Genomic DNA, 72,089 nt, shown 5'->3' on the forward strand with positions numbered 1-72,089 from the left:
TGCGGGAATGGCAGCAGCTATTCTGATGGGAAGCGTAATACATCCCTTATTACAGATGGTACCCCATTGTGAGATCTCCCCCGACTGCCAATCAATGATGGGATTATGAAAGGCCAGCCAAGGGTGACCCAGAACCACTGGAACTGCTGGGCAATGGGTGAGGAAAAACTCAATTTTTTCAGAATGCAGAGCTCCTACCGAGAGTAGAACAGGAGGTGTACAGAGAGAAATAACCCCATTGGACAAGGGACTCCCATCTAAACCATGCATGGTGATACACCTACCCAAGGCTAACTGAGGAATACCTAAGGTCTTGGCCCATGTCAAATCCATAAAGTTCCCTGCAGCTCCACTGTCCACAAAAACAGAGACCGAGGAACAGAGGCTGCCAAAGGAAACTTTAGCTGGGACTAACAGTGAATTATTTGAGGAGATAAGCTGCAGACCAAAGTGAACCCCCTCACAATTCACTTGGTCGAGACGTTTCCCGACTTGTTCGGACAACTACGGGCAAAATGTCCCTTACCTCCACAGTATAAACAAAGACCAGAATTTTGCCTTCTGGTTCTTTCTTCAGAAGACAGTTTGGAGAGACCTATCTGCATAGGCTCCTCTATGTCCACAGGGATGGAAAAAACACAAGGAGTTGACCCGACAGATGCTCCTTTTTCAGCCCTCCGCTCTCTGAGCCGACGATCAATCTTAATAGAGAGCTCCATGAGTTTATCGAGAGTCTCAGGAGCGGGATACTGAAGGAGACTGTCTTTTATAGACTCAGATAAGCCGAGGCGAAACTGACTGCGCAGGGCTGGGTCATTCCATCCACAGTCGTTCGACCAACGGCGAAACTCCGTACAATAAATCTCTGCGGGATTCCTACCCTGTCTGAGAGCACGCAACTGACTCTCGGCGGATGCCTCTCTATCAGGGTCGTCATACAATAGCCCTAAAGACTTTAGAAAGGCGTCTACAGAAAATAAAGCCGGATCGTCTGTCTTTAAACCAAAAGCCCAGGTCTGAGGATCCCCCTGAAGCAGAGAAATAATAATTCCAACCCGCTGAGCCTCCGTACCTGAGGAGACTGGTCTCAAACGAAAATAAAGTTTACAAGACTCTTTAAAATTAAAAAACTGTTTTCTATCCCCAGAAAAACGGTCAGGCAGATGCATTTTTGGTTCAGGAATGACCCTCGGGGAAGTCCGTAACAGATCTTCCTGTGACCTCACCCGAAGAGACAGATCCTGAACCATCTGAGTAAGCTCTTGAATCTGGCTAACTAGAAGCTGGCCAGGATTTGGCCCGACACCGGTGGGATTCATGAGGCCGACAAATCTCCCAACTGAACAAGGGAAAAAATTAACTCCTGTTTAATTTTAAATTTAGTCTGGCCGGTGATAATGTTATGATTCCCGTACTCCAGACCAGAGGAGATCTTATGGCAGAGGTCTGAGTACTGGAAAGATATACTGGTTGTGGGAGCAGGAGAGCCTAGTAACCCCTGGCGCCCTAACTCCGTTGTCTCGCCCGTGTTATCAGAAATCCCCTGCGAGACTATGGTTGCTTGAGCCCATGGCAGCCGCGTTCGAAGGGCGGATTATGTCTGCCCAACCCCGATGCCCCCTCAGGTCTTAATGGGAGACAAAGGGAAATCCGAGACAGGGTGATAACAAGGGGCCCTCTGACTAAGCAACCAGGCCAGGGGTTACAAGCTAACTAACTAAACCAAAAAGTATGTGCGGACTAGCCGCCAGGGAAAAGGACAACCAAAGATCCACTGATCCGTAACTCCTATCCAGCACCGCTGGATACCAGAGTGGATCAGGGGGAGCGGAATCCTCCGCAAAAGCTCCAGAACACAAAGATACAAAATAATAAACAGTAAGCGGTCAAGCCGCAACACACGGCTACGCCGCGACTCACGAACACCACAGGATGTTAAAGGTGCTCGGTCAGACTCCAGGAACAGATGACAATTTCCGAGTACAGGATCACTGAGGACAGGAACAACCGGATTGAGCAGGACTGGAAACTCTCTGTAACCAACACAGGCAAACAGGAAGCTATCACCGGCGTCTGTGAGAAGTCCAAAGGGTGCTTATAACTGTGAGCTCCCCAATCAGGAGCCAGACTGGGTAATCACAAGTAATGCCGTGCAGCTTGCATGCTGCACGGCCAGCACACCATTATACAATTAGAAAAGACCCAGCAACGGGGAACGCGGCCCGAACGTGGCGTCCCCGTTGCTAGGGTCTGAGCGGCTCCGTGCGCCCGGCGTCTAGCGTTGCCAGGGAGCCGGCGGCTGTACGCGCACGGCGTCCCTGGTTGCTAGGCGCCGGGCCGCACCGACGAGCGGACCCCGGCGCCTAACACTCCTCTCCCTCGGCAAGGGTGGCGGTCAATGGTTTCGTATCTCACTCCTTTCCCCTGTCTAGAGGCACGCGACAGGGTTGTCCCTTGTCCCCTACTCTGTTTGCTATGGCCGTTGAACCCCTGGCATGTCTTCTGAGAACAGATGCGGGTATTTATGGACTTAAAGTGGGTGCTCGGGAGGACAGAATGGCCCTATACGCTGATGACATCCTGATGTTTGTGGATCGCTATGCTGAGTCTATGCCTAGGATCTTGGAAATTATTGATGGGTTTGGGCGATACTCTGGCTTACTGATAAACTGGGAGAAATCCTTTATTATCCCACTTAAGGGCGAGGCCCCTGCCTCCCCATTGATGGTTCTTCCATTGAAGTGGGTGGAATCATTCAAATATTTGGGTGTTTGGGTGTCTAATGACCCTCAAAAATTCTCTTCTCTCAATATTACTCCTCAAATAGTATATCTCCGTGGCCGGGTGCAGACGTGGGGTAAGTTGCCCTTAACAGTCACGGGGAGGGTTAATATGGTTAAAATGGTCTTCCTGCCCAAGCTTCTCTATGTCCTGCAGCAATCACCCGTCTATATTCCACAGAAGATTTTTAAACAAATAGATGGGTTGATTTCCTCCCTGGTGTGGACCAGTAAACGTGCACGCTTAAAACTAGATACCATGACCAGAACACGTGAAATGGGTGGTCTGGCCCTCCCCAATTTCCATTTTTATTACTACGCGGCGCAATTGATACATATCTGGGAGTGGGTTAATGATCTCGATCCCCTGGCTTTGCATTCACTGATGTTGCATCACGACTACCTGGGGGGCTCCCCATTACAGCTACTTCTCTGTGGCAGTGTTAAAATGTCCACAATACCGCTTATTAAGCAAGCCATCCTGGTGTGGAAAATGGTGCACTCGGTGATGCGGGGCCATGGCGTCGACCCTGACACCCCTCTGGATAATATATATGGGTTACCTGAACTGTGTCAGCTTCAGGTCCGAGAGGTTTGGGGAAGATGGGGAGTATCATCTATGGGCCATATATATATAGTGATGGGGTTCTCAATTCTTTCCAACAACTTCAACACGCACACAACATTCCCTCAAGGTTCTTTTTTCAATTCCTACGGTTGAGACATGCACTGGCAGCCCAGTTCCCAAATGGCCCTCCAGTCTTAGTTGACTCCCCGGTTAAAACAATGTTGCAGACGCTAGACTCGGGACACTTAGTCTCTAGGATATATGGTCGTATCCTGCTAATGCACCATAGTGACCCTCTCACGGCTCTTCGGGGTAGGTGGGAATCGGATGTGGGCATGCTATCGGATGATGCATGGAATACTGCCATAGGGGCCCATCGGATCTCCACCTCCTCTGTTAGATATCAGCAAATACAACTATACATTCTACACAGGGTGTATATGACCCCGGTGAGATTAGCACATATCGGGGGAGCCCACAACTCGCAATGCCCTAGATGTGGAGCCATGGATGCAGACTTCTGGCACTTACTGTGGATGTGTCCTGGCGTGTCTGTGTTTTGGACGGCGGTTATACGGATCCTGTGTGACACAGGTATTCCCTCCTTCGTGTGTACTCCTGCGCTCTGTACACTGTTGATTGTGGACGAGGAAGCCTTAGACCCACCTAGTAGGCGATACGTTATTAACATATGCGCTTTAGCTAGGCTCTGTATTGCCCGGCTATGGCTGGCCAGTGAGGCCCCGACATCTGGGGTGTGGATATCCCTGGTCAATGAAACAATTGCGCATGAAAAATTTGTGTTTCTGGCTAGGAAGGTGGAGAAGAAATGGTCAACAATATGGGGTAGATGGATGGACTCTAAATATTACAAAGAGAGATATAGTTAAAACCAGGTTCTTTCCAGTGTGTTAGTATGGGATGTTGTGTGAGAGGGGAGTCCCCGCGCCCGGTCTTGCCTTGCTATGATATTTGTAACATACTGTGACATTTCGGCTGTGTCTAAGAGTTTCAGGGAACTGTTGTGCTCTAGATGTGTTGAGCTAAGACACCGTTGCTTTGTGACTATATGCTCTATAGGTAATAATGTTTACTTAATATACTATAGACTGCATACATGTACTGTTGTCTCCACACATGTTGGGTGTGGTCTCTGTTTGTGTGTTGTATGTGTGAAGTGTTAACGCAAAATTGAAAATCTCAATAAAAAATATTGAATTTAAAAAAAAAGTGCCTTTGTACATTTACTTCCCATAGAAATTTCAACCCATAATGTCTCCACAATAACTCCAGATCCCTTGTAAATAACCTTAAAGTATGGTTTTAGAAATGGTTTGACATAAAGACATACACCAACCCTCTTTTAATAGCCCTGTCTCTCCTGAAAAGAGTATAACCCTCTAAGTTAGCTGCCTAGTCGTGAGAATCATCCCACCATATCTCCGTGATACCTATACTATCATATTGTTCCTTCATTACAAGCAATTTTAATTCCCCCATTTTGCCTGAAAGGCTTTTTGCATTTGCATGCATACACTTTAGGTTAGTAATACCCTTATATATTTAAAAATGGAGATGTACAACCGCGCCTGAGTCAGTTATCTTAATAGATGCATACACAAATAATTAGCCCTGATCAGCCGCGGTGTCGCTCTGACAAGCGCACCAGGGTTCTCTGGGCAGCTGGGATGTGGTCACCGTCTTGGAGAGAGAGAAGGGAAAATGCTTCTAGCCCTGTTCGGCTGTCCGCTTTGCCTTCTCCTCTCCTACGGGGTCCCTTACCTTATTCCCTCTGCAACGTCTGTCCTCTTCTTGCCCGTAGCCGGTATCTCTTCTCCTTGGTGACTCTCTTCCTTCCGGGTCGGTCCGGTCACGTGACCGCAGCGGTTGTTCTCTCCGTATTCTGTCCCTTCGTTCGTTCGTCCTCTGTTACCTCTCCTTCTCCACGGCTCTGTCTTAGTCTTCTGTTCTGTGGGCCAGGATTTCCTGCAGTATCCTAGAGTTCACTCAGCCTTGCTCCTGAATTCCTTGTTTCATGCTCTGACTCCAATGTTTGCCCTACATGTAATACAGACTAATCACTGCAGTGTATATCACTTTCAAACCTACCAAACAGTGACATTTCTGCTACTGTTTTCCTCCCCCTGAACACTGCAGAAACTGTTTTTCTTTTTCATAAAACCCGTCTTCCATCCTCCCCCCAGCCCCCCCCCCTTTTTTCCCCTCCCCTTCCCTTTTACACCTTGCATCATATTCCTACATGTATGCATCAGGTGAATTTCAAATACACTATTCTTCTGATTAAATATACGTTTCAATCTCATAAGAACACGTTGTGTAGGTTATCTTTTCAGTTATTATTTATACTAGTAATCCATCATTTCATGCTAATTATTTGTGTACGCATCTATTAAGATAACTGACTCAGGCGCGGTTGTACATCTCCATTTCTGTATACCTTTAGAGGTTTGGGTTTTACCTCTTTCACAACCTTGCTGCCGTAACAGATATCCATATGAGCAGGGCGCTAGGTACGAACCTTATTATTGTTACCCTTATATATTTGTCTATTCATTGGTATCCTTTACATTCTTAATTTAGCATTCCCTGATTTTCCAATTCTAGCTGTTCTTCCCCTCCCCCCTTCTCCACCCCCATTATATATAATGCCTCCCCCCTTGCTGCACTCACTAATGATTCCGTAGCTTCTTTCTAATCCATCCCCACAGACATCTAGTTTAAAATCTCCTCCAACTTTCTAACCATTCTTCCCCCAGCACTGCTACCCCCTCCTCCTTCAGGTGCAATGCGACAAGAAAGATGGCATCCTATTGAGAAGTCCACCCAGTGTTGGAGGAACACAAACCCCTCTTTCCTACACCAATCTCTAAGCCACACATTTACCTCCCTAATATCCCTCTGTCTCCCTGGGCCAGTGTGTGGCGCTGGTAATATTTCAGAGAATATTACCTTAGATGTCCTTGCCTTAAGTTTCTGGCCTAAGTCCCTATAGTCTTTCTTAAGGGCATCCCACCTACCACTAACTTTGTCATTGGTGCCAACGTGCACCACGACCGCTCGGTCATTCCCATCCCCTCCCAAAAATCTGTCTACCCAGTCCGACCACCCGAGAGACAACAGACTGTACGGCGATCACGGTCCCAGTAGCAGATTGCCCTGTCTGTCTTCCTGATAATAGAATCCCCTACCACCACAATCTGACTAGGTACCTTGCTTTATTTTATCCCCTCTATGCCGGAGGGACTGTTCATCTGGTTGCTAGATGGAAGAGTCTCCTCCAGCTCCATCATTTCTTTACTGCCATCCACAAAATCTTTGTCCAATTGGGTGAAATTGTTGGGGTTTGGCAGATCAGAGATGTCCTTTCTCCCCCTCTTATTCTTCTTCCTTCTAACTGTGACCCAGCTGGCTACCTGAGTGTGGTTACTGTGAATGATATGTGACACTCTCTAGTAGATGCAGTAATCCGGAAATGCTGGAGTGACAGAACTGGACAGGGGATTTAATAGGCTTGATACTGGGGTGTACCGTAATCCAGGAACTGGGAGCACTCAGATGTATAAGCACCGTAAAATCATACACCAGAATGGATGGTAGCAGGAATGAGTGATACAAGCAGATAGTCCATAGCAAATGACTGTGCAGCCTGAGGAATGACCTGCGCTGTTGGTAAGCAGGTCAGGAGGTCAGTATAGCTGATAATGGCAAATCTGCACTGGCAGGATACACATGGAATACACAGCAGTAGCTAGGAGTCAGCTTCACCTAGTAATGACTAGGCTTGACATTGTACAGGCGATTCTGTGAGTCAGCATCAGATCAAGTGCTTGGGACAGCAGAACTCTGAATCTGGCTGGCAGGAACTGCGGCCTAGTAGGCCGAGAAATACTGAGACCTTTATAGTTTCTTATGATTACACTCAGTTCCATAGGTTTATAGGTGGTGCCTTGTGATGCTCACACAATTATATACAATAAGGAAATGCAGGTACAGCAGTGTCTGTGTGAAGACTCCACACAAAAACCTGAGTTCACGGCAAGCTGGATCAGATCAGAAATCAATCAGGCAAGGTCACAGAATCCCAGGTTTGATACAGGCTGACAGGTTCTCACACGAGTTGACTAGTTCTCACACGAGCTGACAGGTTCTCACAAAGCAGGAACAAAGAACTATCACCAGCGTTTTGGTAGTGCACTGAGGGAGAATATAAATGGACCACACCTAATCACAGACCTGATTAATAACTAAGTGCAGCTGCCCTGCTGCACGTACTATAGAGTTTAAGCAACGGGGAACACCTACTGCTTCCGGCATCCTCGTTGCCAAGGAGTGTGGCGGCCCCCAGTGGCTGGCATCAGCCTGTTCCTAGGCGCTGGGCAGGGACCAGGAGACCTTGCTCCTGGAGACTGTTGCTAGGCAGACAGGGGTCAGCAGGAGGTGCGGTGTCCCGGCTCCTAGGTAACGGCCGGGACGTGCGCCTCCCGGCGCTAACATAGTTATTATGGGCACAGGACTTTGACAGCTTGCCACCGGATCAGGCAATAGCGCGGCAGGAGTTGTAAGTGACCCAGCGACATGTGAGAACAGACTGACTAGTGACACATATCTCACTAATATTACAAGCTGCTCACACCCATCTCTGGGGAGGTCATCTCAGAGAGGAAAAGACCCTAGATTGTATCCTGCTCTGGTTCTTCTGTCCAAGAGTCATGGCCAAAGTCAAGAAGTACTGCCAACAGTGTCCTGTATGCCAGAGGACCAGTCCAAGACCCCATTTAAGGGCTTCTCTGGTCCCAATGCCTTTTATTTGCGTACCATTTAACAACATTGCAATGGATATACTTGCTCCACTGGAGAAATCGAAACAGGATAACCAATATGTCCTGGTAATCTTGGACTATGCCACTCATTATCCAGAAGCGATACCCCTGCAGAACACCAAGACAACTACCATTGCCAAGGAATTGTTCCTCCTCTTTTCTCGACTTGGGTTTCCTAAGGAAATCCTTACAGATCAAGGGACTCTGTTCATGTCCCAGATAATGTCAGAGGTTAGAAATAGCTCATCTTCATGCCTTTGTTTACCACCCACAGATAGATGGGTTGGTAGAAAGATTTAATAGGACCTTAAAGTCTATGATTCATGGGCTGTCCTGCATAATGGGGGTCATTCCGAGTTGATCGTTTGCTGGCTATTTTCACAGCGCAGCGATTAGGTGAAAAAACAGCATTTATGCAATGTGCACGCGCGATATACGGGTACAATGCACTTTGTGGTTGTGCTCAGTTTCTAGCAAAGTTTTCCTTCGCACTGGGGGCCGCAAGAAGATTGACAGGAAGGGGGCGTTTCTGGGTGTTAAATGACCATTTTCAGGGAGTGTTTGCACTCACGCAGGCGTGTCTGAAAAAACGCAGGCGTGGCTGGGCTTTCGCTGGGTGGGTGTATGACGTCAAATCCGGACACGAATAGGCTGAAGTGATCGCAAGCGCTGAGTAGGTTCAGAGCTACTCTGAAACTGCATAAACTCTTTTTGCAGAGCTCGGCTGCACATGCATTCGCACTTCTGTTAAGCTAAAATACACCCTCTAGTGGGCGGCAGCATAGCGTTTGCGCGGTTGCTAAAAATTGCTAGCGAGCGATCAACTCGGAATGACCCCCAATAAACAGAGTGGGATGAAGTACTTCCTTACCTCATGTTTGCCATACGTGAGATACCTCATGTCATGGCTGTGGGTATTTGTGAATCCGGACAATGCTCAGCTACTGGGCTCTGGCTTGAGAATTTAAGGCAGAATTGGGCAGGCTTGATGTAGGATTACATACAGACGTGGCAGTCTGGCAGTAGAGACTGAAGAGGAATGTGGAAGGTCACCAGCTACTGTATGCGGGTACTGGAAGACTGCTGTGTGGAGTCACCAGTGCAAAGGATAACTGTCCTGTATTGGAACGTCATTGGTATGTAAGTACCAGCGACTGGTTGAAGAGTTAATGCTCAGGAGCAGGTTTCCGGGAACGCTGGGATTGGATGACCAGCGAGGATGACAAAGTGTATTTAAATACTGTATGTGCAACCTTACCCTGGGAGCGACTCGAAGAGGGTCAGGTTGCACATACAGTATTTTTATGCACTTTGAGTTGATTTTTTGTCTGAGGAAGGGGATTGTTACCCCGAAATGTCACGAAATAAACAGCATGCCCTGCGTGGTTTTACACACTAAACTAACGTTTGTGAGTCGCTGAGTGCCGCCTAGTCTTTGCAGAAACTATATATACACACACACACACACACACACACACACACACACACACACACACACACACACACGGACCAAAGTATTTTTTCCACAACTTTTACTTATTGAATTCAGGTGTTTCAATCAGACCCACTGTCACAGGTATATAAAACCAAGCACCGACTCTAGATATGCAGTCTCCAGTTGCAAACATTTGTGATACAAAAGTGGTACTGTGATAGGATGCCACCTTTGCAATAAGACGGTTTGTGAAATTTCATACCTGCTGGATATTCCACAATATAAACTGTAACTGTAAATGATATTGTGAGAGAGGGAAGTGTTTAGGAACAGCAACTCAGCCACGAACGGGAAGATCACGTAAAATCACAGAGTGGGGTCAACAACTGCTAAGGCACATGGGGGGTAATTCCAAGTTAATCGCAGCAGGAAATCTTTTAGCAGTTGGGCAAAACCATGAGGGTAATTCCAAGTTGATCGCAGTAGGAATTTTTTTAGCAGTTGAGCAAAAACATGTGCACTGCAGGGGAGGTAGATATAACATGTGCAGAGAGAGTTAGATTTGGGTGGGTTATTTTGTTTCTGTGCAGGGTAAATACTGGCTGCTTTATTTTTACACTGCAAATTAGATTGCAGATTGAACACACCACACCCAAATCTAACTCTCTCCGCACATGTTATATCTGCCTCCCCTGCAGTGCACATGGTTTTGCCCAACTGCTAAAAAAAATCCTACTGCGATCAACTTGGAATTACCCCCCATGTGCACTGCAGGGAGGCAGATATAACATGTGCAGAGAGAGATAGATTTGGGTGTGGTGAGTTCAATCTGCAATCTAAATTGCAGTGTAAAAATAAAGCAGCCAGTATTTACCCTGCACAGAAACAAAATAACCCACCCAAATCTAACTATCTCTGCAAATGTTATATCTGCCCCCCCTGCAGTGCACATGGTTTTGCCCAACTGCTAAAAAATTTCCTGCTGCGATGAACTTGGAATTACCCCCATGGTGTGTAAAAGTCGCCAACGCTCTGCTGATTCCATAGCTGAAGAGTTTCCGAAGTTCTGCTGGCATTAATGTAAGCACAAAAACTGTGCGGCGGGAGCTTAATGGAATGGGTTTCCATGGCTAAGCAGCTGCATGCAATCCTCACATCACCAAGCCCAAATGCCAAGCGTTGGATGGAATGGTGCACAGCACACCGACACAGAACTGTGGAGCAGTGGAAACGTGTTCTGTGGAGTGAAGAATCACTCTTCTCTGTTGGGCGAGTCTGGGTTTGGCTGATGCGGTAGAACGTTACCTACTTGACTGCATTATGCCAACTGTGAAGTTTGGTGGAGGAGGGATAATGGTATGGGGCTGTTTTTCAGGGTTTGGGCGAGGCCTAGGCCTCTTATCTCCATTTTGGACAATGCTATGCTTCCAACTTTGTGGCAAAAGTTTGGGGAAGGCAATTTTTTATTCCAACATGACTGTTCCCCAGTGCACAAAGCAACGATTATAAAGATATGGGGGCAGATGTATTAACCTGGAGAAGGCATAAGGAAGTGATAAACCAGTGATAAGTGCAAGGTGATAAACACACCAGCCAATCAGCTCCAATAAGCAAATGGACAGTTAGGAGCTGACTGGCTGGTGTGTTTATCACCTTGCACCTATCACTGGTTTATCACTTCCTTATGCCTTCTCCAGGTTAATACATCTGCACGATGGTTTGATAAATTCAGTGTGGAAGATTTTAACTGGCCTGCAAAGAGCCTGGGATCCTGATTAAGGGGGTCATTCCGACCCGATCGCACGTAGCACTTTTATGCAGCTGTGCGATTGGGTCGGAATTGCACATGCGGTGTGCCTGCAATGCGCAGGCGCGTCATTGCCATCGCTGGGCAACGACGAGTCCTATGACGAAAGAGTTTGCAGCGGCTAACACATGAAGATTGACAGGCAGGAGGCGGATCCGGGTGTCAACTGACCATTTTCGGGGAGTGGTGATCCGAACGCAGGCGTGTCCAGGTGTTTGGAGGGCGGATGTCTGACATCAATTCCGGGACCTGGCAGGCTGAAGTGATCGCAGTGGGTAAGTAAGTCAGGACCTACTCCTAAACTGCACAAAATGTTTTTGCATAGCTCAGCTGCACAAGTGATCGCAGCCTTGCTATGCAAAAAAACACTCCCCCATAGGCGGCGACTATCTGATCGCACGGCAGCTAAAAACAGCTACCGTGCGATCAACTAAGAATGAGGGCCTAAGTACCTAGACGCTGCACCAATATACCTCTCTACCAAGCTAATTATCCAAGATCATCACATGTGGTGGAGAATTGGCTTGCAAAAGATTTATTTATAGAAGGTGGACTATAGCAGCTTAATGGACATATGGGGCCTAATTCAGACCTGATCGCAGCAACAAATTTGTTCTCTAATGGGCAAAACCATGTGCACTGCAGGTGGGGCAGATATAACATGTTCAGAGAGAGATTTGGGTGGGGTGTGTTCAAACTGAAATATAAATCGCAGTGTAAAAATAGAGCAGCCAGTATTTACTAGTGATGAGCGGGTTCGGTTCCTCGGGATCCGAACCCCCCCGAACTTCACCTATTTTACATGGTTCCAAGGTAGCCTCGGATCTTCCCGCCTTGTTCAGTTAACCCGAGCGCGCCCGAACGTCATCATCCCGCTGTCGTATTCTCGCGAGATTCGTATTCTATATAAAGAGCCGCGCGTCGCCGCCATTTTCACTCGTGCTTTGGAGATGATAGCGAGAGGACGTGGCTGCGTTCTCTCAGTTTCTGTGTTCAGTGTGCTGCAAATATCTGTGCTCAGTGTGCTGCAAATATCTGTGCTCAGTGTGCTTGCAAATATCTGTGCTCAGTGTGCTGAAAATATCTACGTTCTCTGCCTGAAAAATGCTCCATATCTGTGCTGCATTGTAGTATATAGTAGGAGGACAGTGCAGAATTTTGCTGTGACCACCAGTATATATATAGCAGTACGGTACAGTAGTCCATTGCTCTACCTCTGTGTCGTCAAGTATACTATCCATCCATACCTGTGCTGCATTTTAGTTGTGCGCAGTATATAGTAGGAGGACAGTGCAGAATTTTGCTGACCACCAGTATATATATATAGCAGTACGGTACAGTAGTCCACTGCTCTACCTCTGTGTCGTCAAGTATACTATCCATCCATACCTGTACTGCATTTTAGTTGTGCGCAGTATATAGTAGGAGGACAGTGCAGAATTTTGCTGACCACCAGTATATATATAGCAGTACGGTACAGTAGTCCACTGCTCTACCTCTGTGTCGTCAAGTATACTATTCATCCATAACTGTGCTGCATTTTAGTTGTGCGCAGTATATAGTAGGAGGATAGTGCAGAATTTTGCTGACCACCAGTATATATATAGCAGTACGGTACAGTAGTCCACTGCTCTACCTCTGTGTCGTCAAGTATACTATCCATCCATACCTGTGCTGCATTTTAGTTGTGCGCAGTATATAGTAGGAGGACAGTGCAGAATTTTGCTGACCACCAGTATATATATAGCAGTACGGTACAGTAGTCCACTGCTCTACCTCTGTGTCGTCAAGTATACTATCCATCCATACCTGTGCTGCATTTTAGTTGTGCGCAGTATATAGTAGGAGGACAGTGCAGAATTTTGCTGACCACCAGTATATATATATAGCAGTATGGTACAGGAGTCCACTGCTCTACCTCTATGTCATCAAGTATACTATCCATCCATACCTGTGCTGCATTTTAGTTGTGCGCAGTATATAGTAGGACAGTGCAGAATTTTGCTGACCACCAGTATATATATATATAGCAGTACGGTACAGTAGACCATTGCTATTGATATATATTACTGGCATATAATTCCACACATTAAAAAATGGAGAACAAAAATGTGGAGGGTAAAATAGGGAAAGATCAAGATCCACTTCGACCTCGTGCTGAAGCTGCTGCCACTAGTCATGGCCGAGACGATGAAATGCCATCAACGTCGTCTGCCAAGGTCGATGCCCAATGTCATAGTAGAGAGCATGTAAAATTCAAAAAACAAAAGTTCAGTAAAATGACCCAAAAATCAAAATTAAAAGCGTCTGATGAGAAGCGTAAACTTGCCAATATGCCATTTACGACACGAAGTGGCAAGGAACGGCTGAGGCCCTGTCCTATGTTCATGGCTAGTGGTTCAGCTTCACATGAGGATGGAAGCACTCATCCTCCCGCTAGAAAAATTAAAAGACTTAAGCTGGCAAAAGCACAGCAAAGAACTGTACGTTCTTCTAAATCACAAATCCCCAAGGAGAGTCCAATTGTGTCGGTTGCGATGCCTGACCTTCCCAACACTGGACGGGAAGAGGTGGCGCCTTCCACCATTTGCACGCCCCCTGCAAGTGCTGGAAGGAGCACCCGCAGTCCAGTTCCTGATAGTCAAATTGAAGATGTCACTGTTGAAGTACACCAGGATGAGGATATAGGTGTTGCTGGCGCTGAGGAGGAAATTGACAAGGAGGATTCTGATGGTGAGGTGGTATGTTTAAGTCAGGCACCCGGGGAGACACCTGTTGTCCGTGGGACGAATATGGTCATTGACATGCCTGGTCAAATTACAAAAAAAATCACCTCTTCGGTGTGGAATTCTTTTAACAGAAATGCGGACAACAGGTGTCAAGCCGTGTGTTGCCTTTGTCAAGCTGTAATAAGTAGGGGTAAGGACGTTAACCACCTAGGAACATCCTCCCTTATACGTCACCTGCAGCGCAGTCATCAGAAGTCATTGACAAGTTCAACAACTTTGGGTGACAGTGGAAGCAGTCCACTGACAACTAACTCTTGTAACCAAGCTCCTGCAAACCACACCACCAACTCCCTCAGTGTCAATTTCCTCCTTAGACAGGAAAGCCAATAGTCCTGCAGGCCATGTCACTGGCAAGTCTGACGAGTCCTCTCCTGCCTGGGATTCCTCTGATGCATCCTTGACTGTAACGCCTACTGCTGCTAGCGCTGCTGTTGTTGCTGCTGGGAGTCGATCGTCATCCCAGAGGGGAAGTCGGAAGACCACTTGTACTAATTCCAGTAAGCAATTGACTGTCCAACAGTCCTTTGCGAGGAAGATGAAATATCACAGCAGTCATCCTGTTGCAAAGCAGATAACTCAGGCCTTGGCAGCCTGGGTGGTGTTAAACATGTGTCCAGTATCCACCGTTAATTCACAGGGAATTAGACAATTTATTGAGTTAGTGTGTCCCCGGTACCAAATACCATCTAGGTTCCATTTCTCTAGGCAGGCGATACCGAGAATGTACACAGACCTCAGAAAAAGAGTCACCAGTGTCCTAAAAAATGCAGTTGTACCCAATGTCCACTTAACCACGGACATGTGGACAAGTGGAGCAGGGCAGACTCAGGACTATATGACTGTGACAGCCCACTGGGTAGATGTATTGCCTCCCGCAGCAAGAACAGCAGCGGCGGCACCAGTAGCAGCATCTCGCAAATGCCAACTCATTCCTAGGCAGGCTACGCTTTGTATCACTGCTTTCCATAAGAAGCACACAGCTGACAACCTCTTACGGAAACTGAGGAACATCATCGCAGAATGGCTTACCCCAATTGGACTCTCCTGGGGATTTGTGACATCGGACAACGCCACCAATATTGTGCGTGCATTACATGTGGGCAAATTCCAGCACGTCCCATGTTTTGCACATACATTGAATTTGGTGGTGAAGAATTATTTAAAAAATGACAGGGGCATGCAAGAGATGCTGTCGGTGGCCCGAAGAATTGCGGGCCACTTTCGGCATTCAGCCACCGCGTGCCGAAGACTGAAGCGCCAGCAAACACTCCTGAACCTGCCCCGCCATCATCTGAAGCAAGAGGTGGTAACGAGGTGGAATTCAACCCTCTATATGCTTCAGAGGATGGAGGAGCAGCAAAAGGCCATTCAAGCCTATACATCTGCCTACGATATAGGCAAAGGAGGGGGAATGCACCTGACTCAAGCGCAGTGGAGAATGATTTCAACGTTGTGCAAGGTTCTGCAACCCTTTGAACTTGCCACACGTGAAGTCAGTTCAGACACTGCCAGCCTGAGTCAGGTCATTCCCCTCATCAGGCTTTTGCAGAAGAAGCTGGAGAGATTGAAGGAGGAGCTAAAATGGAGCGATTACTCTAGGCATGTGGGACTTGTGGATGGAGCCCTTAATTCGCTTAACCAGGATTCACGGGTGGTCAATCTGTTGAAATCAGAGCACTACATTTTGGCCACCGTGCTCGATCCTAGGTTTAAAGCCTACGTTGTATCTCTCTTTCCGGCAGACACAAGTCTGCAGAGGTGCAAAGACCTGCTGGTGAGACACTTGTCAAGTCAAGCGGAACGTGACCCGTCAACAGCTCCTCCTTCACATTCTCCCACAACTGGGGCTGCGAGGAAAAGGCTAAGAATTCCGAGTCCACCCGCTGGCGGTGATGCAGGGCAGTCTGGAGCGAGTGCTGACATCTGGTCCGGACTGAAGGACCTGCCAACGATTACTGACATATCGTCTACTGTCACTGCATATGATTCTGTCACCATTGAAAGAATGGTGGAGGATTATATGAGTGACCGCATCCAAGTAGGCACGTCAGACAGTCCGTACATATACTGGCAGGAAAAGAGGCAATTTGGAGGCCCTTGCACAAACTGGCTTTATTTTACCTAAGTTGCCCTCTCTCCAGTGTGTACTCCGAAAGAGTGTTTAGTGCAGCCGCTCGCCTTGTCAGCAATCGGCGTACGAGGTTACTTCCAGAAAATGTGGAGAAGATGATGTTCATCAAAATGAATTATAATCAATTTCTCCGTGGAGACATTCACCAGCAATTGCCTCCAGAAAGTACACAGGGACCTGAGATGGTGGATTCCAGTGGGGACGAATTAATACTCTGTGAGGAGGGGGATGTACACAGTGAAAGGGGTGAGGAATCGGACGATGAGGAGGAGGTGGACATCTTGCCTCTGTAGAGACAGCTTGTGCAAGGAGAGATTGATTGCTTCTTTTTTGGTGGGGGCCCAAACCAACCAGTCATTTAAGTCACCGTCATGTGGCAGACCCTGTCGCTGAAATGATGGGTTTGTTAAAGTGTGCATGTCCTGTTTATACAACATAAGGGTGGGTGGGAGGGCCCAAGGACAATTCCATCTTGCACCTCTTTTTTCTTTAATTTATCTTTGCATCATGTGCTGCTTGGGGACTATTTTTTGAAGTGCCATCTTGTCTGATACTGCAGTGCCACTCCTAGATGGGTCAGGTGTTTGTGTCGGCCACTTGGGTCGCTTAGCTTAGCCATCCAGCGACCTTGGTGCACCTCTTTTTTTCGTTGCATCATGTGCTGTTTGGGGACTATTTTTTAAATCTGACATCCTGTCTGACACTGCAGTGCCACTCCTAGATGGGCCAGGTGTTTGTGTCGGCCACTTGGGTCGCTTAGCTTAGTCATCCAGCGACCTTGGTGCAAATTTTAGGACTATAAATAATATTGTGAGGTGTGAGGTGTTCAGAATAGACTGGAAATGAGTGTAAATTATGGTTATTGAGGTTAATAATACTATGGCATCAAAATGACCCCCAAATTCTATGATTTAAGCTGTTTTTGAGGGTTTTTTGTAAAAAAACACCCGAATCCAAAACACACCCGAATCCGCCAAAAAATTTTCAGGGAGGTATTGCCAAAACGCATCCGAATCCAAAACACGGCCGCGGAACCGAATCCAAAACCAAAACACAAAACCCGAAAAAATTTCCGGTGCACATCACTAGTACTTACCAGGGACGTGCAGTCAGGGGAGGCAGTGCCTCCCCTGTCGTTACTGATTAAAATAATACAAAGAAGATACATAAGACATATATTCTGTTATATTATATTATTGTAATCATTTTAGTCTATGTAATAAGTTTGTGAGGCACTGATAGCTAGTGCCTCCCGTAAACGGTGGGAATATGGGGACAAAGCGGGGGGCGGGGCCAAGTGCTGAGCTGTAAAAGCCCATTACAAAAAGAGGTAAATGTGGCACTTATACAAGTGCTTCGCTGGCAGGGAAAGCACACCCCTGCTAGCGAGGCACATGTGATTGGACAGTGGATCCAGTGCTGGATCCGCTGGTCCAATCACACAGATGCATCCGGAAGAAGCGGTGATGGGACTCGTCAGTTACTGTTGCAGCTGCGGCGGCGCCGGGAAGTCGAGGAGTGTATGCGGCGCCGACTTCATGAAGAGCGTCCCCCTCCCTCCCTGCCTCCTTACTCACGGTGCAGAGTGCAGCACTGTCCTTCCTGTTGCTGCCGGGACGGCGCCTGTCACACTTAACACAGGCAGTGCCAGAAGACCCAGTGCAGCAGCAGCAGCGGCGGAACATGGAGGAGGGCTGAAGACAGTGCAGCAGCAGTGGCGGAACATAGAGGAGGGGGGAGAGCGGAAGACAGTGCGGCAGCAGCATAACGCCAGATCTGTCTACTGTGACCTGGGTACATAGAGGAGTGTGTGCCATGTCACCCCTTCCCCTCCTACCTAAAGTGTGTGCTATGTCCTCCCCTCCTAGCTAAAGTGTATGCCATGCCCCCCCTCCTAACTAAAGTGTGTGCCATGTCCCCCCTCCTAGCTAAAGTATGTGCCATGTCCCCCCCTCCTAGATAAAGTGTGTACCATGTCCCCCCTTCCCCTCCTCACTAAAGTGTGTGCCATGTCCCCCTTCCCCCTCCTAGCTAATGTGTGTGCCATGTCCCCCCTCCAAGCTAAAGTGTGTGCATATCCCCCCCTATCCCTCCTAGCTAATGTGTGTGCCATGTCCCCCCTCCTAGCTAAAGTGTGTGCCATGTCCCCCCTCCCCCTCCTAGCTAAAGTTTGTGTCATGTCCCCCCTCCTAGCTAAAGTGTGTACCATGTCCTCCCACTCCTAGCTAAAGTGTGTGCCATGTGCTTCCCCTCCTAGCTAAAGTGTGTGCCATGTCCCCCCACTAGCTAAAGTGTGTGCCATGTCCTCCCCTCCTAGCTAAAGTGTGTGTCATGTCCCTCCTCCCCCTCCGAACTAAAGTGTGTGCCATGTCCTCCCCTCTAAGCTGAAGCGTGTGTATGCCATGTCCCCCCCTCCAAGCTGAAGTGTGTGTATGCCATGTCACCCCCATCCAAGCTGAAGTGTGTGTGTATGCCATGTCTCCCCCCTACCCTCCAAGCTAAAGTGTGTGTGTGTCTATTCTTGTACCATCCCAGGCCCCAGTATGTGTCACTATAGCCCAGTGACGGGCGGTGGGGTGAGGCAGGGGAGGCAGAGCCTTTCCTGTCATACTAACGTCTGTGCTAGAGTTTTTACTGTATAAAGTATATGAAAAATACAAAGAATATGATAAAAAATATCTTCTTTGTATTATTCTAATCCTTTTATAGTCGAATCTCTTGAGTAAAAAGTCTATGGCAGGTGAGGCAGTGCCTCACCTGCTTATCTTTTCAGTCCATCTCTGATCAAAACCCACCAAATTTCCACGAGTTTATACCTCTGCACCTGTGTATAATGCCCACATGCACCATTTGGCTCATATATTGTGTGTAAATCTGGCTCTGGTATTAACCAGTGCCTCCTGAGAAATTTACCTCACCGCACCTTCCTGCTATATCCCTTTCAGGCCCCTGTGTGTATGTCACCATGTTCCCCCTAAGACAGTGACAGCTCAACGGCCATTTCAGTGGAGTGGTGGGACACAGGACTGATCTGGAAGGAGACCCCTAGGCACATAAAGATGGGATCCAGACCCAGCCCACAGTCAAGAGCTTTGCAGGTGGTAAGCAGAAACCACACTATCAGCTCCGAGTCCTGTCCCGCACAATCACTGATAGAGACCCACGTGTGACAGACTACTGCCTCTTCCGGAAGAAGTGAGGAGGCACTGCACATATCTGGTAAGTGACGGTTGTGGGATTTAGAGCATTTGTTTATTCTAATCTATTTTTTATGCCCCTGTCCTCACCCTCCCTGTAACTCCCTCTTCAGTACCACTGCCCTTACCCTCCCTATAAACTCGCCCCTCATGATCCCTCTAACTCCCTGTCAGCGTCAATACCCTCACCCTTCCTCTAACACCCCATGCGCGTCCATGCCTGCACCCTCCCTGTAACTCCCACTCATCATCCCTACCCTCACTTGTCCTCTAACTCCCCGTCAGCGTCCCTGCCCTCACCCTCACCCTCCCTGTATCTCCCCCTCAGCACTCCTGCCCTCACCCTCCCTGTATCTCCCCCTCAGCGTCCCGGCCCTCACACTCCCTGTATCTCCCCCTCAGCGTCCCTGCCCTCACCCTCTTTGTGTCTCCCCCTCAGCGTCCATGACCTCACCCTCCCTGTGTCTCTCCCTCAGCATCCCTGCCCTCACTCTCCCTGTATCTCCCCCTCAGCGTCCCAGCCCTCTCCCTCCCTGTGTCTCCCCCTCAGAGTCCCTGCCATCACCCTCCCTGTGTCTCCCCCTCAGTGTCCCAGCCCTCACCCTCCCTGTGTCTCCCCCTCAGCATCCCTGCCCTCACCCTCCCTGTATCTCCCCCTCAGCACTCCTGCCCTCACCCTCCCTGTATCTCCCCCTCAGCGTCCCGGCCCTCACACTCCCTGTATCTCCCCCTCAGCGTCCCTGCCCTCACCCTCTTTGTGTCTCCCCCTCAGCGTCCATGACCTCACCCTCCCTGTGTCTCTCCCTCAGCATCCCTGCCCTCACTCTCCCTGTGTCTCCCCCTCAGCGTCCCAGCCCTCTCCCTCCCTGTGTCTCCCCCTCAAAGTCCCTGCCATCACCCTCCCTGTATCTCCCCCTCAGCGTCCCTGCCCTCACCCTCTTTGTGTCTCCCCCTCAGCGTCCATGACCTCACCCTCCCTGTGTCTCTCCCTCAGCATCCCTGCCTTCACTCTCCCTGTGTCTCCCCCTCAGCGTCCCTGCCCTCACCTTCTCTGTGTCTCCCCCTCAGAGTCCCTGCCATCACCCTCCCTGTGTCTCCCCCTCAGTGTCCCAGCCCTCACCCTCCCTGTGTCTCCCCCTCAGCGTCCCTGCCCTCACCCTCCTTGTGTCTCCCCCTCAGCATCCCTGCCCTCACCCTCCCTGTATCTCCCCCTCAGCATCCCAGCTCTCTCCCTCCCTGTATCTCCCCCTCAGCGTCCCTGCCCTCACCCTCCCTGTAACTCCCCCCTCAGCATTCCTGCCCTCACCCTCCCTGTGTCTCCCCCTCAGTGTCCCAGCCCTCACCCTCCCTGTATCTCCCCCTCAGCGTCCCAGCTCTCTCCCTCGCTGTATCTCCCCCTCAGCGTCCCTGCCCCAACCTTCCCTGTAACTCCCCCCTCAGCATTCCTGCCCTCACCCTCCCTGTATCTCCCCCTCAGCATCCCTGCCCTCACCCTCCCTGTATCTCCCCCTCAGCGTCCCTGCCCTCACCCTCCCTGTATCTCCCCCTCAGCGTCCCTGCCCTCACCCTCCCTGTAACTCCCCCCTCAGCATTCCTGCCCTCACCCTCCCTGTATCTCCCCCTCAGCATCCCTGCCCTCACCCTCCTTGTATCTCCCCCTCAGCGTCCCAGCCCTCACCCTCCCTGTATCTTCCCCTCAGCGTCCCCGCCCTCACCCTCCCTGTATCTCCCTCTCAGCATCCCTGCCCTCACCCTCCCTGTATCTCCCCCTCAGCGTCCCTGCCCTTACCTTCCCTGTAACTCCCCCCTCAGCATTCCTGCCCTCACCCTTCCTGTGTCTCCCCCTCAGCATTCCTGCCCTCACCCTCCCTGTATCTCCCCCTCAGCGTCCCTGCCCTCACCCTCCCTGTATCTTCCCCTCAGCGTCCCTGCCCTCACCCTCCCTGTATCTCCCTCTCTGCATCCCTGCCTTCACCCTCCCTGTATCTCCCCCTCAGCGTCCCAGCCCTCACCCTCCCTGTATCTCCCCCTCAGCGTCCCTGCCCTCACCCTCCCTGTATCTTCCCCTCAGCATCCCTGCCCTCACCCACCCTGTATCTCCCCCTCAGCATCCCTGCCCTCACCCTCCCTGTATCTCCCCCTCAGCATCCCAGCCCTCACCCTCCCTGTATCTCCCCCTCAGCGTCCCCGCCCTTACCCTCCCTGTATCTCCCCCTCAGTGTCCCTGCCCTCACCCTCCCTGTATCTCCCCCTCAGCGTACCCGCCCTCACCCTCTCTGTATCTCCCCCTCATCGTCCCTGCCCTCACCTTCCCTGTATCTCCCCCTCAGCATCCCTGCCCTCACCCTCCCTGTGTCTCCCCCTCAGCATTTCTGCCCTCACCCTCCCTGTATCTCCCCCTCAGCGTCCCTGCCCTCACCCTCCCTGTATCTTCCCCTCAGCGTCCCTGCCCTCACCCTCCCTGTATCTCCCTCTCAGCATCCCTGCCTTCACCCTCCCTGTATCTCCCCCTCAGCGTCCCAGCCCTCACCCTCCCTGTATCTCCCCCTCAGCGTCCCTGCCCTCACCCTCCCTGTATCTTCCCCTCAGCATCCCTGCCCTCACCCACCCTGTATCTCCCCCTCAGCATCCCTGCCCTCACCCTCCCTGTATCTCCCCCTCAGCATCCCAGCCCTCACCCTCCCTGTATCTCCCCCTCAGCATCCCCGCCCTTACCCTCCCTGTATCTCCCCCTCAGTGTCCCTGCCCTCACCCTCCCTGTATCTCCCCCTCAGCATACCCGCCCTCACCCTATCTGTATCTCCCCCTCATCGTCCCTGCCCTCACCTTCCCTGTATCTCCCCCTCAGCATCCCTGCCCTCACCCTCCCTGTGAGTCTCAAAGAAGTGGGAGTAAGAAAGGTAAAGAGGGGAGGGAAATAGATGGGGAAAAGGGGAGCTGATAGAGAGGAGTAAATAGAGAGAATAAAAAATATCCTCTGGCAGTGCTGGGGATAATAGCTTAAAAAAATAAACCGAAAGCCAGGCAATGCTGGACATAAGTATAAGGGACACTACTATGTTCCGTAATATGAATCATGGGGACTACATATTAAGATTGTGCTACAGTGTGGCATAATTTTAATTGAAGGTACTGTTCTCAGGTGCTATTGTGTCCACACCCCTTCCTTGTGAGACCACACCCCTCTTTTGTGATGCACGCTGTCCCTTTATGAGTTAAGGGAGGGAGGGCGCAATTTTATAGTTTGCAGGAGGGCGCCGAACACCCTTGCACCGGCCCTGAGTGGCACCCACACAGGGCACATCTCAAGTGTGAGGGGAGGGAGATGGAGATATATATATATATATATATATATATATATGTGCCTCCCCAGCCAAAGACCTCACCGCACGTCACTGGTATTTACCCTGTACAGGAACAATATAACCTACCCAAATCTAACTCTATCTGCACATGTTATATCTGCCCCCCACCCCCACCCCGCAGTGCACTTGGTTTTGCCCATTAGAGAACAAATTTGCTGCTTCGATCAGGTCTGAATTAGGCCCTTGGATGCTTACTGCACTGGCATAGTGGACACAACACGTCTTGCTCATCAAAGTGGTTAGAGGAAACTCTGTATGGAGAGAGAAATGCATTAAGGGCCCTATGAGTCTGTTCTACACCTATCTACATTTGGCTGCTGACTCTGGCAGGTTTTTAAATGGACTTCAGACTGTGCACCTAGCACATAGCAACTAACTACAGGACCGGCTATCATCTGAGTGCTACTGTAGCTGGTACTCATTCTTACTCCACTAACTGTCATGGTGTTTCACAGAAGCAAGTATGGGGGTGAAGTCACAGTCCAATACTCTGCAATTTATTTTATGAGGAGCGGACTACAAAGCACCTACCTTTGCCATTGGAAGCTGGCACCCACACCATCAGACAGTATATAACTCTTTACATCTCAGAAAATTGGAGCTAGGATATCATCGCTCAAAATGGGCATTCCAGATAACCTGACCATGGGCGGTTTTACCTTCAGCCAGGAAATTGGTTAAACCCCTGATGAGCTGCCTTTCTATACCCTGATAAGCACTAGGAAAGCACCTAGATTATGTATCTGTAAAGCAGCAGAGCAAAGCGAAGTTTAGGAGGAAGAATGTATTCATGCACATGGCATGGCAGTAAAATCACATGGAGACAATGAGAACCTTGAGAAATGTCTCTTAAGCACACAGAACCAGTTGCAAAATCTCCAAATGGAGCTTCAGCATACCTCCCAACTGTACCGATTTTCACGGGACAGTCCCGTTTTTTTTCTGTCCCGCTGTCCCACCCGCGGGACGCAGTGTCTCACGGTGAGGGGGGGGGGGGGGGGCAGTTGGGAGGCTCTGTCTCTCTCTGCCCTGCTTAGCAGAGCAGCAGTGAATAGACGCTGTGCGCATGCACACAGCGTCTATTCACTGGAGTCAGAGGGAGAGGGGGCATGCCAGCGGCTCACAGAGCGCTGGGCATGCCCCCTCAGTGACGAAAACAGGGCGTGGCTCACAATCGCAGGTCCTCCGAGGGCCCATACCCCCTTCTCTTAGGCCACGCCACCTTTTCAGGAGCGCGCGCGGCTTTGCCGTGCGTGTCCCCCTCTTTCTACACCAGAAAAGTTGGGAGGTATGCTTCAGTGTAAAGTAAAAGTTTCAGAATCTAAAATAGCTGTACAAAAGTTGAGTCTTCTTGTATTTGAAGATATGAAAAGCAATCTTCTACAGACGGAGAACAAGTTGGGAAGCACCACAAGAAAAATTACCCAGCTGGAAGACCAGCTGTCTGCAACTAAAGAAAAATGCCACTTGGAAGTGGGAAAAGCAGAAAAGGAAAATAAGTTGAATTTCACTCTGGAATTTGATTCTGGGCCCCAAATGGCATCTGATGTCTTTACTGAACCTAGGCCCTCATTCCGAGTTGATCGCTCGCTAGCTGCTTTTAGCAGCAGTGTAAACGCTAAGCCGCCGCCCTCTGGGAGTGTATCTTAGCTTAGCAGAAGTGCGAACGAAAGATTAGCAGAACTGCTCGGAAATCTTTTCATGCAGTTTCTGAGCAGCTCCAGACCTACTCCTTCCTTGCGATCACTGCAGACAGTTTGGTTCCTGGTTTGACGTCACAAACACGCCCTGCGTTCGGCCAGCCACTCCCCCGTTTCCCCAGCCACTCCTGCGTTTTTGCCAGGCACGCCTGCGTTTTTTAGCACACCCCCTGAAAACGCTGAGTTGCCGCCCAGAAACACCCACTTCCTGTCAATCAAACAACAAACACTCGAGCGACTGAAAAACGTCGCTCGAGCCTCTGTAAAACTACAAAGTTTTGTGTGAAAGTACTTAGCGCATGCGTGCTGCGTACCATGCGCATAAATGCAGATTTTTCACCTGATCGCTGCGCTGCGAAAAACGTCAGCGAGCGATCAACTCGGAATGAGGGCCCTAGTCTGACAGCAATACAAAATTCAGGCAACAGTTACTACAGATTGATCCTGAAAAGGCTGGCATGAGGAGTGATATGCTAGAGGGTATCCGGATGTTAGATAGAGAGTGTCTACTTAGACAGTCAATAGACACCGTATGTTAGACAGACATTAGGTCGACAAAATCAAAAGATTGACAGGGTCAAAAAGTCGACATGAAAACGGTAGATAGTACAAAAGGTCGACAGGGTCAAAAGGTTGACATGAAAATGGTCGACATAAAAAAGGTAGATACAGGTTTTTTTTTTATTTTACATGTGTATGGACTATTTCATACCTTCTCTATCCATGTCGGCAAAGAGTTGGTTATAAACCTTGTGGCAACTGCAGCGAGCTACTGAGCCCGAAGTGTGGAGAGCGAAGCTAGCCCCGCGAGGGTATGCATTACTACAACTGGGGGCCCCAGATGACAAAACTATCCACAGAAACCACAAAAATGCACCAAAAATGGTGTCTACCTTTTTCATGTCGACCTTTTGACCCAGTCAACCTTTTGTACTGTCTACCTTTTTCGTGTTGGCCGTTTGACCCGGATGACCTTCTGACCCTGTTGACCTAATGTCTGTCTAACATGTGGTGTCTATATCTATTTGACTGTCTAACTACACACTGTCAATCTATTATCCACACCCATGCGTGAGATGCAAGCGACTTGTATAAGGGACAGCAAACAGTGAAGTGCTTGAACAAAGTAAGGTGTTCCATCAGGATAATAGCTGTCAGCAGTAATTGGACAATGGAGATGACCTCATAAAATGTCACAGTGAGGGTCATTCAGGTCCGGTCACTGCTCCATCCTGTGCCACAAAGTACCAATTATTGGTACTTTGTGCATGAACAGAGCCCAGGGCCTGATTCATACCTGATTGCTGTTGTGCGTTTTCGCACAGCGGACGATCAGGACCTAACTGCGCATGCATATGCACCGCAATGCACACGCGCGTTATACAACAACAAAGGGCATTGCTGGTCAGCGTCAAGATGGTGCGTTAAATCCGATCGCACGGGCGTTTGCAAGGTGATTGACAGGGGCCATTTGTGGGTGGTAACTGACAGTTTGCTGGCAGTGTCCAGAAAAATACAGGCGTACCCAAGCGTTTTCAGGGAGGGTGTTTGACGTCAGCTCCGGCCCCGATCAGACTGTTCTCATCACACTGTAGGAGTAAGTCCTGGGCTACGCACAGACTGCACACAGTGGATTTTTGCAGTTCAGCGTACACATGGGATCGCACACTTGCACGGCAAATTTACACTATCTGAACGCAGGACAGCAAAATTAGCAGCTCAGCGATCAGGTCTGACACACCCCGCCTCCCCATTCTGCACATGTGCAAATGGGTCCTGAGACACAGGATGGAGGGACAGCATCAGACTGTCCCCATTTAGGGGAGGAAAGAGGCCAGGGATCTCTATTGTTGCATGGAGATTTCCTGGCCTCTGCAATAGGTGGCTTGTGCATCCCAATGGGTGCCACAAACTGCCTGTTGATGAGTGAGTGATCCGATGCTGTGTCCTAGGATGCAGGTCGGATCACTACTGCAGCAGGAGGGATCTGCTTGTAACAGATGCCTCCTGCTGCATTACCATACCGCACAATCACTGATGCTTCCAAGAAAGCAGCAGTGATATCAACTCCAACCACATCTGAATCAGGACCACTGTGCAAGAAGGGACTAAAGTATCAAAGTGGGGAATCTCCCAAAAAGACTGTCACAAAGGTGGATGAGATACCTAATGGTCCCTACACATATAAAGATCCGCTGCCGAGCTGCCCGACGGCGGATACGGGCGACCCGGCGGCGGATGGGGGGGGGGGCAGTGACGGGGGAGTGAAGTTACTTCACTCCCCCCCGTCACCCGGCTCCATTGAAGTGCAGGCAAATATGGACGAGATCGTCCATATTGGCCTGCATGCACAGCCGACAGGGGGACCAGCGATGAACGAGCGCGGGGCCGCGCATCGTTCATCGCTGGAGTCTCCACACTCAAAGATATGAATGTTATCTCGTTCAATAATGAACGAGATCGTTCATATCTTTGAGGAATATCGGCCAGTGTGTAGGGCCTATTACAGTGACATTCAGTTTCCCGTTATGTGTGAATAAGTGACGTCTTCCCAAAGGGTTCCAGTTCCAGATGAATACAGATAGTGATCATATGCCCTGTGAGGTGAAGGTACACGATAAACAGAAACCTACAAGGAGATTGATGGCTTTGCAAGATGTGACACTGATGTTGCCATGTGATGCGAGTTATATGAATCTGACCAGGTCACATACTTTTGCAGTGGAAAGCAAGTCTTTACAGAAAGTTAATATTGACAGTCTGGTTAAAAGAAATAGTCATGTATGTGAAACAGTGCCTTTATGCAACCAGAATGGAACTTGCAATGCAGCTGAATTTGTCTGTGAAAGTGAACTTGTCTCATTCCAGAAAGCTTGAAGCAAGTAAATTAGCTGAACAGAATCTGAAAATAAAGACTTCTGTGGAGAATGAATTTCAATATGTGCTAATGAAACATGTTGAAGTTGTTCATATTTTCAATGCCCAAAAAGCTAATGCTCAAGAAGATCCAAGAAATGTGAGCCTTACTGAAGTGGCAAATAGCCATCAAAATCATGAGATGAAGTTTGTGGATCAATGGAATAAACATTTGAGTATGTTATATGGAGAAGAGAGTTCAGAATCTGAGAGTTGCAGAACCAGGACATCCTCTGACATAAACCCAAGGGGGTTTATTTACTAATATTCGTGTTTCTGCCGTTTTTAAGGGAGTTTGATCTCGAATTTTATCGGACGTAATTTACTGCAACTTTTTGAATCCATGGTGGTCATTCTGAGTTGTTTGCTCGTTGCCGTTTTTCGCAACACAGCGATTAGGTGGAAAATGCGCATGCGCATGGTACGCAGCGCGCATGCGCTTAGTTATTTAACACAACACTTAGTAGATTTGCTGGTGTTCGTGCAGCGCTTTTCAGTCGCACTGCTGATCGGTGAGTGATTGACAGGAAAGGGGTGTTTCTGGGAGGTAACTGAACGTTTTCTGGGAGTGTGCTAAAAAACGGAGGCATGTCAGGGGAAAACGCAGGAGTGGCTGGAGAAACGGGGGAGTGGCTGGCCGAATGCAGGGCTTGTTTGTGACGTCAAACCAGGAACTAAATGGACCGAGGTGATCGCAATCTAGGAGTAGGTCTGGAGCTATTCAGAAACTGCAGGGAATTATTTAGTAGCAGTTCTGCTAACCTTTCGTTCGCTATTCTGCTAAGCTAAGATATACTCCCAGAGGGTGGCGGCCTAGCGTTTGCAATGCTGCTAAAAGCAGCTAGCGAGCGAACAACTCGGAATGAGGGCCTATCTACGGTAATTTACTAAGCTGCCAAGTTTTCTAGTTTAGTTTTTTCCAATGTCGATGTGATTCGTATTGTCGGGCAGTGTTTTACGGGAGTGATTAGTAAAACACTGCCTGACATAACACAATGAATCCCGACCGGATCAGTGAGATCCGTGCAGGGCTTCATTGTGTATATTCTACTAAGTGATGAAAGGGTTAAAAATAAAAATAAAAATTGCATGAGCTCCCTCCTCCTATGCGTAATCAGCCTCGGGCTCTTTGAGCCGGTCCTGGTTGTAAAAATACAGGGAAAAATTTTTGTAGGGTTCCCCCATATTTAAACAACCAGCACCGGGCTCTGCGTCCGGTCCTGGCTCAAAAAATACGGGGACCAAAACACGTAGGAGTCCCCCGTATTTTTTTAAACCAGCACCGGGCTCCACTAGCCAGTGAGATAATGCCACAGCCGGGGGACACTTTTATACTGGTCCCTGCTGCCGTGGCAATACCCCCCCCCCCAACTAGTACCGCCGTGATGTTGTCTGACTGAATCAGCACTGGCCGGTTTTGAAGCAGGGGCTCTGCTTGACTCAGGGCGTTGTAAATGGCCCTCAATTCCAGTATATTTATGTGTAGAGAAGTCTCCAGACTTGACCACAGCACTTGGAAGTTTCTTCCCTGAGTGACTGCCCCCCATCCTCGGAGGCTTGCATCCGTGTTCACCAGGACCCAGTCCTGTATGCCGAACCTGCGGCCCTCGAGAAGGTGAGCACTCTGCAGCCACCACAGAAGAGACACCCTGGCCCTTGGGGACAGGGTGATCAGCCGATGCATCTGGAGATGCGATCCGGACCACTTGTCCAACAGATCCCACTGAAAGATCCTTGCATGGAACCTGCCGAAGGGAATGGCTTCGTATGAAGCCACCATCTTTCCCAGGACTCGCGTGCAGTGATGCACCGATACCTGTTTTGGTTTCAGGAGGTCCCTGACCAGAGATGCTAATTCCTAGGCCTTCTCCACCGGGAGAAACACCTTCTTCTGTTCTGTGTCCAGAATCATGCCCAGGAAAAGCAGACGCGTCGTAGGAATCAGCTGCGACTTTGGAACATTCAGAACCAAGCCGTGCTGTTGCAAGACTTCCTGAGAGAGTGCTACGCTGATCAACAACTGCTCCCTGGACCTCGCCTTTATGAGGAGATCGTCCAAGTTCGGGATAATTATAACTCCCTTCTGCCGAAGGAGTATCATCATTTCGGCCATTGCCTTGGTAAATATTCTCGGTGCCGTGGACAGGCTAAACGGCAACGTCTGGAATTGGTAATGACAGTCCTGTACCACAAATCTGAGGTACTCCTGGTGAGGTGGGTAAATGGGGACATGCAAGTAAGCATCTTTGATGTCCAGCGACACTATAAAATCCCCCTCTTCCAGGCTTGCAATAACCGCTCTGAGCGATTCCATTTTGAACTTGAATTTCTTTATATAAGTGTTCAAGGATTTTAAATTCAGAATGGGTCTCACCGAACCGTCCGGTTTCGGTACCACAAACATTGTGGAATAGTAACCCCTTCCCTGTTGAAGGAGGGGACCCTGACAATCACTTGCTGGAGGTACAGCTTGTGAATTGCCACCAGCACTACCTCCCTTTCCATGGGGGAAGCTGGCAAGGCTGATTTGAGGTAACGGCGGGGGGGAGTCGCTTCGAATTCCCGCTTGTATCCCTGAGATACAATTTGTATAGCCCAGAGATCCACCTGTGAGCGAACCCACTGGCTGCTGAAGTTTCGGAGACGCGCCCCCACCGCACCTGGCTCCGTCTGTGGAGCCCCAACGTCATGCGGTGGACTTAGTGGAAGCAGGGGAGGACTTTTGTTCCTGGGAACTGGCTGCATGGTGCAGCTTCTTACCTCTACCCCTGCCTCTGGCAAGAAAGGATGCGCCCCTGACCCTCTTGCCTTTTTGGGAACGAAAGGACTGCATTTGATAATACGGTGCTTTCTTAGGCTGTGAGGAAACCTGAGGCAAGAAAGTCGACTTTCCAGCTGTCGCTGTAGACACGAGGTCCGACAGACCGTCCCCAAACAATTCCTCACCCTTACAAGGCAAAACCTCCATGTGTTTTTTAGAATCAGCATCTCCTGTCCATTGCCGAGTCCATAAGACCCTCCTGGCAGAAATGGACATAGCATTAATTCTAGAGCCCAGCAGGTAAATGTCCCTCTGAGCATCTCGCATATATAAGACGACGTCTTTGATATGGCCCAGGGTTAGCAAAACAGTATCTCTGTCGAGGGAATCTATGTCGTCTAACAGAGTATCAGTCCACGCTGCTACAGCACTACACATCCAGGCTAAAGCAATAGCAGGTCTCAGTGGAGTACCAGAGTGTGTATACACTGACTTCAGGATAGCTTCCTGCTTTCTATCCGCAGGCTCCTTTAGGGCGGCCGTATCCTGAGACGGCAGGGCCACCTTTTTAGATAAGCGTGTCAGCGCCTTGTCCACCCTAGGGGATGTTTCCCAACGTAACCTGTCTGTTGGCGGGAAAGGGTACGCCATCAGTAACCTCTTAGAAATCACTAATTTCTTATCAAGGGATCTCCATGCTTCTTCACACAATTCATTTAATTCATCAGATGGGGGGAAAGTCACTGGCTGCTTTTTCTCCCCAAACATATAAACCCTCTTGGTATTAACAGGGTTAATCTCAGAAATGTGTAATACATCTTTCATTGCAATAATCATGTATCGGATGGCCTTGGTCATTTTAGACTGTAAATGTGCCTCATCATCGTCGACACTGGAGTCGGACTCCGTGTCGACATCTGTGTCAACCATCTGAGATAGAGGGCGTTTATGAGCCCCTGACGGTTTCTGTGTCGCCTGGGCAGGCGCGGGCTGAGACCCCGGCTGTCCCAAGGCTGCAGCGTCATCAAACCTTTTATGTAAGGAGTTTACATTGTCATTTAAGACCTTCCACATATCCATCCAATCAGGTGTCGGCCCCGACGGGGGCGACACCACACTTATCTGCCCTTGCTCCGCCTCCACGTAACCTTCCTCATCAAACATGTCGACACAGCCGTACCGACCCACCGAACACACACAGGGAATGCTCAGACTGAGGACAGGACCCCACAAAGTCCTTTGGGGAGACAGAGAGAGAGTATGCCAGCACACACCACAGCGCTATATAACACAGGGATTTTCACTGATAATAAGTGATTTACCCAATAGCTGCTTTATATGTCTTATTTGCGTCTAAATTTATGTGCCCCCCCTCTCTTTTTAACCCGTCTTGTACCTGAATACTGCAGGGGAGAGCCTGGGGAGCTGCTTCCAGCGGAGCTGTGAAGAGAAAATGGCGCTGGTGTGCTTAGGAAGAAGGCCCCGCCCCCTCAGTGGCGGGCTTCTGTCCCGCTTTCTGTGTAAATAAATGGCAGGGGTTTTTACATATATACAGTGCCAGACTGTATATATGTATTTTTATGCCAAAGGTACTTCAATTGCGGCCCAGGGCGCCCCCCCAGCGCCCTGCACCCTACAGTGACTGGAGTGTGTAAGTGTGCTGGGAGCAATGGCGCACAGCTGCGGTGCTGTGCGCTACCTTAATGAAGACAGGAGTCTTCAGCCGCCAATTTCGTCGTCTTCAAGCTTCTGTTCTTCTGGCTCTGCAAGGGGGACGGCGGCGCGGCTCCGGGAACGGACGATCGAGGACAGGTGCCTGTGTTCGAACCCTCTGGAGCTAATGGTGTCCAGTAGCCTAAGAAGCACAAGCTAGCTGCAAGCAGGTAGGTTTGCTTCTCTCCCCTTAGTCCCACGTAGCAGTGAGTCTGTTTCCAGCAGAAGCTCACTGAAAATAAAAAACCTAATAAATACTTTCTTTACTAGTAAGCTCAGGAGAGCCCACTAGGAGCACCCAGCTCTGGCCGGGCACAGATTCTAACTGAGGTCTGGAGGAGGGGCATAGAGGGAGGAGCCAGTGCACACCAGATAGTACCTAATCTTTTCTTTAGAGTGCCCAGTCTCCTGCGGAGCCCGTCTATTCCCCATGGTCCTTACGGAGTTCCCAGCATCCACTAGGACGTCAGAGAAATAAAGTTTGGAAATGGAGGAAAAAGCGCAAAAGGCTTTATGCGGAATATGTTAAACTGGGAAAAATTGTTGCAACATTGGAAGACTCCATCAAGCATCTGCTTGGTGATTCATGGGAGCATATAAAGTGCTATAAAGTCACACACAAAAAGAGATGCAGCAACTTGAATGATGAGACCGCCATATGACACACTAGTCAGGATAATGTGTTGGAATGTGCTGAAAGTACCTGATGACAAGAAGACATAGGAACTTTACCATTGCAATGCCTCATCCCATATTGCTCAACCCAGGGGTTTTGAGATGAGGAGGTAGTATCACCAAATATGGTGCTGATGAATAGGTGATTTAGCAAGAAGCTGGAGGAATGCACCCACACAGGGAACAAAAGGGGTGCTTGACCACACCAAGAGGCAGTTAGAACCAGAAAACTCTGGAACTGAGATTGAGAGAAGGCCAGGAAGTGCCTTTTCTGTAGGAAACAGGACTGAGACTTTGTCAGAGTGTCATGACTGTGGTTTTGTGAACCCGGTGTTAGTGAAGTCTGTGCGGGCAACTGGAGGACTATGTGAATACTATCACTGACCTGGTTTGGGAGTGTTGAGGACTCGGGGTTTCTTCCGGTGACCGGGAAGAGGAACCGCTGCTGGACCGCAGCAGAGATGGCCGAATCTAGGTTTTCCTCATGCAGGATTTGGTCGGCAGACAGGAGGCACGTATGGATGCTGGAGGTCTCCTGAAAGACAGAACTAGAAAAGGTGCTGAGGAATGAATGAAGGAGTACCGGATGCTGGAGACACCAACTACGCTTGTGAGCACTGGGTGTTTGGAGGCACTGAGGCGCTTGGAGGCACTGAGCAGCTGGAGGCACTGAAGCCACAGGGATACGGGAGCTCTGGAGATCACAACTACAACAGCAGTAAAGATGAAACACAGCAGCTGTGGTTTTCAGTTGAGACTATGGAAAACTGTACTGTGCCTTTAAATTGAAACACTGCAGCTGTGCCTTTACGTTGAGACTCGTGGAAATAGTGAATATCAGTGGCAACACAAATGTAAACCAAACTGGGTAACAAAGGAACAGAGTTTTCACAGGAACTAAAGTACAAGGGTTACCTTTAGTGAGCTCAGCTTCAAAGCTCACACAGAGCTGTGTGTGACACGAGGAACTGGCCCAGTTTCCAACTCAGTCTCCCGACTTATACTTCCTGGTCCTTGGTGATTGGTGAGCAGTGTTAGGTGATGCAGAGAGTCTCAGGCTGGCAGAGGATTGGACAGCTCTGGGTCAGGTGAACAGTCACTGTCATGTGAGTACTCTAGACTAGGCTGTGATGTAGAGTGAGGCCTAGCAGGCCGAGAGAACACTGAAGCCTGAACTTCTGCAAAACATAGGATGCTGGCTTTTAGGCCTAAACTTCAGATTACTGAATTCAGACTCACACAGGAGATCACCACAGGTGGAGCTAGTTAACTATTACCTTTCAGGGAGAGAACTCAGGAAACTCATGGTGCTGACAAGCTGTTTAACTCAGTGAGCAAAAAGGCACAGGATCTGGGACAGATGGCAGGGGTAAGTCACCAAATATGAAAACTACAGTCAGGATTGTGACACAGAGAGGATACTGCCTGTGTATGCAGCCCAGGTGGGGTATTGGAAGGCAGCTGAGCCAAGCCAGGCCATAGCCTGTGATTTACCTGTAAGAAGCAGGCAAGACTTCAAGACTCTTTGTTCTACAGACTAGTTGCCCATATAGAGAGGGGCCAAAAAATGAGATATTTCCTTGCAGGAGGGCTAGGCTGTTTGTTATTTTCTGTTCATTTATGCTGAATTCTGCCAGTAAAGCTTTATTTACATTTATTTAAGAGACCCTCCCTCACTTGCTGCTTTATTCACTGGTAGAGAGGCACAGGAGGCATGGCCAGCAGCTCACAGAGTGTTGCTCATGCCCCCTGTCACGGACCTAGGTTGAGAGAGTTGAGAACTCAGGGATTCTTCTGATGGTCGGGATGAAGAACCGTAGTTGAGTCGAAATAGAGGCAGTCGAATGTAGGTCTTCCTCATGCAGGATTAATAGATAACTTAAGTTCGTGAATGATGCTGGGTGCACAGGATGAGGAATGAAACGATAACTTGAGAACGGTGCCGAAGAACTCTGATCGAAGAAGTGAGTGATGACTTGTGAACGATGCTGAAGATCACTGAATGCAAGATGACTTGTGAACGATGCTGAAGAACACTGAATGAGAGATGACTCGTGAACGATGCTGAAGAACACTAAACAAAGAAGTGAATGATGACTTGTGAATGATGCTGAAAGTACAGGGATTCTGTGGCTGGGAGACACGCTGAATGCAGAAAGCACTGGAGTCTCTGTGACTGAGAGACGCTGAATGCTGGAAGCACTGGAGTTTCTGTGGCTGAGAGACACGCTGAACACTGGAAGCACTGGAGTCTCTGTGGCTGAGAACACACTGAACGCTGGAAGCACTGAGAGACGTGAGCCTGGGGGTAGCAAAGTAGCGATGATACTCAGGCGCTGGAGCTTTGCCCAGCGCCTCCTTTTGAACTGCCCGCCCTGCTGCCGATTGGTGGGGGAGTCTGGATCACCATTGGCCAGTCCCGCTCATGTGGACGCCAGGCACAATGGCGGTGCCCGTGTCCCAGAGAGATGCCGGCTGAGGGGACCGCGCTGAAGAGACTGTATGCGGCAGAGAGGTAAGCGCGGCAGCCGCCGCTTACAGCCGGTGACACCCCCATAGTGATGAAAATGGGGTTGTGGTTCGCAATCACGGCCCTTCCCATGAGGCCACATCCCCTAATTTTGGAACACATACCCATAACCACGTGGCCACAACCTCAGACAATGAAGAAGTTGGGAGGTATGCGGACAGTGCAAAGGTAGACCCATTCAAGTTCAAGATGGAGTCGCTCAGGGCGGTCATTGCAAGTCTGGAAGAGGGAGATTATATGGTGTCTCTAGACATAAAGGATGCATACCTTCATGTCCCCATTTATCAACCTCATCAGGCGTTCCTGAGATTTGTGGTGGAGGATTGTCACTACCAATTTCAGGCGTTGCTGTTCGGGCTGTCCACGGCCCCGAGAATTTTTACCAAATTAATGGCGGAGATGATGGCGCTACTGCGCAAGCAGGGGGTCACAATTATCCCATACTTGGACGATCTCCTGATAAAAGCGAGATCGAGAGAACAGTTGCTGGTCAAAGTATCACTCTCCCTGAGGGTGTTACAACAACATGGTTGGATTCTAAACCTGCCAAAGTCACAGTTAGTTCCAACAACCAGATTGCCTTTCTTAGGCATGATTCTGGACACGGAACAAAAGAGGGTCTTTCTCCCGACGAAAAAGGCCCAGGAACTGCAGGACTTGGTCAGGGACCTATTGAAGCCAGACAGGGTGTCGGTACATCACTGCACGCGAGTGCTGGGAAAAATGGTGGCGTCTTACTAGGCCATTCCATTCGGCAGGTTCCATGCCAGAACTTTTCAGTGGGACCTTCTGGACAAGTGGTCCGGGTCACATCTACAGATTCATCAGATGATCCGCCAGTCCCCCAGGGCCAGGGTATCTCTCCTGTGGTGGCTGCAGAGTGCTCACCTTCTAGAGGGTCGCAGGTTCGGAATCCAGGACTGGGTTCTGGTGACCACGGACGCGAGCCTCCGAGGATGGGGAGCAGTCACACAGGGAAGAAACTTCCAGGGTCTGTGGTCAAGCCAGGAGGATTGTCTACACATCAACATTCTGGAATTAAGGGCCATATACAACGGCCTTCGTCAGGCGCAGACCTTACGTCAAGGTCTAACGGTTCTAATTCAGTCAGACAACATCACAGCAGGTGCTCATGTAAACCGCCAAGGCGGCACAAGGAGCAGAGTGGCAATGGAAGAAGCCTCAGAGATTCTTCAATGGGATTGCACCAGGTCAAGGGACCCTCAGGCGTTTGCAGTGGATGCACTGGTGACACCGTGGGTGTTTCAGTCGGTCTATGTGTTCCCTCCTCTTCCTCTCATCTCAAAGATATTGAGAATCATAAGACGAAGAGGGGTTCAGGCGATTCTCATCGTCCCAGATTGGCCTCGAAGGACCTGGTATCCGGATCTACAGGAAATGCTCTCAGAAGATCCGTGGCCTCTTCCTCTCAGGAAAGACCTGTTACAACAAGGGCCCTGTCTGTTCCAGGACTTACCGCAATTGCGTTTGACGGCATGGCGGTTGAATGCAGGATCCTAGCGGAAAAGGGCATTCCGGAAGAGGTCATTCCTACTCTAATAAAGGCAAGGAAGGAGGTGACATCGAAACATTATCATCGTATCTGGAGGAAGTATGTGTCTTGGTGCAAAGCCAAGAATGCTCCTCCGGAAGAATTCCATCTGGGCCGTTTTCTCCACTTCCTGCAAACTGGAGTGAATTTGGGCTCCATTAAGGTTCAGATTTCAGCCCTATCCATTTTCTTTCAAAGGGAATTGGCTTCTTTTCCAGAAGTCCAGACTTTCGTGAAAAGGGTGCTGCATATCCAGTCTCCTTTTGTGCCTCTGGTGGCACCATGGGACCTTAACGTGGTGTTACGGTTCCTTAAGTCTCACTGGTTTGAACCGCTTCAAACAGTTGAATTAAAGTATCTCACTTGGAAAGTGGTCATGTTGTTGGCCTTGGCTTCGGCGCCGCGAGTGTCGGAGTTAGCGGCTTTGTCTCACAAAAGCCCTTATCTGATTTTCCATGTGGATAGAGCTGAGTTGCGGACTCGTCCCCAATTTTTGCCTAAGGTGGTTTCTTCTTTTCATATGAACCAATCTATTGTGGTGCCTGTGGCTACAAGGGACGTGGAGGATTCCGAATCCCTGGATGTGGTCAGGGCATTGAAAATTTATGTGGCCAGAACGGCTCGAGTTAGGAAAACAGAGGCTCTGTTTATCCTGTATGCTGCCAACAAGGTTGGTGCTCCTGCGTCTAAGCAGACTATTGCTCGCTGGATCTGTAACACGATTCAGCAGGCTCATTCTACGGCTGGATTGCCGTTACCGAATTCGGTTAAGGCCCATTCCACTAGGAAGGTGGGTTCTTCTTGGGCGGCTGCCCGGGGCGTCTCGGCTTTACAGCTTTGCCGAGCAGCAACTTGGTCGGGTTCAAACACCTTTGCAAAATTCTACAAGTTTGATACCCTGGCCGATGAGGACCTAATGTTTGCTCATTCGGTGCTACAGAGTCATCCGCACTCTCCCGCCCGTATTGGAGCTTTGGTATAATCCCCATGGTCCTTACGGAGTCCCCAGCATCCTCTAGGACGTAAGAGAAAATAAGATTTTAAACCTACCGGTAAATCTTTTTCTCGTAGTCCGTAGAGGATGCTGGGCGCCCGTCCCAGTGCGGACGACATACTGCAAGACTTGTATATAGTTGTTGCTTACATAAGGGTTGTGTTTCAGTTGAATCAGTTTTGGACTGATACTGGTTTTGTTTCATACTGTTGACTGGTTCATATATTCCATGTTATGCGGTGTGAATGGTGTGGCTGGTATGAATCTTGCCCTTGGATTTACAAAATCCTTTCCTCGTACTGTTCGTCTCCTCTGGGCACAGTTTCTCTAACTGAGGTCTGGAGGAGGGGCATAGAGGGAGGAGCCAGTGCACACCCATACCAAAAGTTCTTTATAGTGCCCATGTCTCCTGCGGAGCCCGTCTATTCCCCATGGTCCTTACGGAGTCCCCAGCATCCTCTACGGACTATGAGAAAAAGATTTACCGGTAGGTTTAAAATCTTATTTTTTTTGGCGTTAGCCTTCAGCACGCACACACAGTATGACTGACAATTTTTTTCTGCTTGTACCACTGCATAGGACAGGCAGCTATGTATAACCTCTTACTGCAAGGAGGCTATGTTATGTTATTGGTTGGTTATGCCATTTAGCATGCAGCTCTGCATTATATAGTGAATATTTTGTGACCCTGCAGAAGGTTGCTCTAACCAGGACAGCCAAGTGGTATGTCTTTCACAGCACAGGCTACAACCCTACATAATTTCCAATGCAGGCATATCTGGTTCTATGATGTTACTGTACATACAGCTTTACTCTTACAGTATTACTGTATAGGTGCTTCTGCAATGACTCTGCCACATGTACTCCTTGGGTATTAAGCAGCACACCTTTACCAAGACCTGAGATAAGGCCTAATGGTTTGGTTTTCTGTTTAGATCCAACTGGTCACTACATTTATGTTTATACATGTACAGTTGCAAGAAAAAGTATGTGAAACCTTTGGAATTTCCTGGATTTGTGCATAAATTCGTCATAAAATGTGTTCTGATCTTCATCTAAGTCACAACAATAGACACAGTCTGCTGAAACTAATACCACACAAACAATTATATGTTCTCATGTTTTTATTGAACACACCATGTAAATATTCACAGAGCAGGGTGGACAAAGTATGTGAACCCCTAGGCTAATAACTTCTCCAAGAGCTAATTTGAGTCAGGAGTCAGCCAAACTGGAGTCCAATCAATGAGACGATATTGGAGGTGCCCTGCCCTATAAAAAACACACACCAGTTTTGAGTTTGCAATTCTCAAGAAGCATTGCCTGATGTGAACTATGACTCGCAGAAAAGAGCTCTCAGAAGACCTACAATTAAGAATTGTTGACTTACATAAAGCTAGAAAGGGTTACAAAAGGATCTCTATAAGCCTTGATGTTCATTAGTCCACGGTACGACAAACTGTCTATAAATGGAGAAAGTTCAGCACTGTTGCTACTCTCCTAGGAGTGGGCGTCCTGTAAAGATGACTGCAAGAGCACAGCGCAGAATGCTCAATGAGCTGAAGAAGAATCCTAACTGTCAGCTAAAGACTTACAGAAATCTCTGGCACATGATAACATCTCTGTTGATGAATCTACCATACGTAAAACACTGAACAAGAATGGAGTTCATGGGAGGACACTACAGAGGAAGCCACTGCTGTTCAAAAAAAACCATTGCTGCACATTTGAAGTTTGCAAAAGAGCACCTGAATGTTCCACAGCACTACTGGCAAAATATTCTGTGGACAGATGAAACCAAAGTTGAGTTGTTTGGAAGGAACACACAACACAATGTGTGGAGAAAAAAAGGCACAGCATACCAACATCAAAACCTCATCCCAGCTGTGAAGTATAGTTGAGGGGGCATCATGATTTGGGGCTGCTTTGCTGCCTCAGGGCCTGGACAGATTGCTATCATTGACGGAAAAATGAATTCCCAAGTTTGTCAATACATTTTGCAGGCGAACTTAAGGCCATCTGACCACCAACTGAAGCTCAACAGAAGATGGGTGATGCAGCAAGACAACGACCCAAAGCACAGAAGTAGATCAACAACAGAATGGCTTCAACAGAAGAAAATACGCCTTCTGGAGTGGCCCAGTCAGAGTCCTGACCTCAACCCGATTGAGATGATATGGCATGACCTCAACAGAGCGATTCACACCAAACAACCCAAGAATATTGCTGAACTGAAACAGTTTTGTAAAGAGGAATGGTCCAAAATTCCCCCTGACCGTTGTGCAGGTCTGATATGCAACTATAGGAAATGTTTGGTTGAGGTTATTGCTGCCAAAGGAGGGTCAACCAGTTATTAAATCCAAGGGTTCACATACTTTGTCCACTCTGCACTGTGACTGTTTACATAGTGTGTTCAATAAAAACATGAGAACATATAATTGTTTGTATGGTATTAGTTTCAGCAGACTGTGTTTGTCTATTGTTGTGACTTAGATGAAGATCAGAACACATTTTATGAACAATTTATACACAAATCCAGGAAATTCCAAAGGGTTCACATTCTTTTTCTTGCAACTGTATATAGGCTTACCATACTGTCCCTTTAAACCAGGACACTCATGAATTACACAGGTTCTGTGGCTCGCTGACTACAAGCTTGTGTTTCACCTGGTTTTATTCAGCCACAGAACCTGTGTAATGCATGAGTGTCCCAGTGTAAAGGGACAGTATGATAAGCATATTTATTTATATAGCATACCTCCCAACTGTCCCGATTTTAGCGGGACAGTCCCGTTTTTCACGGTCTGTCCCGCTGTCCCACTTGCGGGTCGCAGTGTCCCAAGGGTGGGGGGGCAGTTGGGAGATCCCCTCTGTCACTCGCTGCTGTAAGCAGAGCAGCAGTGTATAAATGCTATGCGGCAGAGAGGGACAGGGGGCATGACCAGCAGCTTTCTAAGCGCTGTTCATGCCCCCATAATGATGAAAACGGGGGCGTGGCTTGCGATTGCAGCACTTGCCATGAGGCCACGCCCCTTTCCAATAGGCCACACACCCTAATTTCGGTTGCGCACCTTTGGCGCGCACTAATGTCCCTCCCTGCCACTCTGCAAAGTTGGAAGGTATGATATAGTGTGGTAATATGAAGGTAAATTGCATAAATGACACTTGTTCAGAGTGTGGTAAGAGGGATCTGCCCACACAGGGGAGGTAAGGCAGATGTAAGAACACGTAATTGCTGCATAGAGGAGACAGTCCTGGTGAGACTGCAGTCAAGTGACGCAGATACCTGTGTATCCAGTCCAAGTGGCATTGTGTGTGCTAAGCTGGTGAGACAAAGTCCAGGTGGAAGTGGTACAGTCAGAGTGGAACAGGCCAGGTGGCCAGGGTCAGATCTGGAGTATACAGGTAGATCAGTGATGTGCAGTGGGGTGAGGCAGAGCCTTTCCTGTCATACTTACGTTTAAACCAAAGTTTTGACTGAATAAAATATATGAAAAATACTGATAATTTGTTTGAAATATCTTCTTTGCATTATTCTAGTAATTGTTATAGCCCAAACTCTGGAGTAAAAAGTCTATGGCAGGTGTGTATCCTTTCCACACATCTCTAATCAAAACTCACCAGATTTCCAGGAGTTTATACTGCTGCACCTGTGTATAATGCCCAGATGTATCCTTTGGCTCATATATTGCATGTAAATCTGGCTCTGGGGTTAGCCAGTGCCTCCTGAGCCATTTAGCTCACCGCACATCCCTCAGGTAGATCCCTAATTCTCTGCAGGAAGAAGGCTGACTATGGCCCTCATTCCGAGTTGATCGCTCGCTGCCGTTTTTCGCTGCATAGCGATCAGGCCAAAAACCGGCTGTTCTGCGCATGCGTATGGGCCGCAGGGCGCACGTTCCAAGTAATTTCACACAAAACTAAGCAATTTTACACAGGGGCGAACAACGCTTTTCAGTCGCTCTGCTGATTGGTGACTGATTGACAGGAAGTGGGTGTTTCTGGGTGGTAACCAGTGGCGTGCAGTGAGGTCAGTGGCTAATGAGGCACTGCAGCCATAATGTCCGCCGAATCCTGCCGATGACCCCTACCACCGCCGAGCCAATGCCTGCTACTGCCTCTGAGCCGGTACCCGCTGCCACCGCCAATGGCTTACAAACTCGCCCACAATCAACTGACCCAGCCCTCCGCCACTAATTTCTATCTCAGTCCGATGCCGCCAATGCCCGCTGCCTGCTCATCATACTTGTGATATAGTGTACATTTTTATAGAAAAAAAAATAAAATTAGTGTTTGGGACTGGGAAGGGAGTGGGAGGAGGACATGAATGCAATTTTGTTATCCAGGGCATCCATTAACTTAATGGAGAAGGGTCTGAATGGGTTAAAAAAAATGCGTGGGGTCCCCCCTCCTAATTATAACCAGCCTCGGGCTCTTTGAGCCGGTCCTGGTTGTTTAAATACTGGGAAAAAAGATGTAGGGGTCCCCCGTATTTTTAAAACCAGCACCGGGCTCCACTAGCCAGAGAGATAATGCCACAGCCGGGGGACACTTTTATATTGGTCCCTGCGGCCGTGGCATTACCCCCCCAACTAGTCACCTCTGGCCGGGGTACCCTGGAGGAGTGGGGACCCCTTAAATCAAGGGGTCCCCACTCCAGGCACCCAAGGGCCAGGGGTGAAGCCCGAGGCTGTCCCCAGCACCCCTGGGCGGTGGGTGCCGGGCTGATAGCCATGTGTGTAAAAAAAGAATATTGTTTTTTGTTGTGGAACTACAAGGCCCAGCAAGCCTCCCCGCTTGCTGGTACTTGGAGAACCTCAAGTACCAGCAGGCGGGGAAATAACGGGCTCGCTGGTACCTGTAGTTCTACAACAACAAAAAATACCCAAATAAAAACACAAACACACACACCGTGACAGTAAAATTTTATTAAAACACACTGACACACTCACACATACTTACCTACATCCCATGCCGGTCACGTCCACTTGTCCAGTAGAATCCAATAGGGTACCTGTAAAAATGAGAGAGATTACTTACCTACATCCCACGCCGATCACGTCCACTTGTCCAGTAAAATCCAAAGGGGTACCTGTAAAAATGAACATTATACTTACATATGATCCACAGGAGAGGGAAAGGAGAGAGAGAGAGAGAAAAAGAGAGAGAAAGAGAGAGAGAGAGAAGAGAAAGAGAGAAAGGAGCAGAAGAGAAGAGAGACACGAAACTAACCTGCTGCTGCTGCTGGAGCCGGCGGAGGAGGACAGCCGCACAAGCCACCGCTGCTGCCTGTCAGGTGATCGGGAGCCGGGAGGACGGAGCCAGAGGGGGAGGATGGGGGGGAGAGCTGCACACTCTGCAGGACCGCCGCCGCCGCTGGTAAGGTGAGCGGTAGCCGGAGCAGGAGGACGGGAAGGGGAGGGGGGGGGAAACCGCAGACACTCTGACCACCGCTACTCCCGGCTATCATTAACGCCGGGACCCGCCGCCTCCAGCGCCGCATGTGGGTGATTGGACAAGCGGATCCAGCCCTGGATCCGCTGTCCAATCACAGGTGCCTCGCTGACATGGGGGTGGTGTCCCTGTCAGCGAGGCACTTGGAACAGTGCCGCTTTCCCTAAGTTTTTTCATGGGCTTTTACAGCCCAGTGCTAGGCTCCGCCCCCCGCACTGTCCCTTTCCCATTATCCACGGGAGGCACCTGCTGTCAGTGCCTCCCAAACTGCTGTAAAGCAGTAAAATGATTAGGATTCAATAAAGAAGATACTTATGACACAGAATATGTGTCATAAGTATCTTCTTTTTATTATTTTAATAATTAATCACAGGGGAGGCACTGCCTCCCCTGACTGCACGTCCCTGGTGGTAACTGAGCGTTTTCCGGGAGTGTGCTAAAAAATGCAGGCGTGCCAGGCAACGGGGGGTGGCTGGCCGAACGCAACGTGTTTGTGACGTCAAAGCACTAACTAAACTGACTGAAGTGATCGCAAGGTAGGAGTAAGTCTGGAGCTACTCAGAAACGGCATGAAATTTTTCCTGTGCAGTTCTGCTAATCTTTCGTTCGCACTTCAGCTAAGCTAAGATACACTCCCAGAGGGCGGCGGCTTCGCGTTTGCACTGCTGCTAAAAGCAGCTAGCGAGCGATCAACTCGGAATGAGGGCCAATACCCTGTGAGAGGCAAGACTGAGACTTTCATTTGAAACTTTATGTTTGCAGATTAGCTGCCCAAGGTTAGTCAGAGGTGAAGAAGTGAGTCAGTGCCCTGAATGGGGGTTAAGCGTTTGGTATTATCTGTACATTTGTGTTGTTCAATTTATGCTGAAAGTAAAGCACCATTCCGTTCATTTACCTAAAAAGCTGTATTGAATCCTGTTTGAGCACCTAGACACTGCACAAATTCACCCCTCTACTGAGCTAATTACCCCAAGTCGTCACATTATGGTGGTGAATTTGTTTGCAAAGAAAATATGGATTACAACAGCTTAATGGAAATATGCGGCAGGATGTAATGGAGTTTGAGATTGCTGGAGGTGTGAGATTCAGGACGATCTTGGCATGATTTTGCCTTGTAACTGTTTGCCCCTTTAAAAAAAAACCCATCCGAGATCATCCGGCATCATGCACCTCCAGCACTCTCGGACTCCAGTACATCCCACCAATGGACGCTTACTGCACCTGCATTTTGGAATGCTCGTCAAGGTTGTGAGTAGAGACAATACATGTTGAACTTTTTAAAGAGAAAAATTTAGCAAAGTTTGCCAAAAGCATAATTGTTATATTGTACACTTTTGTCCTTGGAGATGAAGAGAAATAAGTGCTAGACAAGTTGTTGGAGTAATACAGTATCTGCTATCCGAAAAAAAATGTACTGCAAATGTGGGAAATTGCAACTGCTGATATATATTGCGTCTGAGAAGAGAAGTGTATGACATCACAAAGGTAGCGGATTTCTACTAGCAAAAACAAAAGTGTTTACATTGTTTTGCAGCATTGTAGGGGTTAAAGGAAATTTGTGTTTTATTTTGCTGAATGTTCTGGACTGATAATCTGCTCGTTAATTTAATGTGTGGCATTATGTGGCCTGGACTTTTCTGTTTCTCAAAGTGTGGTACAAGTGACAACCAAAGCAGTTGCTGTGTTACATTGTGAGAGGAATACATTTGAAAGCCAAAAGCCAAGTGTTGCAAGTGAAATAAAAAGAACTGTGTTAAAAAGGAAGAAAAAAAAGTGTGTTTAACATTTAAAGTAACAGACACCCGATTTGTTGTGGCTGAAAAGACCATTGTCCTGTGTTCTCTGTCATGGTGACCTCATCTGGTGATTAGGCAAACCAAATTCTACTTCACTTCTACTGTACATGACAAGATAACATGGGGGACATGGTGAAGGTTTTGCTGCAGGCTACGTCTGCTCAACAGAAAGCCACCAGAGTGCATCTAATAGCCTTTGAGTTAACAGAAAACATCAGGGTGCACCTTTCAGGCAGCACAGAGACAGCAGCAAGTAGCCATAAAGGAAACTCGCCAGGCCTTAAAAGAGATGGTGCGGTCTGGAGATGTTCCAGCAGATTATACTAACTGCTCCATATGGGCTAGTTGCTTCCTACAGAAGATGACCTGGGGCAATGATGTGGAAGCTTATTTCACGAAATTCAAAAGAACCGATGAAAGAGAGAGTTGGCCTAAACCTCAGTGGGATGAAATTTTGGCACCATTTATATAAGGGGAATCACAAAAAGCCTATAATGGCATGAAGGGGTAATTCAGACCTGATTGTAGCAGCAAACTAGAGATGTGCGGCGGGCACTTTTTGTGATTTGTGTTTTGGTTCTAATTCCCCGCTCGTGTTTTGGTTTTGGCTTGGTTTTGCCAAAACCACTCTTTCGTGTTTTGGTTTTGGATCTGCATGATTTTTGAAAAAAACATAAAAACAGCTAAAATCACAGAATTTGGAGGTAATTTTGATCCTACGGTATTTTTAACCTCAATAACATTCATTTCCACTAATTTCCAGTCTATTCTGAACACCTCACACCTCACAATATTGATTTTAGGCCTAAAAGTTGCACCGAGGTAGCTGTATGACTAAGCTAAGCGACACAAGTGTGCGGCAGGGACGTGCAGTCAGGGTAGGCACTGCCTCCCCTGTCATTCATGATTAAAATAATACAAAGAAGATACTTATGACACATGTTATGTTATGTTAATCTTTTTACAGTGTAAATAGTGTTTAAATTAGAGATGAGCGGGTTCGGTTTCTCTGAATCCGAACCCGCACGAACTTCATGTTTTTTTTCACGGGTCCGAGCGACTCGGATCTTCCCGCCTTGCTCGGTTAACCCGAGCGCGCCCGAACGTCATCATGACGCTGTCGGATTCTCGCGAGACTCGGATTCTATATAAGGAGCCGCGCGTCGCCGCCATTTTCACACGTGCATTGAGATTGATAGGGAGAGGACGTGGCTGGCGTCCTCTCCATTTAGATTAGAAGAGAGAGAGAGAGAGATTGACCTGATTTACTGGAGCTTAGGAGTACTGTAGAACTGTAGAGAGTGCAGAGTTTACTAGTGACTGACCACAGTGACCACCAGACAGTGCAGTTTTATTTAATATATCCGTTCTCTGCCTGAAAAAAACGATACACAGTGACTCAGTCACATACCATATCTGTGTGCACTGCTCAGCCCAGTGTGCTGCATCATCTATGTATATATCTGACTGTGCTCAGCTCACACATCTTATAATTGTGGGGGAGACTGGGGAGCACTGCAGTGCCAGTTATAGGTTATAGCAGGAGCCAGGAGTACATATTATTATTAAAATTAAACAGTGCACACTTTTGCTGCAGGAGTGCCACTGCCAGTGTGACTGACCAGTGACCTGACCACACTGACCACCAGTATAGTTAGTAGTATAGTATACTATATTGTGATTGCCTGAAAAAGTTAAACACTCGTATCTGACTGTGCTCAGCTCACACATCTTATAATTGTGGGGGAGACTGGGGAGCACTGCAGTGCCAGTTATAGGTTATAGCAGGAGCCAGGAGTACATATTATTATTAAAATTAAACAGTGCACACTTTTGCTGCAGGAGTGCCACTGCCAGTGTGACTGACCAGTGACCACCTGACCACACTGACCACCAGTATAGTTAGTAGTATAGTATACTATATTGTGATTGCCTGAAAAAGTTAAACACTCGTCGTGTGACTTCACTTGTGTGGTGTTTTTTTTTTTATTCTATAAAAAACTCATTCTGCTGACAGTGTCCAGCAGGTCCGTCATTATATAATATATACCTGTCCGGCTGCAGTAGTGATATATATATATATTTTATATCATTATTTATCATCCAGTCGCAGCAGACACAGTACGGTAGTTCACGGCTGTAGCTACCTCTGTGTCGGCACTCGGCAGTCCGTCCATAATTGTATACCACCTACCCGTGGTTTTTTTTTCTTTCTTCTTTATACATACATACTACTACTACATCTCTTTATCAACCAGTCTATATTAGCAGCAGACACAGTACAGTACGGTAGTCCACGGCTGTAGCTACCTCTGTGTCGGCACTCGGCAGTCCGTCCATAATTGTATACCACCTACCCGTGGTTTTTTTTTCTTTCTTCTTTATACATACATACTACTACTACTACATCTCTTTATCAACCAGTCTATATTAGCAGCAGACACAGTACAGTACGGTAGTCCACGGCTGTAGCTACCTCTGTGTCGGCACTGGGCAGTCCATCCATAATTGTATACCACCTACCCGTGGTTTTTTTTTCTTTCTTCTTTATACATACATACTACTACTACATCTCTTTATCAACCAGTCTATATTAGCAGCAGACACAGTACAGTACGGTAGTCCACGGCTGTAGCTACCTCTGTGTCGGCACTGGGCAGTCCGTCCATAATTGTATACCACCTACCCGTGGTTTTTTTTTCTTTCTTCTTTATACATACATACTACTACTACTACATCTCTTTATCAACCAGTCTATATTAGCAGCAGACACAGTACAGTACGGTAGTCCACGGCTGTAGCTACCTCTGTGTCGGCACTGGGCAGTCCGTCCATAATTGTATACCACCTACCCGTGGTTTTTTTTTTCTTTCTTCTTTATACATACATACTACTACTACATCTCTTTATCAACCAGTCTATATTAGCAGCAGACACAGTACAGTACGGTAGTCCACGGCTGTAGCTACCTCTGTGTCGGCACTGGGCAGTCCGTCCATAATTGTATACCACCTACCCGTGGTTTTTTTTTCTTTCTTCTTTATACATACATACTACTACTACATCTCTTTATCAACCAGTCTATATTAGCAGCAGACACAGTACAGTACGGTAGTCCACGGCTGTAGCTACCTCTGTGTCGGCACTCGGCAGTCCGTCCATAATTGTATACCACCTACCCGTGGTTTTTTTTTCTTTCTTCTTTATACATACATACTACTACTACATCTCTTTATCAACCAGTCTATATTAGCAGCAGACACAGTACAGTACGGTAGTCCACGGCTGTAGCTACCTCTGTGTCGGCACTCGGCAGTCCATCCATAATTGTATACTAGTATCCATCCATCTCCATTGTTTACCTGAGGTGCCTTTTAGTTGTGCCTATTAAAATATGGAGAACAAAAATGTTGAGGTTCCAAAATTAGGGAAGATCAAGATCCACTTCCACCTCATGCTGAAGCTGCTGCCACTAGTCATGGCCGAGACGATGAAATGCCAGCAACGTCGTCTGCCAAGGCCGATGCCCAATGTCATAGTACAGAGCATGTCAAATCCAAAACACCAAATATCAGTAAAAAAAGGACTCCAAAACCTAAAATAAAATTGTCGGAGGAGAAGCGTAAACTTGCCAATATGCCATTTACCACACGGAGTGGCAAGGAACGGCTGAGGCCCTGGCCTATGTTCATGGCTAGTGGTTCAGCTTCACATGAGGATGGAGGCACTCAGCCTCTCGCTAGAAAAATGAAAAGACTCAAGCTGGCAAAAGCAGTAGCACCGCAAAGAACTGTGCGTTCTTCGAAATCCCAAATCCACAAGGAGAGTCCAATTGTGTCGGTTGCGATGCCTGACCTTCCCAACACTGGACGTGAAGAGCATGCGCCTTCCACCATTTGCACGCCCCCTGCAAGTGCTGGAAGGAGCACCCGCAGTCCAGTTCCTGATAGTCAGATTGAAGATGTCAGTGTTGATGTACACCAGGATGAGGAGGATATGGGTGTTGCTGGCGCTGGGGAGGAAATTGACCAGGAGGATTCTGATGGTGAGGTGGTTTGTTTAAGTCAGGCACCCGGGGAGACACCTGTTGTCCGTGGGAGGAATAGGGCCGTTGACATGCCTGGTGAAAATACCAAAAAAATCAGCTCTTCGGTGTGGAAGTATTTCACCAGAAATGCGGACAACAGGTGTCAAGCCGTGTGTTCCCTTTGTCAAGCTGTAATAAGTAGGGGTAAGGACGTTAACCACCTCGGAACATCCTCCCTTATACGTCACCTGCAGCGCATTCATAATAAGTCAGTGACAAGTTCAAAAACTTGGGCCGACAGCGGAAGCAGTCCACTGACCAGTAAATCCCTTCCTCTTGTAACCAAGCTCACGCAAACCACCCCACCAACTCCCTCAGTGTCAATTTCCTCCTTCCCCAGGAATGCCAATAGTCCTGCAGGCCATGTCACTGGCAATTCTGACGAGTCCTCTCCTGCCTGGGATTCCTCCGATGCATCCTTGCTTGTAACGCCTACTGCTGCTGACGCTGCTGTTGTTGCTGCTGGGAGTCGATGGTCATCCCAGAGGGGAAGTCGTAAGCCCACTTGTACTACTTCCAGTAAGCAATTGACTGTCCAACAGTCCTTTGCGAGGAAGATGAAATATCACAGCAGTCATCCTGTTGCAAAGCGGATAACTGAGTCCTTGACAACTATGTTGGTGTTAGACGTGCGTCCGGTATCCGCCGTTAGTTCACAGGGAACTAGACAATTTATTGAGGCAGTGTGCCCCCGTTACCAAATACCATCTAGGTTCCACTTCTGTAGGCAGGCGATACCGAGAATGTACACGGACGTCAGAAAAAGACTCACCAGTGTCCTAAAAAATGCAGTTGTACCCAATGTCCACTTAACCACGGACATGTGGACAAGTGGAGCAGGGCAGGGTCAGGACTATATGACTGTGACAGCCCACTGGGTAGATGTATGGACTCCCGCCGCAAGAACAGCAGCGGCGGCACCAGTAGCAGCATCTCGCAAACGCCAACTCTTTCCTAGGCAGGCTACGCTTTGTATCACCGCTTTCCAGAATACGCACACAGCTGAAAACCTCTTACGGCAACTGAGGAAGATCATCGCAGAATGGCTTACCCCAATTGGACTCTCCTGTGGATTTGTGGCATCGGACAACGCCAGCAATATTGTGTGTGCATTAAATATGGGCAAATTCCAGCACGTCCCATGTTTTGCACATACCTTGAATTTGGTGGTGCAGAATTTTTTAAAAAACGACAGGGGCGTGCAAGAGATGCTGTCGGTGGCCAGAAGAATTGCGGGACACTTTCGGCGTACAGGCACCACGTACAGAAGACTGGAGCACCACCAAAAACTACTGAACCTGCCCTGCCATCATCTGAAGCAAGAAGTGGTAACGAGGTGGAATTCAACCCTCTATATGCTTCAGAGGTTGGAGGAGCAGCAAAAGGCCATTCAAGCCTATACAATTGAGCACGATATAGGAGGTGGAATGCACCTGTCTCAAGTGCAGTGGAGAATGATTTCAACGTTGTGCAAGGTTCTGATGCCCTTTGAACTTGCCACACGTGAAGTCAGTTCAGACACTGCCAGCCTGAGTCAGGTCATTCCCCTCATCAGGCTTTTGCAGAAGAAGCTGGAGGCATTGAAGAAGGAGCTAAAAGGGAGCGATTCCGCTAGGCATGTGGGACTTGTGGATGCAGCCCTTAATTCGCTTAACAAGGATTCACGGGTGGTCAATCTGTTGAAATCAGAGCACTACATTTTGGCCACCGTGCTCGATCCTAGATTTAAAACCTACCTTGGATCTCTCTTTCCGGCAGACACAAGTCTGCTGGGGTGCAAAGACCTGCTGGTGACAAAATTGTCAAGTCAAGCGGAACGCGACCTGTCAACATCTCCTCCTTCACATTCTCCCGCAACTGGGGGTGCGAGGAAAAGGCTCAGAATTCCGAGCCCACCCGCTGGCGGTGATGCAGGGCAGTCTGGAGCGACTGCTGATGCTGACATCTGGTCCGGACTGAAGGACCTGACAACGATTACGGACATGTCGTCTACTGTCACTGCATATGATTCTCTCCCCATTGAAAGAATGGTGGAGGATTATATGAGTGACCGCATCCAAGTAGGCACGTCACACAGTCCGTACTTATACTGGCAGGAAAAAGAGGCAATTTGGAGGCCCTTGCACAAACTGGCTTTATTCTACCTAAGTTGCCCTCCCACAAGTGTGTACTCCGAAAGAGTGTTTAGTGCCGCCGCTCACCTTGTCAGCAATCGGCGTACGAGGTTACATCCAGAAAATGTGGAGAAGATGATGTTCATTAAAATGAATTATAATCAATTCCTCCGCGGAGACATTGACCAGCAGCAATTGCCTCCACAAAGTACACAGGGAGCTGAGATGGTGGATTCCAGTGGGGACGAATTGATAATCTGTGAGGAGGGGGATGTACACGGTGATATATCGGAGGATGATGATGAGGTGGACATCTTGCCTCTGTAGAGCCAGTTTGTGCAAGGAGAGATTAATTGCTTCTTTTTTGGTGGGGGTCCAAACCAACCCGTCATATCAGTCACAGTCGTGTGGCAGACCCTGTCACTGAAATGATGGGTTGGTTAAAGTGTGCATGTCCTGTTTATACAACATAAGGGTGGGTGGGAGGGCCCAAGGACAATTCCATCTTGCACCTCTTTTTTCTTTTATTTTTCTTTGCGTCATGTGCTGTTTGGGGAGGGTTTTTTGGAAGGGACATCCTGCGTGACACTGCAGTGCCACTCCTAGATGGGCCCGGTGTTTGTGTCGGCCACTAGGGTCGCTAATCTTACTCACACAGCTACCTCATTGCGCCTCTTTTTTTCTTTGCGTCATGTGCTGTTTGGGGAGGGTTTTTTGGAAGGGACATCCTGCGTGACACTGCAGTGCCACTCCTAGATGGGCCAGGTGTTTGTGTCGGGCACTTGGGTCGCTGAGCTTAGTCACACAGCTACCTCATTGCACCTCTTTTTTTCTTTGCGTCATGTGCTGTTTGGGGAGTGTTTTTTGGAAGGGCCAACCTGCGTGACACTGCAGTGCCACTCCTAGATGGGCCAGGTGTTTGTGTCGGCCACTAGGGTCGCTTCGCTTAGTCATCCAGCGACCTCGGTGCAAATTTTAGGACTAAAAATAATATTGTGAGGTGTGAGGTATTCAGAATAGACTGAAAATGAGTGGAAATTATGGTTTTTGAGGTTAATAATAATATGGGATCAAAATGACCCCCAAATTCTATGATTTAAGCTGTTTTTTAGGGTTTTTTGAAAAAAACACCCGAATCCAAAACACACCCGAATCCGACAAAAAAAATTCGGTGAGGTTTTGCCAAAACGCGGTCGAACCCAAAACACGGCCGCGGAACCGAACCCAAAACCAAAACACAAAACCCGAAAAATTTCAGGCGCTCATCTCTAGTTTAAATGCATTTGTGCGGCACCGAGGATGGTGCCTCCTGCTATCCATTGTAAATGGCCGGAAACAGGGGCAGGGACAAGAAGAGGGCTGTAAAAGCCCATTGAAAAAACGAATGGAAGCGTCACCTGTCCAAGTGCCGCAGAGCAGCAGGGACATGCTTTCAGCCTATCTGAAAGCACTCCCCTGCCACCGTGATTGCATTCGGCTGTACAGGACGAGTGGGAACATGGCATCGCATAGTAAGTGATCTCTCTCCCCCTCCCCCTTCTACGGTAAGCATTAGTGCCGTTTACCGCAGAGCCCATTTACCGTCAAGCTGGGTGGCCGAGCGGACGGTGGGACAGGCAGTAGCAGGAGCAGCATGAAGCATATTACCAGCCGAGGGTGCGGGCTGTAAGGGATGTGCGGAGTGGTGGGTAGGCCAAAGCCAGAGATCAGCAGCATGTTGCCCGGCAACAAGCGGCTTCCGCGTTCAACATACTGCTTCGGGGGATGGGTGTCCTCTGCTCTGCCGGTGTACTGTAGCTCCGGGGTTGCGGACTCTGGAGGCTCTCAGCACTGTTGAATATCCAGCTGCCTCAGGTCTGTGTTCTCTCTCTCTCTCCTCCTTTACCCCTCCTGTGTATTGCTTCAAGAACCAAGTTTCTAAGTATTTTCATTTTTACAAGTACCCCTATTGGATTCTATATGGACAAGTGGACGTGATCAGTGTGGGATGTAGGTAAGTAATCTCTCTCTCATTTTTACAGGTACCCCTATTGGATTCTATATGGACAAGTGGACGTGATCAGTGTGGGATGTAGGTAAGTAATCTCTCTCTCATTTTTACAGGTACCCCTATTGGATTCTACATAGACAAGTGGACGTGATCAGTGTGGGATGTAGGTAAGTAATCTCTCTCATTTTTACAGGTACCCCTATTGGATTCTACATGGATAAGTGGACGTGACCGGCGTGGGATGTAGGTAAGTATGTGTGTGTGTAAGTGTGTTTTAATACATTTCTACTTTCACAGTGTGTGTTGTGTTTTTATTTGGGTATTTTTTTGTTGTTGTAGAACTACATGTACCAGCGGGCCCGTTATTTCCCCGCATGCTGGTACTTGAAGTTCTCCAAGAACCAGCAAGCTGGGGAGGCTTGCTGGGCCTTGTAGTTCCACAAAACCCCCCACAATATTCATTTCTTTTACACACTTATGGCTACCAGCCTGGCACCCACCACCCAGGGGCGCTGGGGACAGCCTCGGGCTTCACCCCTGGCCCTTGGGTGTCTGGAGAAGAGGACCCCTTGATTTAAGGGGTCCCCGCTCCTCCAGGGAACCCCAGCCAGGAGTGACTAGTTGGGGGGGTAATGCCACGGCCGGGGTTCCCTGGAGGAGCGGGGTCCCCTTAAATCAAGGGGTCCCCTTCTCCAGGCACCCAAGGGCCTACATAAATGTGTCCCCCGGCTGTGCATTATCTCCCTGGTTAGTGGAGCCCCTGCATCTTTTGTACCCCATATTTTTGGAACCAGGACTGGACTAAGAGCCCGGTGCTGGTTGTCTAAATACGGGGAAACCCCTGTCCAATTTTTTCCCAGTATTTAAACAACCAGGACTGGCTCAAAGAGCCCGAGGCTGGTTATATTTAGGAGGGGGGACCTCACGCATTTTTTTTTAACCCATTCTGACCCTTTTCCATTAAGTTAGTTGAAGCCCTGGACAACAAAATTGCATTCATGTCCTCCTCCCACTCCCTTCCCAGCCCCAAACACTAATTTTTATTTTTATTTCTATAAAAATTTACAATATATCACAAATATGATGAGCAGGCAGGCAGCGGACATTGGCGGCATCGGACTGAGATGCAAATTAGTGGCAGGGGGCTAGGTCAGTTGATGGTGGGTGAGTTTGTAAGCCATTGGCGGTGGCAGCGTGCATCGGCTCAGGGGCAGTAGCGGGCATTGGCTCGGCGGCAATAGGGGTCATCGGCAGGATTCAGCAGACATTAGTGACTGTAGTGCCTCACCAGCCACTGACCTCACCGCATAACACTGGTGTGCAGCACAAACACCTGGCCCTGGCAGACAGGCTGGCAGATTTAAAAAATAGGCCCCAAACAGCACATCATGCAAAGAAGAAAAAGAGGTGCAATGAGGTAGCTGTATGACTAAGCTAAGCTACACAAGTGTGCGGCACAAACACCTGGCCAATCTTGGAGTGGCACTGCAGTTGCAGACAGGATGGCACTTTAAAAAACTAGTCCCCAAACAGCACATGATGCAAAGAGGGGAAAAAAGTGCACTGAGGTTGCTGTATGACTAAGCTAAGCGACACAACCACCTGGCCCATCTAGTAGTGGCATGCAGTGGTTGAATGTCAAAAATGCCCCGCAATTTTTCAGTCCACTGACAGCATCTCCTGCACGCCCCTGTCATTTTTCAAAAATTCTGCAATTGGTGGACATATACGGCAGTACCCCTGGACTTATACAACAGTACCCCTGGACTTATACGGCAGTGTCAGACAGGATGGCACTTTAAAAAACCATGCCCCAGGGGGCGTGGCTTATCTGTGAGAGAAGGTGGACATGCTGGAACTGAGCTCCTGCATAAGTGCTCATATTTACCACTCACCGTCCCTACCAACTATTCATTGAGACCCACCAGTAGACTGCTACAGCTCCCCTGCACTAGGTGAGTAGGTTTGCGGAGCCGGTGGGTGCCCCCTGTGCCTGTGCGGGTTGCAGCCTGCCTGCCTGGTTGGAGCCGGGGACTCGAGCCGGGTGCTGTCCCGGACCGGAAGTGACGCTGCAGGGCCTTGATCACGGCCGTGTATGGCGGCGGCCCTTCTCCTGCCTCCCCTGAGGTTTTCTCACCTGCCTCTAGCCAGGCTGCCCTGTGTGCGGCATCCCACCCGCTAGCTGCGGCACCCGCTGTGTGGCTCCGAGAAGCGGGAGCGTGCGCGGCTGTGCTCCCTGGGCTGGACGCGGTTGGCGCTACTTCCTCCATCCGTCCCCCGATCTCCGTTCCCCGCTGTGGTGCAGTGAGGGGGGGCCCCGTGACTGCAGAGATGCTCCCCACTTCCACCAACGCATCTGACAGGAGCACAGGTACCAGAGGTGCTGAAGCCCAGGATTGGAGCCTGGCGGCACCATTTTAGAAGCTGGCAAAGTGCCCATATTAGGAGCTGCTGCGTTGTGGGGGGATACAGCCCTGCTCTCCGGGTTCAGTTTGTGCTACTTTAATCACTTCGCCTGCTGGATGATTACTGCATATAAGGCACCCCCTCCATTCCTTCACCCTCTGAAGTTGCTACATTAATATAAAGGGGACTTTCAAGTATCACTGTCTGGAAGTCCTCGGGGCTTGTACCCTCCCTATACCTATATCTGATTTTTCCTCAATTGCACCCGTATGTTAGGGGATGCAGGGGGACCCTCCCCATTGCGAGCCGGGATGATATAACTGCCTTCGTGATGTCCTGACCCCTCCCACGCTCCTGATGCTGTGATACAACCCCTAGCAATTAACAAGCCGGCATAATTTTGTCTATCCTCCTTTTGCCAATTTGTCTCGTCTACACCTCCTTCGGTGGGATATACCTTCCGGAATTATGCCGCCTAAATGCCAGAAAGACCAGACCCCAGTTCGCCCGGTGGCTTTCTTCAAGCAGTCTCCTGCATCTCAGAGTCCAAGAGGGCCTACCATTTCTGATTCCCAATCTAAGCACTCCCCGGAGCGTGCTGACTCGTCTGCGACTCCCGTGTAAGTCCGGAGAAACTCTCACAACTGGATGACGATGCTCCTCTCACACTCGGCTCTATGCGGCAACTTTTGGCTACCTTCAAGGATGATATAACGATGGAAGTTAAGACAGCGTTGCAGTGCTGCCAACAATCAGTCGATGCCATAGGTCAGCGCACGGATCACCTCGAGAATAAGTGTGAGGAGGTGGTGAGATCCCACAATGAGATGATTACTCAACTTGAGGAATTACAGTCTGAGGTCGCGGACCTACGACGGAAGACCTGTGACCTTGAGAATAGATCACGCCGTACGACAACATAAAACTCCGCGGCATTCCAGATACAGTCTCCAACTCGGACCTCAAACAATTTGCGACGGACCTTTTCATGACCCTCCTACCCACCAACTTCATTGATGATTTCCTCATTGATCGCATCCACCGTTTCCCAAAGGCAAAAAATGCCCCAAAGGACGCTCCAAGAGACACTTTGATCAGGATGCATTATTTCCACATTAAGGAACAGATCCGACGTGCAGCTATGCGACCGGATCTGCCGGCCTCAACCTTGGGAGATCTACAAGTATACGGAGACCTGTCGACTGCTACTCTGGCTATGCGACGCTCCTTCTATCCGGTGACCAAGGCATTGAGGAGAGCTGATATTCCCTATCGCTGGGGATTCCCGACCAAACTCCTAGTTAGAAGGAACGGCGCCACCAACGTAATAACTACACCGGAGGCTGGTTTGCGACTTTTAGACTCTTGGAAATTGGAGGATTCATCCGCGAGGGCCCCTAAAACCCTCAAATTGGCTCAAGAATGGTCAGTTGCCGGCAGCTCGAATTGAAGAACCGTGGCTGCAACCAGGTCGTATGTCACTGATGGACTTGATTCATTTATCCATTTCTACATTTTTGTAGGACGTTACTCTTCCCGGTCGGTGCATTTGGTAGTTATTACGCAAGGCTTTTCCACATGTATACGTGAGATATAAGTCTTGGTTAGGATGTGCATACTGTGTAAACTTCTCCATGTCTTACACGATTCGTAACTTTTTCTTTTTTCTCTCACCCATGATGGCTGAGTCTATGTATTTTTATCCATGTCTCCTCTACCATTATAACCACTATATGCTGTGGGTGTTTCTTGCGCGCGGTCGCAGTTTTCTGGCGATGCGTGCGGGACTCACCTACCCCTACGATGACTCCATGCATTGTCCGGGAATTAGATGTTGCATTTATTTTATATTTCTTTGATATTGCTGTTATAAGCTGATTGTTATAGGAGTGAGGGAGGGTTCCTCCCTACGCCTCGACCCCATGCGTTGCCTATTTAGGCAACCCCGTTTGGCATCCATGTGGTGCCTACTATGTTTTCTACCTTTACTATTTCTCCCCTTCTCCCTGTCTTTCCTAGTTTTGGTACACATGTATTCCTGTTTATCTCGTCATGCAGTTTATATTTGTAGATTGTTTATAGCACTGTCACCTAAGATGCCTAATGGTTAAAGTTCTCTCCTTGAACGTGAAAGGTCTGAATTCACCCAACAAGCGGCGGTTAGCCCTAAATCACTTCGCAAAATGTAAGGCACACATAGTGGCTCTACAGGAGACTCACTTCATGTCTCTCTCTCTCCACCTTCCCATATGGATAGAAAATTCCCCACCTGCTATATGTCCAACGGCCCTAAGAAAAAAGCGGGAGTAGCTTTTTTATTTTCTACTACATGCGATTTTTCTCTAGAACATCAGATTTCAGACCAGGAGGGTAGATACCTCATCCTGACTGGTAAACTAGAGGACAAGCCAGTCACCTTAGCTACACTGTATGCACCTAACACCAAACAAATTCCCTTCTTTAGGAAATTCTTTAAGACCCTTCAGGCGCACTAATCGGGTGCTCTGTTATTGTTGGGGGATTTTAACATGGTCCCTGACCCCACGGTAGATAGATCCTCTACCCGTTCTGTCTCCAGTGCAAGCCAGGTCCGAGATAATTCCCACTCCTTCCGGAATATCTTACACGAGTATGACCTCTATGATGTCTGGAGGGCCAAAAATCCGACCTGTAGGGACTACTCGTTTTTCTCCCTGATACATGGCTCTTTCTCTAGGATCGACCTAGCAGTATCAGATAAATGGACTCTTCAGCAGGTGTCAAAGGCTTCTATCCTGCCAGTATCATGGTCTGATCATTCTGCCCTCTCTATTCATTGGAACCTTCAACGCACTAGAACTTCACCTACTCTATGGCATCTTGGAGACTATCTCCTCACGAATGCGGAAGCTAAACGATCTATAACACAGGCCCTATCCCTATATATCGATACTAATATCCCAGCTGACACGTCCATATTTACGTACTGGTGTGCCCTCAAAGCAGTGGTTCGGGAGCAGCAATTCAAGCGGCTGCGTATATCTGTAGAACTTCCCGCGAACAACAGATAGAGCTTGAAGCCAATCTTAAAGATTTAGAAAATCAACTTAAGATGAGCCCGTCTAAGAAGAAAATATATCATGACCTAATACGTACCAGAGATGAGATAAATAAATTGGCCCTAACTGAAGTCCACAAAAATCTTTTCCGATTGCGATAACGGTTCTATATGCAGGGGGATAGAGCTGGTAGAATGCTTGCCCGCAAGCTGAGGGGGAAGACCGCTAAGGAGAGGGTGAAATCTATTATCGGTTTAAATAACATTAAAATAACGGACCCGTCTGCAATTGCTAATGCTTTTGCCACATACTACTCCACCCTCTATAATTTGAAAGAAGACTCATCTATCCCACAACCCACACCAGCTAATATTGCGGCATTTTTGAAAGATATACGCTTCCCCTCAATTGACCCTGCCACCCTACAAACTCTAAATCAGCCCTGGTCCCGTACAGAAATCTCTCAAGCGATTGACTCACTTCTGTTGGATAAACCGCCAGGCCCTGACAGGTTCATTAATAAATTTTATAAATGTTTCAAAGACTCCCTCACCCCCATTCTAGACTGAGTCTATAATCATGCTTCATCTTTCGGGAACTTTCCGGCAGAAATGTTGGAGGCTCGTGTAGTTGCCTTTCCCAAGCCTGGAAAGAACTCCGCTTTGATGCCTAACTATCGCCCCATAGTGCTACTAAATACTAATTTCTCTGACGTCCTAGTGGATGCTGGGAACTCCGTAAGGAACATGGGGAATAGCGGCTCCGCAGGAGACTGGGCACAACTAAAGAAAGCTTTTAGGTCACCTGGTGTGCACTGGCTCCTCCCACTATGACCCTCCTCCAAGCCTCAGTTAGATTTTGTGCCCGGCCGAGGTTGGATGCACACTAGGGGCTCTCCTGAGCTTCTAGAAAGAAAGTATATATTTAGGTTTTTTATTTTACAGTGAGACCTGCTGGCAACAGGCTCACTGCAGCGAGGGACTAAGGGGAGAAGAAGCGAACCTACCTGCTTGCAGCTAGCTTGGGCTTCTTAGGCTACTGGACACCATTAGCTCCAGAGGGACTGACCGCATGGAACTGGCCTTGGTGTTCGGTCCCGGAGCCGCGCCGCCGTTCCCCTTACAGAGCCAGAAGTAAGAAGAAGTCCGGAAAATCGGCGGCAGAAGACATCTGTCTTCACCAAGGTAGCGCACAGCACTGCAGCTGTGCGCCATTGCTCCTCAGACACACTTCACACTCCAATCACTGAGGGTGCAGGGCGCTAGGGGGGGGGGGGGGGGGGCGCCCTGAGCAGCAATAAAAAGACCTTGGCTGGCAAAAATACCACAATATATAGCCCCAGAGGCTATATATGTGATAATTACCCCTGCCAGAATCCAGAAAAAAGCGGGAGAATAGTCAGCGAAAAAGGGGCGGAGCTATCTCCTTCAGCACACTGGCGCCATTTCTCCCTCACAGCTCCGCTGGAAGGAAGCTCCCTGGCTCTCCCCTGCAGTCTACACTACAGAAAAGGGTAAAAAAGAGAGGGGGGCACTAAATTTAGGCGCAGTATATATAACAGCAGCTATAGGGGACATAATTCAGTTAGTCCCTGCATTATATAGCGCTCTGGTGTGTGCTGGCATACTCTCACTCTGTCTCCCCAAAGGGCTTTTGTGGGTCCTGTCCTCTGTTAGAGCATTCCCTGTGTGTGTGCGGTGTGTCGGTACGGCTGTGTCGACATGTTTGATGAGGATAATGATGTGGAGGCGGAGCAGTTGCATATAGAAGGGATGTCACCCCCTGCGGGGCAGACACCTGAGTGGATGGACTTATGGAAGGAATTGCGTGCACGCGTCGACTCCTTACACAAAAAATTTGACGACATGCCAAATGCGGGACAGCCGGCTTCTCAGCTCGTGCCTGTCCAGGTGTCTCAAAGGCCTTCGGGGGCTCTAAAACGCCCGCTACCTCAGATGGCAGACGCGGATGTCGACACGGATACTGACACCAGTGTCGACGACGATGAGTCTAGTCTAATGTCCACTAAGGCCATTCGTTGCATGATTGAAGCAATGAAAGAGGTGTTACAAATTTCTGATATAAACCCAGGTACCACTAAAAAGGGTATTATGTTTGGGGAGAAAAAACTACCCGTAGTCTTTCCCCCATCAGAAGAATTAAATGAAGTGTGTGAAGAAGCGTGGGCTTTCCCTGATAAAAGATTGGTAATCTCTAAGAAGTTACTAATGGCGTTCCCTTTCCCGCCAGAGGATAGGTCACGTTGGGAGACACCACCTAGGGTGGATAAAGCGCTCACACGTTTGTCTAAAAAGGTGGCACTACCGTCTCCGGATACGGCCGCCCTCAAGGAACCTGCTGATAGAAAGCAGGAGGCTATCCTGAAGTCTGTATATACACACTCAGGCATTATACTTAGACCTGCTATTGCGTCAGCATGGATGTGCAGTGCTGCCGCTGCGTGGTCAGATTCCCTGTCAGAAAATATTGACACCCTAGACGGGGACACTATTCTGCTAACCATAGAGCATATAAAAGACTCAGTCTTATACATGAGAGATGCACAGAGGGAGATCTGCCGGCTGGCATCTAAAATAAGTGCACTGTCCATTTCTGCTAGGAGAGGCTTATGGACTCGCCAGTGGACAGGGGATGCAGATTCAAAAAGGCACATGGAAGTTTTGCCTTATAAGGGTGAGGAGTTATTCGGGGATGGTCTCTCGGACCTAGTTTCCACAGCAACTGCTGGGAAGTCAGCATTTTTACCCCATGTTCCCTCACAGCCTAAAAAGGCGCCGTTTTATCAGGTACAGTCCTTTCGGACTCAGAAAAACAGGCGTGGAAAAGGCGGGTCCTTTCTGTCCAGAGGCAGAGGTAGGGGAAAAAGGCTGCAACAAACAGCAGGTTCCCAGGAGCAAAAGTCCTCCCCCGCTTCTTCCAAGTCCGCCGCATGACGGTGGGGCTCCACAGGCGGAGCCAGGTACGGTGGGGGGCCGCCTCAAAAATTTCAGCGATCAGTGGGCTCGCTCACAGGTGGATCCCTGGATCCTGCAAATAGTATCTCAAGGGTACAAACTGGAATTCGAGGCGTCTCCACCCCACCGGTTCCTAAAATCTGCCTTGCCGACAACTCCCTCAGGCAGGGAGGCTGTGCTAGAGGCAATTCACAAGCTGTATTCCCAGCAGGTGATAGTCAAGGTGCCCCTACTTCAACAAGGACGGGGTTACTATTCCACACTGTTTGTGGTACCGAAACCGGACGGTTCGGTGAGACCCATTTTAAATTTGAAATCCTTGAACACATACATAAAAAAATTCAAGTTCAAGATGGAATCGCTCAGGGCGGTTATTGCAAGCCTGGACGAGGGGGATTACATGGTATCCCTGGACATCAAGGATGCTTACCTGCACGTCCCCATTTACTATCCTCACCAGGAGTACCTCAGATTTGTGGTACAGGATTGCCATTACCAATTCCAGACGCTGCCGTTTGGACTCTCCACGGCACCGAGGGTGTTTACCAAAGTAATGGCGGAAATGATGATACTCCTTCGAAGAAAGGGAGTTTTAATTATCCCGTACTTGGACGATCTCCTAATAAAGGCGAGGTCCAAGGAGCAGTTGTTGGTGGGAGTAGCACTATCTCAGGAGGTGCTACACCAGCACGGTTGGATTCTGAATATTCCAAAATCACAGCTGGTTCCGTCGACACGTCTACTGTTCCTGGGTATGATCCTGGACACAGTCCAGAAAAAAGTGTTTCTCCCGGAGGAGAAAGCCAAGGAGCTGTCATCTCTAGTCAGAGACCTCCTGAAACCGAAACAGGAATCGGTGCATCACTGCACGCGGGTCCTGGGAAAGATGGTGGCTTCTTACGAAGCAATTCCTTTCGGCAGGTTCCACGCCAGAATCTTTCAGTGGGACCTGTTGGACCAGTGGTCCGGATCGCATCTTCAGATGCATCGCCTGATAACCCTGTCTCCAAGAACCAGGGTGTCTCTGCTGTGGTGGCTGCAGAGTGCCCATCTTCTAGAGGGCCGCAGATTCGGCATACAGGACTGGGTCCTGGTGACCACGGATGCCAGCCTTCGGGGCTGGGGGGCAGTCACACAGGGAAGAAACTTCCAAGGACTATGGTCGAGTCAGGAGACTTCCCTACACATAAATATTCTGGAACTAAGGGCCATTTACAACGCCCTAAGTCAGGCAAGGCCTCTGCTTCAAAACCAGCCGGTACTGATCCAGTCAAACAACATCACGGCAGTCGCCCATGTAAATCGACAGGGCGGCACAAAAAGCAGGATGGCAATGGCAGAAGCCACAAGGATTCTCCGATGGGCGGAAAATCACGTACTAGCACTGTCAGCAGTGTTCATTCCGGGAGTGGACAACTGGGAAGCAGACTTTCTCAGCAGGCACGACCTCCACCCGGGAGAGTGGGGACTTCATCCAGAAGTCTTCACGCTGATTGTAAATCGATGGGAACGTCCACAAGTGGACATGATGGCGTCCCGCCTAAACAAAAAACTAGAGAGATATTGCGCCAGGTCAAGGGACCCTCAGGCGATAGCTGTGGACGCTCTGGTGACACCGTGGGTGTACCAGTCAGTTTATGTGTTCCCTCCTCTGCCTCTCATACCAAGGGTACTGAGAATAATAAGAAGGAGAGGAGTAAGAACAATACTCGTGGTTCCGGACTGGCCAAGACGAGCGTGGTACCCGGAACTTCAAGAGATGATCTCAGAGGACCCATGGCCTCTGCCGCTCAGACAGGACCTGCTGCAGCAGGGGCCCTGTCTGTTCCAAGACTTACCGCGGCTGCGTTTGATGGCATGGCAGTTGAACGCCGGATCCTGAAGGGAAAGGGCATTCCGGAGGAAGTCATTCCTACGCTGATTAAAGCCAGGAAAGATGTAACTGCAAAGCATTATCACCGCATATGGCGGAAATATGTTGCTTGGTGTGAGGCCAAAAAGGCCCCAACAGAGGAATTTCAACTAGGTCGATTTCTGCATTTCCTACAAGCAGGAGTGACTATGGGCCTGAAATTAGGCTCCATTAAGGTACAGATCTCGGCTCTGTCGATTTTCTTCCAGAAAGAACTGGCTTCATTGCCTGAAGTTCAGACGTTTGTGAAGGGAGTGCTGCATATTCAGCCCCCGTTTGTGCCTCCAGTGGCACCTTGGGATCTCAACGTGGTGTTGAGTTTCTTAAAATCACATTGGTTTGAGCCACTTAAAACCGTGGATCTAAAATATCTCACGTGGAAAGTGGTCATGTTATTGGCCTTGGCTTCGGCCAGGCGTGTGTCAGAATTGGCGGCTTTGTCATGTAAAAGCCCTTATCTGATTTTCCATATGGATAGGGCAGAATTGAGGACTCGTCCTCAGTTTCTCCCTAAGGTGGTATCAGCTTTTCACTTGAACCAACCTATTGTGGTGCCTGCGGCTACTAGGGACTTGGAGGATTCCAAGTTGCTGGACGTAGTCAGGGCCTTGAAAATTTATGTTTCCAGGACGGCTGGAGTCAGGAAAACTGACTCGCTATTTATCCTTTATGCACCCAACAAGCTGGGTGCTCCTGCTTCTAAGCAGACTATTGCTCGCTGGATTTGTAGCACAATTCAGCAGGCGCATTCTGCGGCTGGACTGCAGCATCCTAAATCAGTAAAAGCCCATTCCACAAGGAAGGTGGGCTCATCTTGGGCGGCTGCCCGAGGGGTCTCGGCTTTACAACTTTGCTGAGCTGCTACTTGGTCAGGGGCAAACACGTTTGCAAAATTCTACAGATTTGATACCCTGGCTGAGGAGGACCTGGAGTTCTCTCATTCGGTGCTGCAGAGTCATCCGCACTCTCCCGCCCGTTTGGGAGCTTTGGTATAATCCCCATCGTCCTTACGGAGTTCCCAGCATCCACTAGGACGTCAGAGAAAATAAGATTTTACTCACCGGTAAATCTATTTCTCGTAGTCCGTAGTGGATGCTGGGCGCCCGTCCCAAGTGCGGATTGTCTGCAATACTTGTACATAGTTACTGTTAACTAAAGGGTTATTGTTGAGCCATCTGTTGAGAGGCTCAGTTGTTTTTCATACTGTTAAACTGGGTATTGTATCACGAGTTGTACAGTGTGATTGGTGTGGCTGGTAAGAGTCTTACCCGGGATTCAAAATCCTTCCTTATTATGTCAGCTCGTCCGGGCACAGTGTCCTAACTGAGGCTTGGAGGAGGGTCATAGTGGGAGGAGCCAGTGCACACCAGGTGACCTAAAAGCTTTCTTTAGTTGTGCCCAGTCTCCTGCGGAGCCGCTATTCCCCATGGTCCTTACGGAGTTCCCAGCATCCACTACGGACTACGAGAAATAGATTTACCGGTGAGTAAAATCTTATTTTAAAAATGTATGCAAAACTGGTAGCCAACAGACTCAACCCTCTTCTCCCCTCCTTTGTCCATCGGGATCAGGTAGGATTCGTTCCCGGTAGACAATCCCCCGATAACACCAGACGAGTGATAAATGTGATGGACGCCTTCACCGCTTCAGATGCTCCCTTATTGCTGCTTTCGCTGGATGCGGTGAAGGCGTTTGATTGCCTACACTGGGGATATCTTCAGGCAGTGCTGCGTAAGTTTGGGCTTAATGGCAGAGTTCTCACCTCCATCTTAGCCTTATATTCTAATCCCTCGGCAAGAGTGTGTGTGAATGGACTCCTATCTCCTGCCTTCTGGATCATGAATGGCACTCGCCAAGGGTGTCCCCTGTCTCCGCTAGTGTTCGCTCTAGCAATAGAGCCTCGGGCTGAGAAAATCAGATCTACGACCCTAATCAAAAGCATGGAATATTTAGGACAATCACATAAGATATGTCTCTTCGCTGACGATGTCCTCTTGACACTTACTGATCCTGCTAGTTCCCTGCGAGCTTTACACACACTCTTGGCTGAATATCTTATTATATACTTAATAAATCCAAAACGGAAGCGCTTCCCATTAACTTTCCACACACCCTTTTGTCCGCATTGAAAGCTGTTTATTCGTATTCTTGGCAGGATAGAAGCCTCAAATATCTGGGGGTTCATATTACCCAGAAGATGGACGATCTGATATCTGCGAACTATCCCCCACTATTACGTAAATTTACTAATTTGGTCTCCGACTGGATGATGCAACATGTTTCATGGTTAGGGCGAATAGCTGCACTGAAGATGACGGTTCTCCCCAGGCTTATGTATCTCTTTCGGGCCATCCCTATTCTCCTGCCTGACTATCTTCTGTCTAAATTTAATGCTATATTTAGCTCCTATGTATGGAAGGGTAAGAAACCGAGACTAGCCAGGAAAATGATGATCCGGCCCAAACGGGAGGGGGTCTGGCCTACCCAGATATACACTCCTATCAATTAGCATGTCGACTTGCACAAATTGGAGCTTGGTACTCACAATCTGCCCATAAAACATGGATTCACCTCGAACAAGGGCTTGTTTCCCCACTTACCCTGACAGATATATTGCTGCTTCCGAGGAGTGAAGGCAAACTATTAACCGCTAGATCTCTCACCGTCAAATCTACTCGGAAGGCTTGGTTGGAGGTGGCGCTAAGAGGGAACGATATAGCCCTCCCATCCTCGGCCCTCTCACTGACAGGTATAGCCTCCCTGATTCCCGATCTGAGATTCGATGCCTGGATATCCAGGGGAATCCTGTCCCTATGTGATGTACTGGCAGACAACATCCTGCTTTCTTTCGCACAAATACAAGAAAGATTCTCATTGCCGCATAAGGAATTTTACAAATAGTTGCAGCTTAGACACTGGCTCCACGGGGTTCATGCTCCCCCCACACTATATTCCCATTACCTAAGCTTATCCAGAACTTTCTTGATACGGGGGAGGGCAGGGGAGGCATCACTAAATGGTATAATTATATTATCAATCCCCAGCCATTACAGAAAGCCCCTTTCCAATTAAAATGGGGGACGGACCTTAGATGCTCCATCTCGGAGGAGGAATGGGAGGCGATCTTTAAAACTTGCTTTACAATATCTAAATGTATATCACATGTGGAATTATTTTATAAACTCCTACATCGTTTGTATTTCACCCCTTCCCGCTTACATATGATGCAACCTTCCACATCTAATCTCTGTTGGCGCAACTGCGGTAATGTCGGAACTTTATTGCATATCTTCTGGGAATGCCCAGTGCTTGCCAGCTTTGGAACTCGGTTTTTCACCTTATAGGTTTGGTGTTAGGCCATCATTTAACTCCGCACCCACGACTAGCTCTTCTCCATCTCTATTATGGCGACTTATCGCCGGGCGATCGATATGTCTTGGGTCACATTCTGGTCACTACCAAACTTCTAATTGCCCGTCAGTGGCGTTCCCCCGTGGTCCTCCATATAACTGTGATAGAAAAGGCTATACAGTCTCACTGTGAGTTTGAAACCACAGGGGTTGCTTATTCTTCCACTCCATCTTGCCCTCTTCTCCGCTGGCTCTCGTGGACTAGCATAGCCGTCCACCAGATGTCATACACAACGCTTAGAAACTTAGCTTGATAAGATGACCCATAACTGCTATTGGATGGATTCAGCTCCATATAGTTTTATTGTTTGTTGATTTTCTTAATGTTCTCTACCCAATTCTGTACCTGTTGAATTGTTTGTATACCCCCCCCCTTCCCCCCTCTTTTCTATTCTGTACGCCCATTCCCATTTACTTTTGTTCAAATACAAAATAATAAAAATTAATATTGAAAAAAAAAACATGCCCCAAACAGCACATGATGTAAAGATGAAAAAGAGGTGCACCAAAGTTGCTGTATGACTAAGCTAAGCGACACAAGTGTGCGGCAAAAACACCTGTCTAATCTAGGAGTGGCATTGCAGTGTCAGACAGCATAGTTGTTATGGCCTCAGTAATCCGCTTTGCAACATATATATATATATATATATATATATACACACACACACGGCAGTATCACTGGAATTATATGGCAGTATCACTGGAATTATATGGCAGTATCACTGGAATTATACGGCAATATCACTGGAATTATATGCCAGTATCACTGGAATTATTCGCCAGTATCACGGGAATTATACACCAGTATCACTGGAATTATACGCCAGTATCACGGGAATTATACGCCAATATCACTGGAATTATACGGCCGTATCACTGGAATTATACGGCAGTATCACAGGAATTATACGGCAGTATCACAGGAATTATACGGCAATATCACTGTAATTATACGGCAATATCACTGGAATTATACGGCAATATCACTGTAATTATACGCCAGTGTCACGGGAATTATACGGAAATATCACTGTAATTATACGGCCATATCACAGGAATTATACGGCCGTATCACAGGAATTATACGGCAGTATCACTGGAATTATATGGCAATATCACTGTAATTTTACGCCAGTATCACGGGAATTATAAGGCAATATCGCTGTAATTATACAGCAATATCACTGTAATTATACGCCAGTATCACGGGAATTATATGGCAGTATCACTGTAATTATATGCCAGTACCACTGTAATTATACGTCAGGATCACTGGAATTATACGGCAGAATTACTGGAATTATACGGCAGGATTACTGGAATTATATGGCAGGATTACTGGAATTATACGCCAGTACCACTGGAATTATACGTCAGGATTACTGGAATTATACGCCATTACCACTGGAATTATACCGGAGGATTGCTGTAATTATACGGCAGGATTACTGGAATTATACGCCAGTACCACTGGAATTATACGGCAGGATTACTGGAATTATACGGCAGGATTACTGGAATTATACGCCAGTACCAATGTAATTATACGGCAGGATTACTGGAATTATACACCAGTACCACTGAAATTATACGGCAGGATTACTGGAATTATACGGCAGGATTACTGGAATTATACGCCAGTACCAATGTAATTATACGGCAGGATTACTGGAATTATACGGCAGGATTACTGGAATTATACGGCAGGATCACTGGACATATATGGCAGGATCACTTTACCACTGTACATATACGGGAGCACAGGGACACCACCACTGGACTGATGCAGCACAACACAGCACCCTATACAGCAGCACTGGACATATGGCAGCAGAGGACACAACTCTGACTGGTCACTGGACTGACTGATGCACAGGACACTACCACTGGTCTGATGTAGGACAACACAGCAACACTGTAAGAGACTTATTACAGCAGCACTGGACATATGGCAGCAGAGGACTCCCCCACCTTGACTGGACTGATGCAGCACAAGACACCACCACTGAACTGATGCAGCACAACACAGCACCACTGGACAGCACTGGATATATGGCAGCAGGGGACACAACACTGTGACTGGACAGATGCAGCACAAGACACGGACACTGAGGACACTGAGAGAACAGAGACACGTCCTCTCTTTACACTCTCCAATACTGGAGTGAAAATGGCGGCGATGCGCGGCTCCTTATATGGAATCCAAACCCTGAGAGAATCTGACAGCGGGATGATGACAATTTGCCTCGTTCTGGTTTCCGAGTCAGGCGGGAAAACCCGAGCCTCACTCGGATCCGGGCTCGGGACGTGGAGTCCGGTAGGGTTAGGTTCTCTGTGATCCGAACCTGTTCACCTCTAGGAAAAACCATGTGCACTGCAGGGTTGGCAGATATAACATGTGCAGAGAGAGTTAGATATGGGTGTGGGGTGTTCAAACTGAATTCTAAATTGTAGTGTAGAAATAAAGCAGCCAGTATTTACTCTGCACAGAAACAAAATAACCCACCCAAATCTAACTCTCTCTGCACATGTTATATCTGCCTCCCCTGCAGTGCACATGGTTTTGCCCACCTGCTAACAAATTTGCTGCTACGATCAACTCTGAATTACCCCCTAAGCCTTATGATGCCCTGGACTATGGTACATTAAAAGCTGAAATTTTGCTTCATTTGGGTGTCACACTGTCGGTAGCGGCACAACAAGTGCATTCATGGGAATAAACCTGCTCGCCCACAGATGCACAACCTAATCCACCTCACCAAGAAGTGTCTGGAACCAGCAAAGCTAACAGGGCCATAGATCATTGAAACTGTCATTATGAACTGATATCTGCGGTCATTGCCAGTAGCACTGCGCAAGTGGGTGAGCCATGCTGAGACAGCACACTGAGGACTGAGGCAGGATACAAGGATGTAGGTACACAAAGGCATAAGGTATGGCATGGGGTATAGCTAATGACTGTATCCAAAGATATGGAACCAGGACTCAAGAACAGACAGCCTTACTGGGAACCGTACAGTGTACAGTGATTGTGTGACAGGCTTCACTAGGTGCAGGAATTTGGGAATATCACCTGCAACAGGAATAGAACCCATGTATAGTATTGATAAAATCCATGCACTGCTGCTGCATAATCTGTGCCTAAATCAACCACGAACCACCGGATTCTGCAACGCACAGAGAGCAGGCAAGGCTACTGATTTCATCTGGCGACTGTGACCACAAAGAATGGGAGGCAGGTTAGGTCGTCTGTGATACCCAACTACTTCACAGTAAGTATTTCACTCTACATTGCTATCTCAAAATACACTAAAAATGTGTTTCTTAAAAATGATCAATTTACTCAGCATCTGGTGCAAAGCATGTAGGTTCACCTAAAATGTGTGCTCAGTACTAAAAAAACCTTAACATGTGTTTGTCCTATACACTTTCAGGAATATGTCAATGTATTTACACATCTGTTACCCATAAAGTACACCAAATCAAATTTCAATTATTTTAATGTTTACAATATACCAATTGCATGTGAATAGGCTTTACACTCATAAAAAATTATACGCAAACAAATTTTTTTTTATTTACAACAGCTTTTATTTGTTCATCACCACCATATAATTTTACTCAAAACACATTAAAGTGGTGTTTATATTTATAAATGAAGGCACAATTTGGTCTTGGACACAAATACAAATATCTTTAGTTGGTACTACCCATAAAAATAACAATGAAACATAGGAATGTGCCCAGTTCAACAAATCAACCACAAATGCTTTTCTCAGCAAAAAAAATGTAAAAAAAATAAGAATTTACTTACCGATAATTCTATTTCTCGTAGTCCGTAGTGGATGCTGGGGACTCCGTCAGGACCATGGGGAATAGCGGGCTCCGCAGGAGACAGGGCACATCTAAAAAAGCTTTTAGGTCACATGGTGTGTACTGGCTCCTCCCCCTATGACCCTCCTCCAAGCCTCAGTTAGGTACTGTGCCCGGACGAGCGTACACAATAAGGAAGGATCTTGAATCCCGGGTAAGACTCATACCAGCCACACCAATCACACCGTACCACTTGTGATCTGAACCCAGTTAACAGTATGATAACAAAACGAAGTAGCCTCTGAAAAGATGGCTCACAACAAGAATAACCCGATTTTTGTAACAATAACTATGTACAAGCATTGCAGACAAACCGCACTTGGGATGGGCGCCCAGCATCCACTACGGACTACGAGAAATAGAATTATCGGTAAGTAAATTCTTATTTTCTCTAACGTCCTAGTGGATGCTGGGGACTCCGTCAGGACCATGGGGATTATACCAAAGCTCCCAAACGGGCGGGAGAGTGCGGATGACTCTGCAGCACCGAATGAGAGAACTCCAGGTCCTCCTTAGCCAGAGTATCAAATTTGTAAAATTTTACAAACGTGTTCTCCCCTGACCACGTAGCTGCTCGGCAAAGTTGTAATGCCGAGACCCCTTGGGCAGCCGCCCAAGATGCGCCCACTTTCCTAGTGGAGTGGGCCTTTACAGATTTAGGCTGTGGCACGCCTGCCACAGAATGTGCAAGTTGGATTGTGCTACAGATCCAACGTGCAATCGTCTGTTTAGACGCAGGAGCACCCATCTTGTTGGGTGCCATACAATATAAACAGCAAGTCAGACTTTCTGACTCCAGCCGTCCTAAACTATATATATATATATATATATATTTTTAGGGTCCTGACAACGTCTAGTAACTTGGAGTCCTCCAAGTCCCTAGAAGCCGCAGGCACCATAATAGGTTGTTTCAGGTGAAAAACCTGACACCCCCTTAGGAAGACAACTGGAGACGAGTCCCAGTTCTGCCCTGTCCGAATGGAAAATTAAATATGGGCTTTTGCAAGACAAAGCCGCCCATTCTGACAAACGCCTGGCCGAGGCCAGGACCAACAGCATGGTCACTGTCCATGTGAGATATTGGTCAACAGCATGTTCACTTTCCATGTGATATATTTCAAATCCACAGATTTGAGCGGTTCAAACCAATATGATTTTAAGGAATCCCAACACTATGTTGAGATCCCACGGTGCCACTAGAGGCACAAAAAGGGGTGTATATGCAATACTCCCTTGACAATCTGGACTTCAGGAACTGAAGTCAATTCTTTTCGGAAGAA

General features: G+C 48.3%; 1 long non-coding RNA gene across 1 annotated transcript; it reads left to right on the plus strand.

Annotated features, from left to right (window-relative positions):
- Positions 1-17,848: 17,848 nt before the first annotated feature.
- Positions 17,849-43,071, plus strand: LOC134936443 (uncharacterized). The gene is made up of 3 exons (XR_010180497.1): positions 17,849-18,145; positions 19,297-19,570; positions 42,885-43,071. It is a non-coding gene; the product is annotated as an uncharacterized LOC134936443 (long non-coding RNA).
- Positions 43,072-72,089: the final 29,018 nt, after the last annotated feature.

The sequence above is a fragment of the Pseudophryne corroboree genome, chromosome 1 (assembly GCF_028390025.1).
Source record: "Pseudophryne corroboree isolate aPseCor3 chromosome 1, aPseCor3.hap2, whole genome shotgun sequence".
NCBI lineage: Eukaryota > Metazoa > Chordata > Amphibia > Anura > Myobatrachidae > Pseudophryne > Pseudophryne corroboree.